Below are 71,701 nucleotides of genomic sequence, written 5' to 3'. Positions count from 1 at the left end.
TGAGCACCCTTATGCTTACAGCAAAGGATGTTAGTTTAAGGTTCCCAACGTGTATGCTCAGCCTCATGCTGGAGATCATGCACAATGATCTCCATTCATCCGGAAAGTGCCCTTTCTGCCACTCTGGCTTGGAAACACTGAATGACATTCCTACTCATTTCCCATTCAAAAGCGAATAATCAACGAATAGGTTAATTTTGACAGGACACTGGCACCTCATGGGGACAGAGGGCAGGGTCTGCATTTTCATGGAAGTTGAAAGAGTGCCCAGAAACTGGGGAAAGAAGGGGCTGAAGTGGCACGGTGTGAGAGACTGGGTGTTAGCTGAGCAAGTTGTGCAGGTATTTCAGTTGCTGGCTGTCAGAGGCTGTGCAGGGAAATAAATCTGACCCTCTTTATAAAAACTGTATTCATCTCAAGTGTAGTCAGTCAAACAACTGACCTTCCCTGAGCATGTGGGGTTTATATTTCAGTGAATTTTAGACCACTGAATTCTGCTGCTTAAGGATGTACTCAGACGTAAAGGCCTAGAATCCTCACCACCACCAGGTAAAACCTGGTTAATCAGTCCCACAATACCTGATACCAGGAGGATCTTTCAGCACCACAGAGACAGCTGGATGACCTAGTTCTCTAGTGTCCTTGCTGAAAGATGTGTGAACACATTTATTTCTGTCTCATCTTTACAGTTTCAAGAACTGGCAGGTACCACAACTGGGAACAGACTTTGGGCTGCTCTAGGTGGGATCCACACGGTGTGCAGCCAGCCCTGGAGCAGAGGGGTGCACAGTCTAACGTGGGACCTCCTCACTTGCCTATAGCCCCAGCCACCACCAAGCATCTGAGTCACAGCCAGGGTGAAACCACAGAGAAAGAACATGGCAGCCGAGGGGACAGGCTACTGCTTGGCTGTGCCAGCTCTTCTCAGACAGTCTGGGGCATAATGCAGTTGGTGCTTGGCCTTCTGCTTTCTTTAAAACCTCCTGCCTGAGCAGAAATATTCACACATTTGTACTATTGTCACCTGAAAGGCTGTTATGCTTAGTTTTCGTGACACATTTTATATTTTCATTTTCAATGAAAATTCAAAAGCTGTCAAAGAAATATCTTGGCAAGACAGAGAAAAACTGTTTTCATTAGTCTTTTCCAGGGGAGAAATAAATAAAGGTTCCCCAGCCATCTTTACTAAATCACAGACATCTAATTGTGAAGGCAGGATGCTGTCAGCTCTTCACTGGTTCTCCTCTTGATGTCCCTGGGCATCACAACCCTCTCTGGTGCTCAGAACCTGGTACAAGCAGGGGCTGCTCCTGTACTGACACTGCCCCCATAGTTGGCCCCTTCAGACAGCAGAAGAGGGAGCAGTTAGTTGCCATGTTGCCCATGTCACAAAGGTTTATTAGCACAGAGGATGAGGTGTCCAGATGCACAGAGCTCCAGCTCGCACCTTTGAAGATCTGGAGGTTGCTGCTGGATCATGAAGGTTTATAAGAGACTTGCTCAAGGCGGCATGGCAAGCCTCTCTGCCAGGACAGGTGACCTTCTCCTTGAAGCCTTGTCTTGGCTGATTTCTGTTCCCCATGGCAAGGACCACTGACCCTCCTCCATCTGCTTTCTGTGGGCTGGGTGCCGTTCCCTTCCTCATGTCACTCCAAAAGCAAGTTGTTATCTAGGCTTCTGATCAGTTCTGCCTGAGGGGGTAGGTTGGAGAGCCAAGCTGGAGAATAGGGTGGCATGGAACAGACGCACGGCAAGAGCTGGGAGTGTGGGCAGGGTTTGGCCAGAGGACACTGTGCTCAGCACAGGGCCACTGGGAAATCATGTTCAGCACAGCCAAGGTTCTCAGTTTGGACATGCCTCAGGGGAGGAGCTCAGTGTCCCTCCATGTTTCAGCTGTGCTGGTGTGACACTCAGCATCCACATGATGGGCCTTGGTCTGAAACCCACAACTTTCATCAGTGCTAGGAAAATCAAATTATGGCTATTTTATGGTACCTAGGAGAGGGCCAAGAGTTTCCCTGAAAGCTCATCTTTCATTTTGAAAAGAGCATCTAATGACTTAGGGGCAGAATAGCAGGACAGGGAAAGTCTCAAACCTTGTCTGAAAGATGGAAAATTTATGGCTGCAAAGGGCAGCGTATATCAAAGAGCTTTTGGCCAAGGCTCGCCAATAAAGCAATTCACCTACTGGGTGATGTGAGGACAGAGCAAGATGAAAGTAAAGTTCGATCATTTCTTCCCATCACAACAAAAAGGTTGATAAAGAATATACTTGATATCAAACAGAGCTTCCTGCTGTCTCTAGTTACCTGGGAGTTTGGAGCCTGCAGTTTGAATAATGTTTCCTCCATAATAGGGTTGACAGCAGAAGTGTGGAGAGACTGATGGGCCTTCATGCAGGCTCAGCTTTTGTAGTTCAGGCTCATTCTTTATTCTCAGAGTGGAGCAGATAATAAATGTGTAAATAAATAGTTACCAATCTTCTGGCACGGTAAAATAACTAGTTGCTTTCTTGTGCTGCAAAAGAATTCAATCATGCTGATAGTAAAACCACATCGCTCGCAGTGTTTCATGCACTTTGCAAATAACTCGGGAAAGTCATTTGCATCGTTTGAGATGGAGTGTGGGTAATGCTAAATGTGTCTGCCAACAGGACTGAAACAAAACAGCCACCGCTGTAATTTGGGGAAGTTAAGTGCTTACAAAAAACAAAAATTCAGGATATTTTTTCTGCCTTTTGTTTACAAAACCAAGTTCATGCTAAACTCTGACTCATTCTAATGCTATAGTCATTTTTCCTTGCTTAGTGTGAGCTCTGAGGAAATGATAACAGAGATTAATTTATATTGAAATGTATGGTCATAAGAATACATAGGAAAAAATATTGGGATTTCCACTTGTCTGCAATGGCTGTTGGGGTCTTGGGCTGTTGAGCCCAAGTTCATGCACCTTGGATAGAATTTTGTCCCTTAGTTCCACAGAAAAGCAGAGCCACAGAGAAATATTGTAAATGTTTCTATCTGGGGTTTTTTTATGTGGGTTTAAAAAAGAAAAATTCATGAGTTTTACAACACTTAAGCCGATTATTTTAACGATAGATACAAGCTAAAATAATGCACAATTGCTCTGGATATGTCCAGGCAAATTAAGTATTTCCACGATTATTTTCCATTAAAATGTGAGCAGAAAGTGTACGGTTCACAATTTTTTAACTGTTTGCTACAGCCCAGCCCTGTCTTTAAACAGGCTGCCATGCACTTCTCTGGTACACTGGGGAAGGTCAGGGCTGTACTAATGAAAAGATGCCATCAGTGAGTACATTATGATTTTCAGAGCACAGTTAGATGAGATAAACTGGGTAGTTTTAAGGAGGGGCCCTAGAAATGAGACTGAATACACCCTGTGAAATTCTCCTAAATTAAAGCATAATCTCTGGGGAAGACCTTTAGAGATGACTGGAAGTGCCATTATTCCCCTCAGCTTGGTGCTTCAAAGGCACTTTTTTTTCTTCTTTTCCCTTCTGTGAGCAACTTGTTCTCAGGCAGCTTGAAATGAAAGCTGGCTGAATTTTTCCTTTTTCAAAGAGTAATTCAAATGAGAACTGATTCTTAGACATAAAGTTACTGCAGAAAATTTTTTCAGGTTTTTTTTTAATGGAAGAAAATGCAAACTGTTAAATAATGTCTGTAGGATTTTCCTTTTTTTTTTTTTTTGGTCACTACTTTTTATCTATAGTAAAAATGTTTAGCTGAAATTACTTTTTTGAAAAATGGGGCATTTACTGTTTTAGTTTTCATTCTGCAATAACAACAAAAGCCTAAAGCACTGCAAATTTTGACAGAAATGAGAAAAGGGGGGAAAAACCCACAAAGAAAATTAGCTGGCCTATTCCACTCAGCTCTGCTGAAAAATATCTATCTTAACCCATTTGTGAAATACAGCCCAAGATATTATTGATCAAAATTTGCACAAGTTTTTTGAAAATGCTTCTTGGTGTTCAAAGGGCAGTAGCCTGTGCAGGGCCAGTACTCTGAGAACCCAATGCAGAACTGCTTGCTACAGTTTTAGGTGGCAGCTCGGCATTAGCAGCATCCTTGACATCAAATGGCTGAAGCACAAGCGCAAAGTTAAATAAAGCCTAAATGTAATGCTAAATAGCTGCATTGACACTTCATTAATTACTAAATTAATGCCTTTAGCAAATAGCCTGTCTGCACACTCAGTGTCTGTTTCCTTCACAGATCTCTCCAGGCAGTATTAACTGCTAGAGGAGTAAATACAATTACAATGGGTGCAGATTTGACTGCCCGCGGCAGTACTGATTTAGGTGATGAGGTAAAAATCTTCTAAAGGTGGCGATGAGGGTAGCATTAAGCTCCCCTTCCGTGCGGTAGTGCTATAAGCTGTCATTACATCAGACTTATAGGAGTGAAAAGCTTGTGTTTAAGTTACTGTTTTTTATTTAAACACATGTCTCTCTGACACAGCAGCCACCAAATCCCTGGCTTCCAAAGTGGAGGCTGGCGTTAGGTCTTTGTCTCGGCAAGTGCATTCAAGTGCAGCAGCCACTGCGTGGGGAGCCCTGAGCCTGGACAGGAACAGCTGCAGCACAGGACTGCCATAGGATCGCTTCTTTTTGCAAGTGAGAATTTCATTGAGACATTTATTATGTCCGTGCTAAAAAGAAAGTTTTAGAACAGAGATGTGAAAGTGGATCTAACAAATTTGTTTTACTCTGGTGAAGAAATTTTTGCATTCTTTGGACCAGAGAAGAGGGAAGAAACTCCCAGGCCATCATAAAAAAGTCTCTTGCAGATCCAAAGCTGTGAACCCTGGTAAGAGCTGGAGGGAGAAAATAGGATTTACTGTAAAATCTGCTTATAAGCAAACAGTGCTATATCATTATGGAGACAGGATCACAGCCTGTTTGCAGAGGGACTCCCTGTCTCAGATAATACATGACTACATGCCCAGTCTGCTCCCTTTATCTTCAAGCACTGCCCAAAACCAGAGCTGGGGCACTTCGGTTGCAGCCTTGAATTCTTCCCATCAGTTTACTACATGTTCACATCCACGGAGCCTGAGGGATGCAGCCAAATCCTGGGCCATTTGAAGTCAGAGTCTCAGATCCAGGACTTCTCTCCATTGTTGTGGCAGGCCATTTTACCCACATTAAGGCTCCTTCTAGCCAACTTTATTCCAGGCTTCAGCTGGTTTTAAAAATAATTCTGTGTCCATAAACAACAGAAATTTCACCTAAAAAAAATCACTGTTATGCTCCCTCCAGCTTAGCAGCTGGGAACCCAAAGGCATGCAGGCACAGCACCCCTACAGTAGAGAAGTACCATTTCAGGGACTTGTTCCAATTTCTACTTAATATAGATGTGCTGGCACAACCTTGTGCTGACAGGTGAATGCTGGTGGAAGAGCCTGCAATTAGAGCAGCAAAGCTGTGCTTCCCCTGGGAGGGCCACAGCCTCCCTTGCAACTCCAGCAGAGACCTGGGTAGGATTCAGCAGACATTGTTTTGGTCAGATCTCTACCACAAAATCCAAGCACAAGCCGCTCTCTCCGTGTTTGCTTCTTTAATCTGCCCTCAGATCACTAAACCTTTGATTCCCAAGGAAGCCAGACAATCCTTCATGGAGGTGACCATTTGATTGGACAGACTCAGTTTGAGATCTAGTGATGAGAAGTACTAGACTGGATATTTTTTTCTTGTTGTTGTTTTTTTTTGTTTGTTTTGTTTTGTTTTGTTTTTGTTTTTGTTTTTTTTGTTTGTTTGTTTGTTTGTTTTTCTTTTTTTCTTTTTTTTCTTTTGGTTCTTTTCTAGTCATGTAGTGATTGTAACAAAGGCAGCTTCCCCTTCAGCAGGCTGATGCCAGGCTGCAGTCTGAAAACACCCCTGTGGAAAGGGGGGATATTTTGATGTTCAGCCTTGCTCATCCCCCACTGGCATCATACGCACCCAGGGCATTGTTGGCATCTCCCCCGGGGCTGCATGTGTGCTCACATGGGGGCTATGCTGTTCTGGGAGGTGCGTGACTCTGCACAGCAGTTCAGGCTGTGGTGCTGTCCCAGGAGCCAGGGTTTGGGTGTCTGGCTCCTGAGGGCAAGCGGCTCAGCTCAGCTGCCCTGCTGGGGCTTGCCGGCTGCCAGCAGAGCCGGGTGCAATGGGCACTTCCCACCATTCTGGGCTGCCAGCTGAATTCCATGCCATGCTGTGGTGCCTGCCTGCCTGCCTGCCAGCCTGTCTCAAAGCAAGAGCAGTATAATTAAACACGAGATTCAGGGCCTCGCTGGACTGGGGCCTCAGTTATTACAAAGTCCCATATTTCCTGATTATTGACAATAGCAGAAAGATGGTTGTAGTCATTCAGCAAGGAACAAATGCATTAAAGACACAACAAAGATAGCAAATGGTTTCTAAGCCTTTGCTAATACTTTTTGCATCTTATGTGGAAGTAACAGGATAAAAATTATTATTTAACAACCCTAACTCCATCACATACCCTAAAACATATGTTTTTGGATGTACTTTTTTACATATTATCATCATGGTCAGTGCAGCATGAATAGTCTGTAAAAATCATATTTTTGTAATTAGAGATTACACCACTGCTCCAGAGATATGAAAGATGAACTGCCTAATATAGCCTATGAAAGATATTTTTCTGCATACTGCTTTAGAGGAACTAAGCAGTTAAAAAACATGTGAGCTGCCGTCTGCCCTTCCAAAAGTGCACAAAATCAGTTTATTGTCAACACATGTCAATATATTTACTTGCACTGAGGAAATGGCTTCTGTTGATTGTTTTCAACCAGGCTGATGCCTGTATGCCAGATTTGCAAATCACATGTTACCACTACTCTGTTTCTGGCAGAAGAAAACGGAGCTGTAACTGCAGTACTGAAAAATGTCTGTTTTTCACAGGCACCTGAGAGCATTTGCAGACAGGGGTATGAGATTGCAGCTTTTCTTCCAGGGAAACAATGAAGAAATTCAGGCTGGTGTCTCCAATGGCTGAGTCTTTTAGTTATAAATTGTTTGGGATGCTTTTATGTTTAGCTTTTGGCAATAAGGAAAGAAGAAGCAAGAAAGGATCAAACTCAGCAGGACTTCCAAGCTATTTGCAAGTAGTAGCTGGTTTAAGGGAATTGCACCACATTGCAAATGTAGGCAGCTCACACATGGACTGGAGGAATGCTGTCCAGTTCCATGCTAAAAGCAGGACTAGCCCTGGATCAGGTCAGCCGTGGCCATCATGCCAGTCTTCAGGAGATTGGGTGTAAGTCTACGTACAGCTCATCCATTAGGTCCCCAGCCCACCCATGTCTTTCCGGATGTTTCCGTTTGCCTTGCTTTCATGACTTGAGATCCAGCAGCACACGGTTTGAAAATGGAGAGATGACAGTAGCAGGCAGGGGTGACAATGAAGGTCAGTTACTCAAAAGCAGTGGAACCCCGAATCAAATCTGGGAAGCACGAGATCTCTCTACTAATTGTCTTTGCCCATTAGCAAATCCTAAAAGAATTAGCCTTTCAGAAAAACAAAATTTCTTACCTTAAGCTGGAAGGTCAGTGGAAGCTCCAAAAGATTTTTCCCTACAGCCACCTGATTCAGATTTTCCCATGAATGAAAAGGAGTGTGTTTCCTCCATTATCACTCCCATCTCAAACACTCTCTAACTTGTAATTACTTCATCTTAAGGAAAGGTCCATCACATGCTTAATTGCACACACATCCATGCAAAGGGCATGTAAGAACCAGGAGCAGAGTGTGCAAAGCAGAGTGGAGCAAATACAAATAATTTTGTATATGTTATATGAAACTCTGTGCAAATACTTCACTTCTTTGCACCTATAGCATCAGACATGATGTTCAAAGACATTCAACTTCTAATGATCCCAAACAGTTTCTACTCTTTCAAATTTAAGGGGACTTTTCACTGGGATGATGGTCCATATTCAGGACTGGAGCTTGTTACAGCAACAGAGTCTGGAAAACAGCATGTGGAATCAGTCAGTACCAGTGTCTAGAAGAAGAATAGACTCAGCCTTGAATGTTCATGTTGGATATTGTCTGAAAAGTTGCCCGTCATGTTACTGCTTGGAAGCTCTGGCAGTCAGGGATGACACGCTCCGGCTTCCCTATTAGCCCCCCTGTGCCGCCGGGACAAAGGGAACTGCAGGCTCCCAGCCAAGCACATACATTTGCAAACTGCCGCCAGTCAGTTCCCAAGGCCAGGGGCTGGATGCCATTGACAAAGAGATGTGAACCGCAGGCATAGGCTGCTCCTCTCTCCCTGCCGAGCGAGTGGCGCTTCTCATGGAGATCTATAGGGCCTGCTCTCTCCCCTTCAGCACCCGCAAAGGGCTGGCCAGGACCTGCTTCTGATTTTTCAGGTTTTAAACCTGTCCCTTCCATCCAGCCTAGGAGCCACCAGAGCATCATACACCCCTTGCCGTGATTCGCTTCAGCCACAGATCAGTGTAGGGACATTTATCTGCCAATGCCCACAACACTGCATTCTTTAATCCACAGCGTGGGAGATAAGACCTTGATAACCCCCGATAGAGTTGCAGTCTGATCTTGTGGGTATCTGTGAAGAGCAGCAGCACAGCAGTGGAGGAGCTCAGGACAAATCACACAGCCATGCAAAACGCAGCCAGCCAAGTAAAAGCCTGGCTTACTTCTTGACTTTCATTTTGCTGCTTTTCTCCAGCAACAGCCCATAGGGTTGAAGGGAAATGAAGAGGAAATCCTCTATGAACTGCAGCATCCAGCTGGAGCTGCCCAGTGTCCAGGCTCATGCTCCTGCCCTGCTGCTATCCCAAACCATCACAAAACAAAACAGAGGGAATTTTTTGCCAGTGTTATTAGCTGTGAAACTGCCCTGAGCTGATCCAGACTGAATTTCAGCTCTCAGTGAGTCACCTGGGGCTCAGCATAGCCTGTGTGTTAAGGATAGCCCTGCCTTTGTCAGGGTGGCGGCCCAGCCAGCCAATACCTCCTTCTCTGGAGAGAAACTGGTGGGTCTCCAGCACATGGCAGCAGCCCTATGAGAGGCAGCCATGATCCTGCCATGCCTCCTGCTCCAAGTTAATTGCCCAACACAAGTACGGAAAGTGACCTGAAAAATGCTGCTACTGGGACACATGAGAGCAAGAGACAGGAAAAAAATAATATCTCCAAACAGCCCGTGAGATGACATTTGCAGTTCCTGCTCATCCTTAGAGGGGACCAGGGCACAGGGGAAGGGTGATGCCCCATCTTTAGAGAGTGACCAGTGCAAAGAAAACCCTTTTCTCTAGCACTTTCCTGACAGCACATGCTCTCCCTGTCTCTTTCACCCTTTGTCCCCACTACTTCATTTTTCCCATCTCTGTGTCTGGGCTCAACTTCTCTCTGCAATGCTCCAAAGGCATAGTGTGGACATCCATTCTCAGTCATTCTATCATCAGCACTAACTCCTGAGTGGCTTTTCAATAGCAACTTGCCTATTAGCTGGGTCACACATGCTTGGTCTTCTCACCAAGACATGCCACTGAAACAGAGGAGTTGTGACACTGGACTTAGCATTGGCTGGATCCAGAAAGAGTCTTCTTATTTAAGACTGAAAATACTAGCGCTGCTTGGAAGTCGTGCTATTCATAGCAGAATTTCATCCTTGCCCTGTGACCTTGTCCTGACAGGGTTTTATGCATGGCTCTTCTACAGACAGTTTTAACCACACTCAGCTGAAACCATATGAAAATTTTCCCAGACCACAGCTGTTCCTGAGCCAAGAACTCTGGACTGTGGCTCTCGCTATGAATGCCTCCACTGCACTACAGCACTCTTGCCTTTCCCCATCTGGTTATGAAATGGTGGGCTGCAACATTCTTTCTTCCCAAATCATCAGTCAGGCCACTTCAGTCAAAGCAGCCCCATCTTGATGTGGACAGATGATGTTCAGTCTATTGCAGCAGCGATGGATTTATCTCTTCTTTTTTGTTGTTTTTTTTTGCTTCCTTAGTGTAGAAATGAACTGTGACAATCAAAACCTTCAAACCTCCCAAGCACAAAGACTGAAGACTGTGTTGGCTTCAAGACATTACAAGTACAAGACAAAGCAATGCTAGGAATTATATCCCACGAGGGAAAAATCTGGCAGTTTACTATTGTATGTTTACCTAAGAGAATGGTTATATAAAATACACATGAAACAGACTGATTTTTTCCAGCAGAATTTCATTCTTTCCATTATGCATCAAACTAGGGGCCTGAGAATGCTTTGAAAAGTGTACATGGATACCAGGAATCCACCAGGCTGAAGGAACCCTGCATTGATGTGACACCATCATATGTACCTGACAGATTTTGCAGAGCAGAGATACAGACCTCACATCCTCACCACTCTCAGTTTACTCTCACATTCACATCTTTAGGCTGGGGCAGGGCAGTGGCAGAAATGGAGCAGCTTTCCCTCCATTTGCAAACCCCATTTGCAAGCACTCAGTAGTCGGATTGTGGACACATAGCAAACACTGGCTGCCCTCCTCCTCCTTTTTCTCCGTAGGACTCTTTCCTCTTCAGCAGTGATTTGAAGCATGCAGCCTTCTGGCTCCAGCAAATATCACAGGATCTAAAATATTCTTGACATTTGTCTAGGTTTTAGCCCAGGTCTTCACAACCTTTTCTCCCTGTTTAAAGCCGAAACTTAACTCAAGGCAGTGTAACAACCGTACTTTTCAGCTAGATCCATGTCAAATGAGAGAAAGAAGCAAAAATCTTCATTCCATTGGGCACTGCATTCAGAGTCCAGAAAAATAAATACTGTTGTCACAACTAGGAGAGAAATCCTACAAGGCTGAATATGTGGACACACATGTGAATGCAACACATACGCAAACCCAGATTTTTATGGGCTGTGCTGTCAGCAGAGAGATTGTTTATAGTTGCCAGTAATTTATGGCTTTTAAATGTAATGCTGGAATGCAAATAACTTTCCCCATGCCCTTCCCTCGATTATCTGCTCATGAATAGGGCTGAAAGGAACCCAAATCAGAGACACCACCGGGGAGGATAAGGGGACAGGGAATGACTCAGCCTGCCCACGCTTTCTCCCAGCCTCTGAAGATGTCATCCCCCCATCATGGGATCTGCTCCCAGCTCAGTGTGAGGACTTACTCAGTGCACAGCTGGGTGGGACATGATACTTAAAAAACTCCTATCCCAGGCAATGAAATGGGAATAGTGCTCAACCTACCCTGCAGCAAAAATATTTGAAATAGCATTAAACAAAAAAAGTCCAAGCTTCTGGAGCTTTTGATAGGAAGTCAAAATTTTTCCTTTCCCTGCAAGATAAACATCCATCCTAATACTCCCCTCTTCTCTTTCTTCTACCCTTTCAGGTCATTAAGAAGGAGGAGGTATTGAAAACTGCCTTTCCATGCCTTCAGTGCCATCCAACATCAGAGCTGCTGACATCAGTTCTATCACTGTTTAGTGGTGGCACTACAATTTTTTAGCACTCTCAGAAATGTGCTTTTTCTTTATACAGTTAGAGACTGATTAAAAAAACTTCCCAAGGGTGCTCTCCCAGGCAGATGCCTTTGCCCAGCCTGCCCAAAAGACCCGACTGAAACCAACTGCTTTGCCTGTAGGTCTCTGCCAGGTTTGATTGCAAAGACTCACAGGAAGATATATGAAATAAGGAGGTCAGCAAGTTACTGTAGTGTCATGCTCACAGTGCTAACAAAAAAGGTTGTCTGCAGAGCTTCTAATCTCCATTCTCTGGTGTTTTCATTGGTGGGGTTTTACCTCCTCTCTCCCCTCACAATGACAGACATTTCTATGCGTTTTCTTCTATGACAAGCTACAGTTGAGACTCCATAAAACATTTTTGGGACCTACAGGTGAAAAGGCAGAACTAACCTGTCAGATATTTATGAATAAACACAACTGAAAAGATCTGCCTCATCTCTCAAACTGGTGAAAACCAGAAAGCAACGAAAGAGTTTATGGAATCAGGCAGATGTGAACAAAACTGTCAGACTGATCTCAAGTAAAAACAGCAATAGCTGATTTGCAAAAAACATTTGTTGTCAGAATCTTAGAGAAATAATGAAAAACCCTGGGCCACTAACTGTTTTAAAAAGACCCTAAACCACAAAATAAACCAAAACAAACCATAATGAGTGTTCCCAAATTCTTGAAAAATGAACATGATTTTGAGCTTCATTTAATGTCTACAAAAGATCTGGAAGGTTTTTTGGTGGGCAGAAGTTTAGAGTCAGCTTTTCCAGCTTCTCTTCACCACCTTTGTGGACAAGAAAATTGTGCTGGTTTGGACAAAGTTGGAGGAAATTATCCTCTGATAGAAGGCTGGTTACAACAACCCCAGCACTAGTAGGTTCGGGGAAAAAAAATTTCCTTGGAGGAAAGTGAAAGAGATAAAAACCCTATTTATTTAACAAAAAAACAGGAAAAGGATAATAATGCTAAATAATAAAACCTCTCACTGTGGAGAGAAACCTGGGAAGATTTCAGAGCCCTTCTGTAGGTGTGGTCTCTCTCCTCCTCCTTGGAGCTGGGTCGGTGTGAGCCCACCTCCGGGGCCTCGGTGGAAAATTCTCCCAGTGTGTTCTGATGTTGAAACAGTCCAGAAGAAAAGAAGGGAAAAACTGAAGTCCCAGGAAAACAAAGTTCAACTCTCCGTTTCCCTCCAGAGAAAAGGAGCTGAAAGCTGGCTGAAAAGCAAGAAGGGAGCTTCCCCTGCTCTTGCTACCACAGCAGAAGAATGCAGAGGAGTGTGTATCTGTGTCCTTAACCTGTTTTGAAAAGTTCCCTCATTTTTTTTTTCTCTTTCCCCTCTCAGGCTCAGTTTAAAGGCACAGAAAGGCAGAAGATTGATTTTTGAGCATAGAGCAGCGATAGGGGATACCCATCATAAAGTCACCCCAAAACAAAAATCCTGTCTCATTTTGAAGCTGAGGCTTTGCCGTGCTCACATGGTGGCAGAGTGAGGGATTGGAAGGGAGGTATTAACATCACAGCAGCTGGCAGCACTGGGAAGGAGGGCTGCAGGGCAAGGGAGCAGCAGCTGGCTGGGGAAGGCCAAGGGGAAAGGCTGCAGGAGACCAAAGAGGGACGCAGACTTTATGGTCACCCTGTGACTCTACATGCAGCCTAGTATTTGTAATGCATGCCAATACACACATGTCTAAGGTTGGAGCAACACTCTCATGCTAGAGATAGCATGAGTGGGCCTTGGTCTGATGAGTTGTGGTTTTGTCATGTGGCAAAAGAAATAACACTTTTGTCCTCTTAAGTATTTTTATGTATAGATAATGAGTCCAGGGTTTTAAGCACTTTAAACAATTTGAGCTACCACAAATAAGCAATCTATATTGTTGCTTCACTTGCTTCAGATAGATGAGTAGAAAATTAATTTTTCTGGTTTTGTTTAACTGAAAATCTCTGCAGGAGTCATCTTTTCACATTAGACCACCAAGATTATTATTATTATTATTAAAAAAAACCCTGAAAAGCAAATGAAGCAGACACTAAAAAACTCCAACATCCAACAAGTTAGTTTTCATCTGGAAATTGTAAATACTTTCCTACTAGTTAAAAATTTCAATTTGTTAGAGGTAATTTAAAATTTTAAATTTGTTGTCATTTTCTTTCATTTTTTTTCCCCACAAGGGACCCCAGTCTACAAGAAAACATTTTTTAAAGTTAAGGCATTCAAAGCAAAATACATGTTTTTGGGAGAAACTCTCCCTGATGTTGCAGTGTCAGAAGTGTGATTGTTCCCACCACTGCTAAGGCATTCACAGCTTATGGTGGTGACTTAGTCCATGGGAGACCAACCTCCAAATCTTCACTTGGTGAGCTTAGTCCAGTCCTACTGAGGTGAGTGATATTTTTGTCCCTGGCTCCATCCAATGCAAGATCACACCTTTAGACTGACTCTTCACCTTACTGAAGTCTTGGGAAGATGTAGCTGTCTTTTTTGACAGGACAACCTGCTTTCTGAAGGGCTTTTGGCATAGTGCAAAACCTGACTCTTGATCCAAAGCAAGTAAAATAATACCAATTTTGAAAGCTTAAGGAACAAGGACACATTCCCTAGCAAAATGGGGGATGCCCTGTGCCTCAGTGGGCTCAGGTGGCTTTTGTTCTATCATCCTAAAGTCCAACCTGTTCTTTCGACACTGAGAAGCACCATGAGATTTCACACATAAAATGAGCCTTATCCACAACATTTTTCAAACTGGGTTTGAGGGCAGCAATGGGTTGTGCCATGCCTCCAAGAGCATCCACAGACCTGCCCTTTCCCGGGGCTCCCTGAGCTGCGTTTCAGTCTCCTCCATTCTCATATGACCATGAGAAGCCAAAACCAGGGTCCTTACCCTTTTGGGACACTTCCTGATTCTTAATTAACTAATCCTCCTTCTGCTTCCAGGAGGGATTCACCTCAGGTGGTTTTCTCCTTGCAAAGAGGAGGGAGCAGCCCATTACTGCAGAGCAGCTCAGGGATCACCCCTGCGGTGCCCCAGGGCAATGTCCTAGGCAGGGGTTGCATATTTAGCTTTAAAAGCTCCACAAAGTTTCTGCGGGGGGAGGAGGACTTCAGAATGCAAATGGCAATTGGTTTCCCTTTATATAAATCATTAACATCTCAAATGTCCCTTAAAATCTTGTACCAATTTTCAGGTTAAATTATTGTCGGCAGTTTAACCCAGACAGTATCATGGATACATGAGTTAAATACATTTTCCTGGAATTTGAAGCAGTTTCACTGCCAACTACTAAACTCCAGGCTGTGCACTGAAAAATCCTTCATGACACAATAGGTATCAGCAGCATACAGTAAAATGTATCTGCCCTCCCTCTTCACCTTCCATGTCATTAAGAACATACGATCTAATCGATTTAAAGGGAAGTTTTTATGTACTTAAAGTATCCAACAATTCATTGTTGTGTTTTATTGAACATTTATTACTTTCTATCGAGCAAATAAAAAATGAATGCAACAATTACCTTCAAAAATGCTGTGATACAGTTAATTTGGAAAATTTTAAGCTGTCACCACTTGCTAAAAAGAGCCAAATGACCACGTTTATAGTATATACAATCCTAAATTGCAGCTAGTATAGTTCTGTAACAGCACTTCTTAGAAAAGAGACTGCACATTTGTGGAAGTTTATTGAAGGGTTTCTCTTCATTTTGAAAATGCTCACATTAAAAACTTCTGCATTTTCTTGGACCTGTATTTCTTGGGAATATTTCAGATTCTTCAAGTCCTCTGCTTCTAGGCTCTTTATGGAATTCTAAAAGTCACAATATAACCCCACTATATATATAATGTATAGGAAGAGGGTTTGCTGTAGAAATGGATTGCATGCAAACTGGGGCTGGATTGAGTATACAGAATGAAGGCAAAGAAATCAAATCAAATATGTCATTTGCCACAGTGGAAACTCTATAGTGTGCATTTGTTCATTTTTAATTATACAGATAGTGGAAATTATGCCATTCAGCAGAGACAAATTAGACTTCAGATGGAAAGCATAATTCAGGTCAAGTAAGTAGCTGAAGGAAAAAAAAGATATAATTAAATATTGCCATTTGCATTCTTAAGACTCAGATCTACTGGAGATTGACTGAGATCCTATCCAGCCAGGAGCAAAACCTAGTATTTTTCCTGAATAGTTATATGGAAGAGGTTTTCAGATTTCCCCAGACACTGTGGGAGTCTCCATTTAGATGTCCTCCTGCACAACACTGAAGGCTGTTTTATCCTTGGAACATTGCAAAATACTGATGCTCTATTCTGTGGTAAGTAAGCAAATCTGTATAAATATTCCCAATAGGATCCTTTGGTTTCTTTGAGCATATTTTGCTGACAAGATCAGTGTTATGACAACCATTAAAATTTAATGTTTGAATTTCAATATTTAATGTTGAAAACCATTTCAAATAAATGAATCATTCCTGAACATATCATAATGTTTATCCAAAAAAAGTAAATTTATGTGTTGATTATTGTTAAACAGCCTTTTGGTTTTTGGTGAGTGAAATGACTTTTAAACTATTATTATTTCATCACTCAGGCAGAAATAGAATATATTCTTTATTCAGAATAACCATATTCAGAAAAACAGAATACGTATGTTTTAAGTTAGATCCAAAATATGTCTTGCCATTAATAGACTAAAGGCAGTAGCTTCCTTCCTATTCAGCATTTTACACCACATTTACCCTTCTGACAAATGCTGTTAAATACCAATTGCCACAGCCTCTCTGGGGCTGCCCAGAGAATTGCAGCCTGCAACTGCAGTCTGCTCAGCATCAGTTCTGTACTCTGGTTTGATCCTTTGCTAAACTAACTCAATATGTATTTGTTTGGTGGCTTAGGATATTGTTTGGAAGATACCCTTGTAATCAGAATGCTTGAGACAAAAAGAGACGTAGCAACTATGGCAGCAGAGCCACTGTAAATGTCTCTTTTGATACTCTGGCATGGTCTAAATATCTGGATTGCAAATGACAATGTGGAGAAGGGACAGAGGACAGCAGAATATTTCATGAGAAACATGACTATGTATGACTAGGCTGTTTCTGCCTAGGGAAAATGATCCCATCACTGAAATACACCTAAGATTTCTTTATAAAACTGGAATGGATTCATGTCCATTCAAGTAATTATTAGTGACTGAAAAGGTAAGGTAATAATTTAATAGACTTTTAATACTGTTCCTTACCGCTATAATGCCTTTTTACCTCTCTGCCAACCAAACCATTGAGAATCACTTATTTTAATGTTCACTTGTTATATAGCATGTTGTCTTGTTAAAGGGCATGCTAAAAACGCATTGCATCAATTTAGACTGTTGCACAGTGTACACTGCTTTGTGTTTTAATCCCTTGTAATCTTTGCCACATTTGTGAGATTTACTGTATAACAGTAGTGGAAAAAAAAAAGATGGAAGTTTTAAATTAAAATTCTTAGGTAAAATACATGGTTCACTGTGTATAGCTTACATCCCGAAGACAATGCTCTTCTCAGTAGCTGTGCTCTGTCAATCTCTGTCCATTTTTGCAATCTTCATTTGACACTGAGAGAGCTGGGTTTGTTCCCAGTCATGTCTCCTTCTCTCCCAAGGCTTCCAGCTCCGCAGAAGCACATGTCTACAGAAACAGGATAGTATGATCAACCCCATTCCTTCCATGGGACTGTGCACCTCATATGAGCACATCCCTCAGTGTACAAGCAGTAGTGAAATAATTGCTTTGTTTTCCTAATAAATTAATGCTTTTTTTTTACACTACTTTGTGATGCATAAAGATATTCCTCAAACATCCAGGAAAATGCACTCTGCCAGTATGTGCTTTCATAACCATAGACTCAAGCACATCATGCAAGGCAAATGTAACAGGGTCAGTTGTTTATCAGCAGCTCGGACCTGGGCGGTCAGTGCCGCTGCTCACAGAAGCGCCCTCGGGGGATGCAGGGATGGAGCCCGAGGATGCAGGGATGGAGCCCGGGATGCAGGGATGGAGCCCGAGGCCGCAGCCACCACCCGGCTCTGCCGCCGCCCCCCGGCCGGCCCCGGCCCGGCCGCTGTGTTACAGTGACTCCAAGTGGATTTGGGGAGATACTGCCGTGCCCGAGAAAGGAAAGGATACTTTGGGGCAGTTTGATTTGAACCAATCTACACTTTACTGCCTCCTTAAGCTCCTGCGCAGCTTTATCCGGCAGTGGCGACACTGGTGTTATTGGCCTCACCCATCTGGAGTTTATGTTCACGCGCACGCCTGCGTCCGAGTCCTTAGATTCAGGTTGTATGCAGAGAGAGATACAGACACAAAGAGGTTCCGAAATCTAATTTTGTAAACTCTTAAGCACATCATTGCTGAGATTGTACACCAGGACTGGCTGTGGGAGGTGGTAGCACAGGTATGCCCAGCTGTGGGCTGCCTGAAATCCCCTAAATACTCCATGGCCTCTACAGCAACCAACTGCAAATTGTCATGAATTTGCCCCTGTAATTCATCTAAATACTTACTTGCTGAGATTTTCAGAAAGGAATGGCCCATGCACTATCCTGATAGATGTCAAGGTGGTATCTAAGCCATTTTTTCCTGGACAATTTTTACTCCAAGATCTTACAGGAATGACATCTTTATAGAAAAATGCCCACATTTTAAAGCAGAAAGGAGTACCTTTCACAGCCACCTCTGAAGGTAAAGTCAGGTACTTCTCCATATCATTTATAAATAAGTTTGTTATGATAAACAAGCAGTGAGCAACCTACAGAACTTCAAAAGATTTGCTGTGCTTTGAAAGGCTTCTTTGGGCACTGCCAACAAAGTACTTATAGGCAGAATGAATTTTTAGAAGCACTCATTACCATTCATGCAGCATGCTGGGATTTGTATGTCCTCCTAGCCCCAGGTGAAGGGTATTACTCACCTAGCAAGCACTGCCTCTGTCAACATTTGTAATTGAAGTTGCAGGTGTCTGTGTCAGGCAGCTGTCTGATACCCTTTCATAGACCTGCACCCACATCGAGATCTGCAGACAGAGTTTTCCAAGGGGAACATACATCTGGCAGCAGGACATCACAGTCAGCTGTGAGCTACCCCTGCCCAGCTGGGGAACCTCTGGAGACAGAGGCAGTATGCCCCTGGGGGTCCTTACCCATCCAAAACATCAGGATGGCAGTGCTGGCCACCAAAAGTCTCTCTGAAGGGTGCTCAGGCCATGGGTTGCAAAGTACTAAGTGGTGCGTCTGCATTCTCTGTCTTTTGCCCTTGTGTGAAGTAGGTATGAATAATTTCAAAGGCCTGGAAAATTCTGATATGGGAGAGCTTTAGGTGCCCTCTGCACAGGTGTAAAATAGACCCCATACAACTGCTCTGTCAGCTGTGCTATGCTGTCCAGGTTTCTTCAGGTTTTTGCTTATAAACATGTTTTAGGAAGAATTTTAGGCACAGTCAACATCCAGCTCCCAATCTTCCAAGGTAAGAGCACGAGTGTGTCTCCAGTAAATTGCTGTCACCTAATAAAAAGGCTAAATCATTCCATGGAGCCCAGCTTGAGTCATTTAAAATAGAAAACAACTCGCAGAGCTGCTACTGCTCCATAGTGAGCAGCCATTATTAAATGAATTCTCAGGGGCAAACTCGGTTGCGGTTGGTCAGTCATTTAAATATTCCTATTTGGCTGCCTTCATGCTGTCCAGGACATGAAGCAAATGAAGCCTGGCTGTTACCCAGATGATCCACGATGTTGTGACCAGATGGAACTTCACTTACAACATGTGTAGGTGCCTGCTGGACAATAAACAGGCTTTCGCTATCTTTTGCTCTGATGAGCTCAAGGGGGTTACTGGCAGGTTAGAACAATCACAGCCCCCAAAAGATTTATTATTATTTTTTTAATTTATGCTAGATGAGCAGAACAGCAACAACAAAAACAAAATGTTAAATGGATGTTTATCTTTTGTATTAGTGCTGATTTCTAGTTTTCCCACTTAACCTGGAATCAGCAATAAAAACAAACTGCTGTATCTTTGCTTATATGCTTGTGTTTGTTTGGGGGTTTTTTAAATCTTGAAAATGTTGTGATAACTGCAAACATAGTTTACAGATAAAACAAAAAATGATTATAGCCTCATTTCCATTTGAGGGGGAGTGCTTGGGTATGTGCACACATGACAGACACCCCCTTCCCCCCCATGTATAATTCTGCACAAGTGGTCATCCTATCTTCCAAAAGCTTGCAAATTAATTGGACAACTTTAATTAAATACCATGTGAACTCTTACAAATATCATGAAAATAAAAGAAACAGAGATAGAGGGAAGAAAGAGATTCTAGCTCCCTCTGGAAGGAAAGCTGCAATGCAAGCTCTACCCTTGCTACTCAGCAGAAATTTGAGAAAAGGGAGAGATGTGTACATGCACACATATACACATTGGGACACTTCCAGTTGCAGTAAAGGCCTTATTAGACACCAGAGAAGACGCAGATCCATGGCCAAACAGGCTACAATGGCCCTACTGTGCTGTTTCTCAGAGCATGGACACATCAGAGAATCGCAGCACCATTTAGGTTGGAAAAGACCTCTAAGATTGAGTTTAACCTTTGACAGATCACCACCTTGTCAAATAGACCATGACATCCAGTCATTTGTTGATCACCTCCAGGGATGGTGACCCTACCACCTCCCGGGAAGTCTATTGTTCATGATTGACAACCCTTTCCAGGGTTGCTCCATCACAAATTCTTCCTGATGAGCCTCCTCTGCTGCAGCTTGAGGCTATGTTCTCTTGTCCTGTTGCCAGTTGCCTGAGAGAAGAGGTCAAACCCCACCTGGCTACACCCTCCTTTCAGGCAGTTGTAGAGAGCGACCAGGTCCCCCTGAGCATCCTTTGCTCCAGGCTAAACACTCCCAGTTCCCTCAGCTGCTCCTCAGAGCACTTGTGCTCCAGACCATTCACCAGCTCCATTGCCCTTCTCTGGACTTGCTCCAGGACCTCAATATCTTTAATATAGTGAGGGGCCCAAAAGTGGACACAGGATTCAAGGTGTGGCCTCACCAGTGCCGAGTACAGGCAAACAGTCACTGCCCTGGTCCACACTACTCCTAATACAGGCCAGGATGCCATTGGCTGGCTTGGTCACCATGGCAGATGCTGGATCATGTTGAGACACTTTCAACCAGTACCCCCAGGTCTTTTTCTGCTGGGCAACTTTCCAGCTGCTCTGCTCCCAGCCTGCAGCACTGCATGGGGCTGTTGTGACCCAGGGGCAGGACCCGGCACTTGGTCTTATTGAATCTCATACAATTGGCCTTGGCCCATTGATCCAGCCTGTCCAGATCCCTCTGCAGGGCCTTCCTACCCTCCAGCAGATCAACACTCCCGCCCAACTTAGCATCATATGCAAACTTACTGGAGTACACTTGATCCCCTCACCCAGATCATCAACAAAGATATTAAAGATATTAAACAAGACTGGGTGTACAATAGAAGAAGGACTGGGCAGAGATCAAAGCTTATGCAGAAACCTCAGTTGTTCTCTGCATCCTCAATTTTTTTGTTGGTTAATGAGGTCTCTGGCTGTTCTCAGCCACAGAAGAGGCAGAACCAAACAGCTTCTAAATTAAATTTTCCCACTCATGACAAAGGATGCAAAAGCTGATCCCAACATCCACACTTGAAATGAAACTTTGAGGGAAAGTTGTTTTATTGCCCCTCACTCGATGTAAAAACCCGCTCTAGAAGCTGAGCACTGATGGGTTGTATGAGCACCCCCAATCTCCTCCTGGAGAAACTAGTCTTACTTAGCTGAAACCACTGTTGAAGCTTGCACTAATATGACCAGTTTTTAATGTACAGAACACCCACCAGCAGCTCAGCTGTGTGGGGAGCAATATCCAGATGAGAAGTTGTAATGAACAGCTGGCAATTTTTTCAAATACTTCTGCTGGCTCTCAAACAATTATGTAATAATGTCTCTGCAAGAACAGAAAGATCTGCTTCTTTCAAGAAAGAAGACAGAAAACAGGCACTGTTCAATATAAATCATGTTATTATCCTGTAGGTCTTCACAGAGGATATGGTGATTTCTGGAAATGCCTCATTTGTATTGGAATGATTAAAAAACAAATCACAGTTGCCAGAGCAGATGAACTTGGCAGCCTATGCCTTTAGTAATGCCATTCTGATGTTAAATGTGTTGGAAGCCTGTATCAATTTAATTTCCATATTTTACTACTGTTGAACTTCATTCTGCTAATGTTAACTCTGCTGTTCTTCCTCAAAAAAAAAAAAAAGATATTATTCTAAAGAGCTATCACATGTTTGTGAGGTTGAGGAAGAAACATTTTCAAAGGTGATTGGTGCATTTGTATTTTCGTTTCCTTAAGCCAGAAGGAGAAGCATAAGATGACAGGAAAAGTTTAAGCAACAGTTGTGTCTAAAAATCCAAGACCTATACTGGCAGACTAAGTTTCTTGCTGCCATGTGTGGAAACTGACAGGTGGTCAGAAAGCTTCACAGACATTGATTTGAGCACAATTACTCTTTACCCTTGAGAATTCAGCTTGCACCTGTGAGAACTTTAACATCAACAGAAGCAAGAAACCAAAACAAGAGAAGAAAACATGCAGCTGTCCGAGGGATGTTGTTTTTAGCTTAGATTTGTTTTCTTATGGGTGGTGGTTGCAACCTACCAATAAGTTTTAAGAGGTGTTAATGTAGAAGCCTATGAGGACACAGGACGAGTGCCAAGAGACTATATAAATGGAAACTTTGTAGAATAAAATATCTTTTCTGTCCTTTTCCTTCTGATGGAGTTGGTGGGCATTATTCATGAGTGTTGTGTCTCTCTTAACTGCAACAGCCATGGATAGCTGGTGCCAGAATGGAAATTACGCCACAGAAAACAAGGCGTGCTGTGGTGAGGGGCTGTGTCACCTAAGGAAGGAATCTGTGATGGATGCCTGATCATGGAGAAGGAGGAAAAGATCTGTATTTTATCCTAGTAAATGCAAACACCTTTAATAAGAAAGGATGGAGTAGAAACTAGTTTCTAAAACCAGATAAATCTTGGCTTGAAAGTGTTTCCATAAACTTATGCTGAATGTTTAATCCAGAGATATAAACTATTTCAAACAAGTGAACATTCAGGAAGAATGCTCATTTGAAATGCTCTTGACAATTGGAAGTAGGGAAGGTCTTCAAGACAGCATGATGAGCCTTGGTGAGGAAAAAAGACAGAGGTTAAAGATACATGGGAAAAAGGAATGCAGAGGTGAAATTACCTGTCTTGTGTGTGTGATGCCGTTCCCTCTCTGTCGGACACAGCACTGCAGCACCAGACACTGAGTCAATTAGAGATGCCCAGGCAGGATACCTTCTTTAAGGCAGTGCCACCCCGGACAGTTCCTCCCTCCAGAGGCTGACCACACCCAGTTCCTCTCACTCCCCAAGATGAGATTTGGAGTGAAAAATCCTGTCAGAGCAGGTGGGTCAGGAGCAAACTGGGCCATCAATATCCCTTCAACACAGATCTCTCAGCTGTGCAAGGGCTGAAAATGGCATTCACAGCCCCTGAGATAACTGAGTTGGCACAAAAAGAGATCTCTAGCCACCTTTCAGTGAACACCAGGTCCAGTTTACGGACTTATTGTCAACAGCTGTGAGAAAAGTACACAGCCTATTTGTGCTGCAATTCCAGGGCACCTGAGTAGGGAAAGAGCTAATGCCATCTTCTGCAGACAGCCATGTCAGCAGCCTCTGGGTACAAGTCTCTGGCATAGCTGAAAGCCCCCCCAATCTGCTGCCTGAGTCATCAAGACCTGCCCAAACAACTCTGGAACACAAAGCCAAGGCAGTCAGGTGGTGAACTGTTAGGCAGTGACACAGCGTTAAGTTTGGCCTGCTGACAGCAAATCAGCCTCCTGAGGGACAGGTATTATACTAGCATTTCAAATGCCATTAGTGTTTTCCACTGTTTCTGCAGAGCTAGCATGAGGACTAGGTTTCCCAAGCTACATTCCCAGCAGAAAAAAAGTACAGAAGGTACACTTACTCTACACAAAAGCAAGTTGCATCAGAGCAGTAATCTAAACCCTCCAGGACTCATCATCAAGCATCTCTCCATTACCACAGCACCCCTCTTGTCTCAAGAGGCAACTGCAATTTTTTTAAGAATTGGGGAAAAAACCCACATGCACACACAAAACCCCAAGAGCAAACAGGAAGATTTTCTCCAGCTTTTTATACACAAGTGTAGCAGGATTCCTCGCCCTGGAATGTGGTCAAGGGACAGTGCCCTGTTTTCAAGGATTGAGAGGGGGCATCATGTGCTGTTTTTGGTGTTGATTTATGCTAAAACCAGTCTATCTCACCAACCCCAAATCAACATCCTGATAGTGAGGCAACTGGAGACATGTGACTGGCAGTCAGTCACGTTATACTGTGAAAGTCCAGTCCACCCTCATATGGTTTGGTTCTTCTAACATATTCCTCCTTGGAGTGGGTGGGGATTCCTCCCTTGGGTAGGGGATGCCCCCCAAGGAGACCTCTCAAAGCTGACTGGAAAAGATTAAGCCCTCGGTTGTTGGTATGGATGAGTTACATCAATCTCTCCTTTAATTATTGTTTCTTTTTGCTAGCTTTAATATAATTGCTTCGTTACAGTGCACTATCCTCTCCTATCCTCTCCTATCCTATCCTATCCTATCCTATCCTATCCTATCCTATCCTATCCTATCCTATCCTATCCTATCCTATCCTATCCTATCCTATCCTATCCTATCCTATCCTATCCTCTATGAGTAATTTTAGCTTTTGCTACTAAATAATTCTGATTAAGACCTTTTTGTCTAATCATTTATCATAAGAAAGAATTCATTTTTATAGAAATGTATCTGTTTTGCCATCACTAATCCTGTGGAACAAATTTGTGCTAAGATCACACCTCTATAATTCCTTAAACGACAAAGTTTCCAAAGTCTTGGGCTAAGATTGGATGTAGCCATACCTAGACTTTTCTCTGAGAAGGAGTTTAGAAAGCAAGGGGGTCCTTTTGCACCTTGTGAGTCAACAGGAGGGCTTCTCTGATAAACTTTGTCTGAACTCTATTACTTTCCCCACAACAAGTTAAAACCGAACCAAACCAAAATAAAGAAGTTATAAGACATTGTAAATAAACATGTTTTTGTCAGGAAAATAACATGCTCTGTCATCAGTTCTCCTTCCTACTTGAAGCCTAGAAATCTCTAAGGCTTCTTGTGTCTTCTGCATGTCCTGTGGTGTATAATCTCAGTTTATTTAGGAACTAAGGTTTTCTTCTATTTTTTATAGTTCTGCAGACAACACAGAAAAAGGATTTCAAAACTCCTTGAGGGAAGTGGTAGTTGAAATGTTCCCTATTATGTAGCACTCTTGCACAACCTGAGCCTTTAGCATTCTTTACGAGCCACAGCCGGTAATTTTCGCAGACTCTTATTTACTCTTGTATAACTGAATTGAAGAGACAATCATGATCACCTAGTCCACCTTTGTGCAGCATGACCACTTCTTAATTCCTGCATCACACTTCTCAGTTTCTGGATTCATCCTAGAACTTCTGTTAGCCTACGGTATATTTTCAAGAAAGAGTCTTGATCTTGATTTAATACTAAGTGCTAAAGATCCTGTCTGTTTTCTGTATAATTTGTTCTGACAGTACATATTGTTAATAAATATGTAGATAGATTTTATGCATTGCATCTCTTTACAACACTTTCCCTAGACTGAAGATCTATCTTCTATGAGAAAACTCTTCCATGTCTAGGGAGACCACAATTTGCCCTCTGTCAGATAAACTGTACTAACCAACTTGGTTTGCTTTTTTTTTACCAGAAGCAATTTCCAGATCTCAAATTACTCTCCTCGACGCGCTTCAATTTTCAAGCAATCTAGGCAGCATAAATAGTCATGACATTGAAGCATCTACCCCAATTATATAATCTGTGGTTACAATATAGTATCTGTTTTATGCTTGTCTGGTGTTTTCTGCTTATGCATCCCAGATTTAAGGTAGTTCTCTGCTATTCAGCTTCCTATTGGGAACTTGTAAGAAACAGCATCCTAAGTAAAACCAAAAGTCCATCAAGTCCTTGTCCTCTCAGTGGCACTTAGGATAGGCTATGTAAAAGCTCAGATTAGGGAGTGCACACATTTAGACACAAGGCACATACAGATGTGTTTGAGATGATAACACAACATAGATCTGGACAAGTACCTCCCCAGCAAACTCAAAAGTTAAGTTTTCCCCATTGATCCATTACTGGCACCATGCAATGTTGAACAGGTAAAATGTGTGACACCAATGCTTCTCTTTTTCCACCATACACCTTGCCAACTGTACTTGATCTGCAGGAAAAGCAAAACAAATTTGATATTGTTACTTTAAACAGCATTCTGGACATCTTCCTCACAAACACACTGTACTTCTGAAGTCATGATTGGACATAGAGGCAGTGGTTTTTCTGATATTTTTTTCCCTAAGTTTGAATTTTTTTCCCTATAAAATAAAAGTATAAGGACCTCTGGGTACATTTTTTCCTGGAAGTAGCACAAGGCCCACAGTTAAATAAAACTCACAATGAACATATGCCTCAAACAATTAGTTCAATGGCAATACTTCTAGATTTTCCTAAATGCAAACTGCATCCAGCTGATGGCCTCAGCCTCCTCTCACTTTGACTCTGGATGGAACCAGGGTAACTAAATGTAAGGAGAAGCTAGCAAGCCAAAAGGTCAGACCTGCAAAGCTCACTTTGATCTGTGTGTGCTTATCGGTGGGATGGATCTATGAATTCATCCAGTGACTATCTGCTGCTCTTGTATAGAATTATCTTTATGTATGTTAATAATATTCTGACTCAGGCAAAACAGAAAGAAGTGATATGAAATTAAAACAACATAAGCTTGCTGTAATTTCAGCCAAACATACATTTGCCTTCGGAAGGCCATATAGATGGGATCTTATTGGTCTTTCAGTCCCTGTTTTGAGAACAGAAACTATTTCTTGAGAATGTTTAATGTCATTAAAAAAACGACGCTGCGGGCAGACAAATGTGATGTAAAGCCTTTGTGTTAGATTTAGCAGTCCTTCAGTGCTTAGCTTGCAGATTTTACGATGTTAAAAATGCACATTAGTGAAGTAGCTACATCCATTTCTCTCTGCATGCGAGTTTTAATATGAAATTCAAGGATACCCAGCTGTGGACAGAAATGTAAGTTAGTGGATTTTTTCACTGCCTCTCAAACACAGATTCGATTTCTTCCATAGTTACTGTATGGCATATGTGCTAACAATAGCACCCCTTTGCTCCTCTCACTAGGGAGAAAACTGAGAAAATGCTGGAAGATGTCACCTGTAAAAGTCATTTGACAAGGCCAGCAGCAGGACCAGAAATGGAACTCTGGCTCCTTAATCATGACTTTCATATTTCCCTTCTTCTCACTAGCTCCTTTACTCTCTAAATCAGGCTATTTATTTTCTATTTAGATGCATTATAAATACTACAACACTAGAACTCCAGTTTTTAGTACTTCCTCAATCCACACAAAGTATTGTATCACATACAAATAGTTTTTCAGTTTGATCTGACAGATGCCTCTGGGATGATAACATAGCAAAGTGCTGAATATGGGCATTTTGGCTGCAAACTAGATCACTCAGTCGTGTTCAGACTGGAAAAGAAGATCAGTTAATATGTTTATATTCATTTTCCTCTGTGTTAGTTTGTATGCTGGTTTCAATTATTACATTTTACCTGCTTGCCTTCCTTTTCCAACAACAAATGTCAAGACTACAGCTCTTGGGGCATCAATAACAACCACTCATTTAAATACAGAAGTAATTGAATAATCTACTTTATGATAGAGGATTAAATCTAATAATCTATGTTTTATGCTTCAAAACATCACCAGCTAACATTTGCTTTTGAGCAGAAAGCTTAATACTTCTAAGTGTCAGCACAAAGAATAGCATTCAGTTTCTCGACTCAGCTTTGCTAGCCAAGTCACTGATCTTTCAGAACTGCAGAAACTGGATAAGCAAGTGCCTGTTTATAACTCCAGTCTCTTGAGGGAAAAATAGCCATTTCCTCTTTAGTGTAAATAATACAAAGACTTGGCAATGAACACAGCCCTCTGGTGCGTCTGGCTCCCTTTTAGACCCACTCCACATTTCTGTAACCTGCAGCTTTATTTATGTGTTACCAACCTAAGACAATGCCCTCCCAGCCAAAGGGAAAAAAAAAAAAAAACCAACAAAAACAACAGAAGCAATTTTGGGCCTCCACCCAGAAATAAAAAAAAAAACCAAACCCAGAAAGTACAGGGACTGTTTTGCAGCCCAAAATTGCTGATAAAATTCAGCCTTAGCCCAACATATCTTCATTGGCAAAGAAAATCCTGTGAAGAGCAATACTTATATGTCATGGCTTAACAGCTGGTTATTATTACATGTCTTAACATTTATTAAATTTTTCTCAAAATGCATAGCATATGAAGAAAAAAGCTGAAAATTTTAAAAGAGCATTTTTTTCTTCCTACCATATTATTGGTGTTTTGAGACCAATATGAAAATGAAGATTTTATCCTTGACCTGTAAAGTAAGAGTAAAATTAATATTTACTTTATATTAACAAGATTCACAGTGTATGAAACGCTATCTTGGGTCTTCACTGTTTATCTCATATTATTTACTGAACACACTGTTACTGCTTTTGATTCTAACTTGCAGAAACTCTCAGGGATTTTGGTTTCCTTTATAGGCAAAAAATTAACATTGAGACATGGTTTCTTTTCTAACAGATCCTGAACATTACAAGAAGCAAACAAGAAGAAGAAATGTATTTTCTAATACAGTCAAGCTTTCTCCAAAGCACTGCTCTTCCTAAAATGTTCCTGTTCTTTGTTTCATTCCTTGTTAATTATTTCCTTCCTACTTTTCCTTCTGGTTTTCCACGATTCCGAGTATTGTTTTCTGCAACGTGTCCCTTACCACCATGTCCACAAAGCTCAGCTTCTGATTTGCACATTGGCCTGTGTTCGAGCAGTAGCTCTGGCTGTTTCCACTATAAAAAGTGGGCATGCCCTTGGTGCATGTCTGCAGTGGTGTCTACCAGCTGCAGTGAGGTTTTGCAGTCTCAGAAATTCAAATACCTTCTCTCTCAGTTCTGCCCATCTTCCCAGTGAAGTTCAGAGGCATGACAATCTGTATGGACCAAAAAAAGTGAAGGAAAAGGAAATAACAACAGATTGCAAATAGCAAAATTGCAACTATTTTAGAGAAGTCAAAACTCTGAAGAGCATTCATGTACAGACACCCTGCCACACATAGCCTTCATTATACATTTTTCCTGACCAAAATCTTTGCTGTTGCCCAAGGGGCTCCAATCCAGACAGAAACAGGGCATCTACACAGGATTCCAGAGGGTGGCACTCCCCACTGCCCATTCCCCATGCTGAAGGTGCATCTGGCCAGCAAGAGAGGAAGCCTGGCTGTGAAGGCCAGTGATCAGAGTCCTTCAGCAGAAGGGGAGTCCTGGACTCTGGTTCTTACTGATAGCAGTATTACACTTGTTATCTATTTGTTAGCATACCAGGCGGCAGTGTGGCAGCAACGTAGTTGGCCACCCTTTTTGGCCAGCAATCATCAGTGCTGTGCCTCGTGTCCTTAAAATATCTGGAAACAGCATCTTCTCAGGGACAGTCTTCAAACTTTCCTGTTATTCACTCTCTGCTGCACAATCCTGAGCCTGTCCATACATTGTCAGCCTCCTTCAACAGACCAAAATGCACCTGACCAAAGGTAGCCGCATCCCCGTGGACCGTCATTTCTTCCCAGTCCAATCTGGATGTCTTTATTTGTATATGGTATCCCAGGAAAGCAAAATGCTCTACAAATCAATTAGACTTTCAGGTTATGTCTCTTTTTTTTTCCATGTCAGATTAATTTCTGGTTCCTATTAACGTCTTATCTCAGACTGGATTAGTAAGATACTTTCCTGTGGTTAAATTCTCCTGGATCTCTCCAGCCGATAGCTTGAAACTTTCTCTTAATTTTCACTGATGTTTATTTGCACCATGAAGTTGAGTTGAGCTGAACAAATCTCACAGAGAACTCAGATGAATTCTACCTGTGCTAACAATTTTTTTATTAAGTAAGTGTCAGAAACTGGGCTCACCTTTGCTTTGTTTGGGTTAGAAGGGACCTAGTTCCAAGCCCCTGGGCTTTGCAACAGCTGAGACTGTAGGCCAAGGGGAGACCTGGACTAGGATAGGTGCAGGAATGGGATGAGGTGTGCAAATCCCTGTGGGAACACAGGGGAAGGGGCGCAGGGGGGAACAAAGAGGGCAGTAAGCAGAAAAGGCTATGAAGGGGACCTGTTGAATGTAAATGGGTCCAAAGAGTGTGTTTGTCTGTCTGAGCCCTGTGCATGGCCACTACCATCTGTCCCTTCCATGGGTGAGTGAGCTGAGTGAGGGGCTGGAGCAGGGCTGTGGGTCACAGCCTGGGTGCCTGTGCCACCTGCTGGGGGCTAGTGTCTGTATCTCCCTCAAAGTGGGGGTGTGGGGGGAAGGAGTGTGTGTGCTTACCAGCAAACTGCAAGCTGGACCAGCCAGTGAGTAAGGGGGCCTCAGGTTGGGGTATCACGCTGACAGGGAGTCAGTGCTGCCGTGCCTGGGGGCCTTGTGAACAAGGAGTGTCTGTAGAATGAGTGTGTGAGGGCACAGGTATTTGCAGTGAGCCTCAATCTGGACCAACCAGCAACTGGCGGAAATGTGGGGGAGGCAAGTGAGGGTTGGATGCAGGCAGGTGACCATCAGAGGGGTCATGCTGGTGCTCAGGGAATCCATGAATGCATGTGTGTTTATGCACCTGGAGAGCATGATGTATGTGCCTGCACCAGTGACCTTCTGCCTCTGCCCTTCCAAGCAGAGGGGACTTAACTGTCTGTATTTTATGGGAGCTGTTGAAGGCCATGCCTTACCTGGAGGAGGTGGTCACGCAACATCACTTGGCACCTTGTGTCCCTTCCATACAGCAGAAGGAATTAGCAATATGTGCATCTGACTTGCAATTTTTCCATGCTCATCTTCCATTTTTATTTAGCAGATGGTTATAAGAGAGAGTAGATGACCCTAATTAGGATCATCAGGCCAAAAATAATTGCTTTTCTACAACCCAGTCTGTATGCTTGTGAACCTACATGTGTCTCTACAAATGCATGTACCTGCATACTGAACATTTGTACTGGAACAAATTCAAAGGTGCCTTTCTTATTTAAGATACCAGAAAAGTATTTTTTTTCCTGGTTAACTTCCATAAAAACAAATGCCTTTGATGAGAACAAAGATTGATGTATGATCTTCTGATGTGATTAGAGGTAGTTTTGTCTTACTCATTCACTGCGTCCTGTTTTCCTTTGGGAAGAGGGTGGTTAGGGAAACAAATTGTGAAATGGTCCATGTTATAGTCAGCAGCTCTCCAACATGGTTTTCAAGGCTGTTGTTTGATTTATAGAAAGTTTTTTCTCCCAAATAAAATGCACTGGAATGAAAAAGTTGCAGTTTCACCTATCACACCCATCTACAGTATGCACACACCCCGCTGTGATGTCTGGTTCCTATCTCTCTCTGAGATTATTCGCTCTCTCTGATTATTAGCTCTGTGATTGAACACCAATAGTTTAGAGAAAAAGCAATAAAAAACTGTACCTGTGTAGTCTGGACAAAGCATACCTGCATGGCCCTGGCAGCTTTACACATTTTAGAGGAGTGATTTTATCTTTGCACATCATTTCAGAGATCCTCTTGCTGTCCCAAAATGGGTTCTTTCACCTGGTGGGCAAGAGGCTGATCCCCACACAGAGCTGAGGTGTTTGATGTATTTACAGTTCTGCACAGGAAGTGGTGCTGGGTGACAAATCCACAAAATCAGCACACTGACTTTCAAAAATTTTCACTATTTATTATGTTTTAGCAAACAAAGGCATTAATGTTAATTGGCTACAAGTTACCTAGTTCTCTTATTAACTAGTATTCTATCTTAATTGGTTGAATTATTTCCTTGCTTCTTATGCTAATTAGTGACCATGCTCAGTCTTTCTCTTCTTTTGAGTCACTGTGTTTCTTGGGTCTGTGTTTCGTGAGTCGGTGGTCGCGATCTCTCCCCGCTGGAATTGACTTTTACCCAGCTGGAGAAGATTCAGCACAGTTGCTGAGTTGGCTCTGTTAGTTTCTCCCTTGTTTTGTGAGTTTCTCATGACCCACCCTTAAGAGAAAGGAGTTCTGCCAAATGTCCCTGTGGCCTGTAAATTCTGTATTCTTTGTGTCCACTATCAGTTGTACATCCTTCTTCCCAAACTTTGTCAACCTCCACCTGGGACTGAGATCACTGAAGCATGTCAAACCCTCAACTTTAACAAAATAATTCTACCAACAAGTCGTTTACCTTTCTAAAACCTGGACACCACTCCAATTTCCCGACATACGCATGATGTTTAACTCCTTGTTTTTAAATGGCTCTCCTCCCAGTAACAGACAACCACCACAGGTTTCATGCTGTTCTTCAGGGGAAACAAAAACAATTGTAGAAAAGTTTACTGTCAGGAAAAATTCAGGAAAACAAAATCACACAAACTACTAACTGCTTGGTTAGCTGCCTTTTTGTTGAGTAGCAATATGTTTCACTTATGTTCTACAGTATGCTATATAGGTTTGTTACAGATCAGTCTCAGGCACAATTAATTTTGTCTTACACAATCTAAACCATTCTTGAAATTTTTCATTTTAACAACTAATTTCTTAGTTGATCTAATGAGACATGTGTTTCTTTATTAATCTTACTATGTCAGAATTGCACCAGTCTGTGTGCAGATCTGCGAGGCATTTTGTTTCAGTATGCTTACAAATGAAACCCACGTCCAGCAGAAATCAGAAAGACTCCTTATTAAATCAAGTGCTTTTTTTCTTCTTTTACCAGGCTTTATTTCCCTTTTGGCACTATTTCAAAGTATTGTCAGAAGATTTTTTTTCTCTTGTGGGAATGTAGTTTGCTTTTTGTCCTACAACTTTTAAAAGGAAATGTTTGGAGGATATCAATAATACACTTTACAAGGAAAAGCAGCTCTAAAATACAATACTCATGGGAGCTAATTTTTATATAAATTCTTCAGTTCACTAGTAATCCAGATAGGTTACCAGAACCCTTTCCACTGCTAGAGCAGGTTGTCTTGCTTAATAATTACTTTTAGTATAAACAAACTTTATTACACCTAACTAGATTTTTATTCCCATTAATCTTAGCCTGAAACTGTTCCAAGGTCTAATCTCATGAAAATTAGAAATTTTCTTCTCATTTTCAGCCTTAATTCAGGCAGGAACATTTTGTATTTCGTGATTTTGTGTAAACTTTCTATTTTGAGTTAAAAAGCGTGAACGTATTTGCAGAGAGGAGAAGTTTCTGTTTCAGCCTTTTCTTTTACCAGACTAGACAAGACAAGCACTTTTATCTTTTCCTCAGAATACCCACTTTCAACTGTTGATCAGAATAGCTCCTTTCAGCCCCTCTTCCTCACTGCAGTGTCTTCTTGGGACAGACATGAGCAGTCCAGTGCACTGCTGCAGAAAGTATCTATCTGCTTCCTCAAGTGCTAGAATTGCTATTTCCCTCTCTCTACTGGATTCAACACCTTTATAATTTATTAGCCTGATAGCTGATAAAAAGCATATGATAACATTTTTCATTGTCTATTAATTATCACACAGTTCAATTGCAGCAAATTTCCCAACACAATAAATCATTGGCTAGAACAAAGACCATGCGTTTGTTCTGGCTTCAGCTGATGCAACAGTTTCCTGACCCACCACTGATTTATCAAATATGCTTTGGTTATTTTTAAACAACAGAAGCATAAGCCAAACAAATGATATCTAATAAATGGCCAGGGTAACAAAAAAATGTTGATAAATTTGGAAAGGTGGGTGTCTCTGTCAGTCTCTGCCATCTGAAATTTCTCCGAGGCTATCTCTCATGTTCCTGGAAACGCCCATGAGTGTCCAGCTCAGGAACAACCCCTTTCCGTGTGGCATCCTGAACTGAGCCCTACCCCATCTCAACTCCACCTAAGGGTTACAGCTTAACATCGTGCACAAATGAGTAACTGGAGATCCTTATTTTCCTCTTCCTGTTCCTATGCAGGACCTATTGCAATGGCTGCTTAATTCTCTTTGAATATTTGTGAAAAAGAGTGAAAGCTTGGCTGGTACCAGTACACACATCGGCACTTCAATATATTGATTCATCTATTTCACTTCACCTTCTTCCTCTGCTACTCATTCCAGTTACTGTTTATTTGGCCTCCTCCCTTTCCAGGTAATAGAACTTGCTCCGGCAAACACATACTCACATAACAAAATTTTCCATGAGCAGCAGAATTAAGGAAGCCTGGTTTCCTAGGGATTCATGTTGCTGATTCCCAAGTTCCATCCTCACACCATGTCCCCCATGATACCTTCACTATGCAAAACCAGCACTTTAAATGGCCAGGGTGAGCCATATACCTGCTGCTTGGCTCAGCACTCTACATCCATTGCACAGTCAATGAGATGACTGTGTTCTTACAGTTGTTGTCAAGGGGAATGTCTTGCATTCATTTTTCTGACTGGAAAATATTTCTTAAAATACTTTAAAATTAAAATAAAGGGGGTTCCAATGGAGCTCTCCATTTCCTCGAACTGTGAATTTAAAAAGAATGGATAGCCAAGGAAATGGACATGCATTTGAAATGATTGCTGGAGAGTTAGGAATGATGCTCTTGAAAGATCAAATGTGTATTTTTACTGTAAGTCTATATGAGAAGATCACTGAACTTCCTGACAGATTAATGGGATGTATAGAAGTGAAATGATCACGAATGAGCACTTTTAAATTTTATTGCCTTTGGGGGTGTGTGTTTGATGGCTTTTACCTTTGGAAGGTGAGCACAGCTAGTGCTTTTAATCACTGGGGAAAGTTCTAGTTAGAGGTAACTTCTCTATGTCTGTGATTTCTCTTTATGATAACATTTAAAGAAAATGTGGTGCAATGACTGTGGTATTGAATCAAAGGAGCAGGCATTTCAGAATAAGTGAGGTGAAAATCCTGTACCTACTTCTTCAAGGATAGCAAAACCACATGGAGTGCTACTGCACATGCATGTGAAGGCACAATAACTCTGTGACACAACTAAGTGATAGCTAAGAAAACAAACAAGCAAACAAACAAGCAAGCAAAAGGCTGTAGAAATTTGTCCCACAATGTGTGAAGCTGTTTATCTTGTCAGGACCTTTTCTGACAGAAAGGCACATGACCAGCACTTGGGCTGAGAGTGTGAAGATCAAAGGAGGAAGTTACAAGACAGTTTGTTTGCATAATAGCCAATTTTTTTTTTTTTTTCCAATGTGTAACACTTCAAGATAAGGATAAATTCAGCAGGTTGGCAATGTCTTGGTGGTGACAGACTACTGACTGTACAGTGAGAACAACCCCTGCCAAGAGCTGTGTACAGGGTTCTGGTGGCATAGGCAGTAGGTATGCCAGGAACAGCTCTCCTAAGTGGAATTACATTCACTTTCTCCATACAGAGCTGGTTTCATTTTTATTCATTGATTTCCCCTTTCATGTTTTTTCAGCTCTGTGAAGTATTGTCATAAAACATCCACAACCTTATTAAGCTCTGTTTAGGTGACAGCCATCTTAGGTGTACTGTTAGCCTTTGATAAAACTGTCAGAACACCTAAACTCTATCCAGGGCTGGTGATTCCTTGTTCTTACTTAAATTTGCATAAAATATCATTTCAGTCACAGAATCATGTAGGTTGGAAAAGACTGTTACTATCATCAAGTCCAACTGTTAATGAAACATTACCAAGTCCACCACTAAACCTCGTCTCTAAGTGTCACCCCTGCACTTCTATTATCCAGTGATAGTGACTCAACCATTTCCCTGGGAAGCCGTGGTCTAATGTTTGGCAACCTCATTGATGCAGAAGTTTTTCCTAATATCCGAGCTAAACTTCCTCTCCCACGAGTCCATTTCTTCTCATTCTGTCATTATGTGCCAGAAAATGCATTCTGTGTTAGAAAACACCATGCAAGGATGTCACCACCCAGGAAGTTAAAATCCACATGCCAGTGAGTGGTCACTACTTCAGTCAAGGCAGTTAAGTGCTCGTTAGTTGCAAAAAGCTTGTTATTGCACTGCATTAAGCACAAAGGTCAGTCTGCGCGTATCATTTGCTACACAACGTCAGTGTAGTTTCACAATCCATTTTCTTCAATCTTAGCACAGCTGGGAGGAGATGTTAGCTCTCTACCTCACACTGATCCTACACCCCACAGCACCACCTAATCACCTCTGGGAACACCATGATTTCTCAGGCCATAACAGTGAGGTGTTTTCTTCAGCATCCATTGCTGGCTTGTGACCTCCTGTCTCCTTGCTACTCATTCTTTCCCACACAGCAAATTGTGCTGTCTCTTGAGTTTTGCCAGTGTGGATAGCAAATGGCAAGAAAATAAATTTCTCCACCCCTTTCCCTAGGAAGTGAGCTAATGCTTGGGACGGGAAATAAAGGCGAGTGAGCAGCTGAACTTTTTCAAAGAGAGGTATGAGAAAGGGGAAGCGTAATGGCTCTGGCATGGAGCTCTCTTTTCTCCTCCTGTCCCCTTGAAAGCCTGAGAAGATGTGTGGACATCAAGGATTCCTCAAGGTGCTTCCATTTTAGGTCTAGAAAAAGCATTATTTGCAAAATCACTGAAAGGAGCTTAAATAGCTGCTACATCCTCATCACAGCTGCTGAGGCATGTAGCAGAAGTTTCTTCTGTGTCCTTGTCATAGGTTAGCACTACAGTCCTTCTACTCATCTGGCCCAGGGTAGCCTTGAGTTTGAAAGGTTAAGGTGGAGAATTACCCGGCACTGGGACACTGGATGGGAGACAAAGGAACAGTAGGGTGCCAAAAACTGCAGTCTCCATCCTGCTTGTCAGAACTTCAATTTTTTGAAGTGCATAGACATTTAGGTTATTTCCAAGGAAGAACAAGGCCTCTCAGCATAAGTTAGGACTCCTCTACACGTATGAGTTCAGTGTGCTATTTCTGAAACACTCCACTCGTATTTCAGAAGAAATGGGGAGAGAGCACAACTCACAACATGCCGAGGTGGATGGTGCTTTCCAAGCAGCTGGGGCTGACATGTATGACCCAGCACCGGCCCTTAAAACACAGCATTAACAAAGCCAGGACGGGCATCCCGGAGGTCACCACCCTCTTCATTGTTGGGACCGCCGGCAGGACACGACTCAAGCCTCTTCCCCCTCCCTCGGCGCCCCTCCGGCGGTGACCGGCGGTGACCGGCGGTGACGCCGCTGCTCCCGCCCGCCCCCGCACCGTTACTGCCGGGCATCCCGCCCCTTCCTGCCCGGCGCAGGCGCCGCAGCGCCCAGGGCGGAGCGGGGGCGCTGGGGCTTCATGAGCGGGGCGGCATCCGCTCGCTCCCCACCAGGCGCCATGCGGGTGCTACTGTCCCTCCTGGCTCTCGCGCTGCTGCTGGGGCCGCGCCGGAGTGCGGCTTCCCAGGGGGAGCAGCCGCCCGCAGGTAATGGACGGGACGGGACGGGAGGATGGGGCGGCTGGGGCAGGCCGACCGACTGAGGGGCAGCACGGGGCACCTGAGGAGCGGCGGCACCGGCCGTGCCGCGCCCTGTCGCGGAGTCCTCTGTGACCGAGCGCTGCCGCCGGGCCCGCATCGCTGCCGCGGCCCGCTGCGGGCGCAGGGAGCCGTCGGGGCGGTGCGAGCGGCCGGGCCGTGGCGGGGAGGGGAGGAGCCCCCGCTCCCCGGGGCTGTGCCGTGTCGTCCCGCCGAGGCGCCCCGGCCGAGCTCTCTCCGGTGCGCGGTTCAGCCTGGCCCCGGAGGCCATCTCGTGGCGCGCGTGCCGGCGGCGCGCTGCTGACATCAGCCTTCATTTCGGGTGTTCGCACATTTTGGCACTCAGAGCCAAATGGACTGGCCTGCTCCGCTGTGCTTTATCGCTTCGTATGTCCAAAGAAGTAGAGAAACTGGGAATTTCAGTGCGGAAATTGGGAGCACGGGACAGGGGAGTGCAAAGAAGGTATCGGGAGCACGGCCTGGAACACGCATATTTTGGCCAAGCACTGCTGGGGAAGAGAGGTGGCTTGCCAGCAAAGAACAGTGTTGTGTCTCTGTTTGCAGAGTTGTGGCAAGTAAATTACGAAAGAAATAGTTAGGTTTACAAGTGTCACTTTAAACTGGAACAGTTCATTAACAACAGAGATTGCTGTCTAATAGTCAAAAGGGAACATTTAATTTTTATTGAGGCTGCTAAGAGCTGGCTGTGTGCCCACGCTCCTTGGATTCTGCAGATGGAGATTTCCTGGAGTTCAGATCCATGCCCAGGTGAAGTGACTGAACTTCATTACCCCTGAGCAAGTAGTGGATTAGTTCTAACAATTATCTGTCTTAGTCTTAGAAGACACAGCTAGGTACACTTGTTTATGGTACTCTGAAAAAAACCCTCCAAACCAACCCAATATCCCCCTTATTTCTTAGTAGCCTGAAATCAAGCAGCAGCAGATACTTGAAGTAAAACAAGTCTTTCAGTGGAGTTTGGCTTTTAATTTTTTCCTGCATGTATTTCCTTACTGTCTGCTCTGCAAGTTTGCTGAAGATGTAAATGTCAACTAAATCTTAAATACATTAGTTAAGATGATCGCACATTGCAAAGGTGTTTGATTATGTATATACAGATTCGTGTCCCATAGTAGTCACCTGATGAGATCTTTGTCATCAGTATGGCAGCAATAGTTTGATTTGTTTGCATGTGGACAAATTAATAAATTTCTGTCCAAGTTATAAACTGATACAGGTGTGAGTTTCTTGAGATAAACTGTGTGGTTGTATTCCCACATCTATTTTTTGGTAAATGCCAAACATCCAGGTCACCCTGTGGTCATCCTTGTCTTTGCTTTTACCCCTCTCTTAGTCCTACCTTTGCTTTCCAAAATTCCAGTTCTTTATCCTCAAAATACAAGCATGTTTAATTTCTCCTGGCACGCTTAAAAAAGGTGTATCTGATTGGCCTACCTTTGCCCTTTATTGTATGGATGTAGAGCTGCTTTCTGCAGTTCCTTTTATGTTGTTTTACAATACAGATACACATTTCAAAAATTGTTCTTGCTGTTCTCTGTTGGCTTCTCATCAGCCAGTGTTCCTGTCCTACAAGGCAAGGTGAACTGCAGATGGGAATCACGTTGTTTGAACTGGAGGCTAACTAGAACTTGTTTTCTGTGTCATGCATTATAACATGAATTGCTGATAGTTTTCTTATCTCTTTCCATGCTTGCTGTCTCACTGTTTGAATTTGCACCTTGAGTGTTGCTGCATTTATGTTTATTATAAATTAAAAGGAGTTTTATGTTTAATACTTAACCTTTGTGGCACTAACTGCTATTGTCATCTTCCCCTTATGCCTGCAGAACAACATAGAATGTGGCATAAAATGTTTAGATAAATGAATGCTTTCATTCTGGGTTCATTTCATTGGGTTAAGTAAAACAGTGTTTCCGTAAAATATTAGGGCCTTTTACTGGCGATATGCAGAAATGGCATATGTAAAGATTAGACAGTGGCACTTTGAAAATCTGAAGTGTTCTCTGTGGTCTGCACTCTTGATGCTGGAGTGAAATGGGACTGCAGCATCCCCAGGCACTGTCTCTGGACTGTCTGGAGAAGAAACCATTAGAAATCAGATAGCCAACGTCAGTAAAGGGGCTGTGAGCTAGACAACGAAGATCATTTGTTTAGCTCCCTCTGCAAGGCCTCGCATGCCTTGAGAGGGGGGGCAGCACCTCCCCGTTCAGGATCTTTGGCAAATTGGCCCAAGGTGCATTCAACTCCTGCACCCAGATCACTGGTAAAAATCCTGAACAGAACAGGCCCTAGGACTGGGCCCCAGGGAACACTGCTGGTCCCCAGCTGTTGGGTAAGATGAAACAGGAAAGCCTTATAAATATGATTGCCTGACAAAAGATTTTGGGAATATGAAAACTATAAGTGACATCAAAATGAAAGCCACCTTTGAGATTACAAGTCTTAGTTACTGAACAACTGGAAAACAATAATGGTGTGGCCTACTGAAGGTAATCCCCTCTTGATTGAACAATACCCTCTGCTTGCAGACAGGTCCAAGGGTCAGAGCAGACCCTACTAGCTCAGCAGAAGGGGTCCAAGGAGTAGTTTTTAGAAGTTAAAATTAACACTCTATGGTAATGTAATAACTCTTATAGGCTGTATGTAAATGCTATAGGATTTGTATCTTGTACTAGATCGGCTAGTGAGAATTAGAATATTCAGCACAGAAGAGGATTTATTGTATTGTAATAAGGACCTCGCTCTCTTAGCTCTCTTTTACTTACGCTCTTGCTCTCTCTCTCTCTCTTACTCCTCTCTTACCTTGGGCCTGCTCCGAGCTGCAGCTGGCAGCTCCAAGCAGTGCCCCTGTACCCACGCCCTTTCCAATAAATCGCGTGTTCCAAGATCTGACTTCAGAGATCTCCCGACTGTCCAACCCACCCCAAGTACGTACACCCAGCCAGGTGCAGCCCCATTCACAGCAACCCTTTGAGCTCTGCCCTTCAGCCAGTTCTTCGCTCAGTGCGCTGTGAACCTGCATGTGCCAGCTTGTTCAGAAGGACAGAATGAGGCACAGTATCAAAAGCTGTACTAAAATCCAGAAAAAGTACATCCACTGCCTTCCCTGCATCCACTAGGTATGATCAACTGATAAATTAATAAACCAGTTAAATGGGACTTTCACTTTGTGAATCCCTGTTGACTGTTCCTCGTGATAGTATTGTTCTTTCAGTGTCTTCCAAGAGCACCTGGCATGATCTTCTCCATCATTTTTCCACTTGCTGAGGTTAAGCTAACAGGTCTGGTTTTCTGGGCCTTTCCTCATGCCCTTCTTGTAAATTGGAATAGTGGCTGGATTCCAGTCAGCAGGAAACCTTAGGCAGGTGATGGAGGAGTCCTACTGTAACATTTACTACCCCCTTCAGCGCTCTGGGGTCATCCCCATTTGTTAAGCAGTTTCTTTTGTATAATAGTACACAAAAGTTAAATTTTTCTAAGGCTAGCTAGACTGTGGCTTAAACTGGCATATTTGGAGTAATGTTTGTATGCTTTGGCCCATCTGTGTGCTTGACACCTCTTCTGTCAGCTTGTCACCTTTTTTTTTTCTTGTGGTTGTGAATTTGATGATTACGTTCCTTTTTTTCCAATAGCTGAAATACCACTCTTGTATGTATTAAAATATAAACCACAGAACCATTTGCAGAGTGATCTATGTTTCATGTATCAAACCTTTGTGGTCAATAGAATATCTCAACCTCTGCGTATTACTTTCAGTAATGTGTTATATTTGTGGTCTTGTTCTCAGGATGTGAAAATTGTTTACTTTCCCCGATTATATCGCAGAGTGAAGTTGCAGTACTTGCTTCATGAACAAAGAGCAGTGTAGAGCAGGTCAAATAAGAGTTCCCTCAACATGTTGTAAAAGCTACATTGAGAATACTAAGGGTGCCAAACCAGACATTGAAAAGCTGAGTTGTAAGAGTTAAATTTAGTTGAGTGACCTTCATTTATCTTTTCTTCCTGAGTATCATGTGGCAGCCTTCAGCAGTTACAGCATACTGTAATTTTCCTTCCACTCTAGCTGCTCCACTGATATCCCTGTTGCTGCTTAAAACAGATACTTGTTGAATATGGAAAACTGTCAGTGTTGCTTCTTATTTTTGTGTTGCTTTATGACATTACCTCTGATATAGATGTATATAGAACTACATTGTTCAGTGTTCAAATTCCTTACAAATGTTTGTAGTTTATTTTGGTCATCACAGCTTACTGAAAATACTGCTGGAGTGGTAGAAGTATCACTGTTAGAAATTCATGTGGAATCTGGGCTTTCCCTAGCAGGCCTGTTGTATTTTGGCCTTGGAGGTCCAGCTCTGGTACCATTTCCCACCCCAGCTCTTCCAATTCATTTTATGAACAGCAAGAGAAATCTACAGGAACTGAGCTAATCTCCCCTAACTTGAGTAAAGTCTTACTATCTGTCTCGCTGGTACATCTGTAAAAGACCAACACAGGGGTATAATCATCACTGCCTATGAACCTGATATGGGCTGTCTAATGGACTTGCTTTTAGTGAGCGTGGGTTATCTGATGTTGTTGCAAACAGGACGGAAGCTGTCTCTGAAGGAGAGATTAGTAATAAATCAGTTTACAGGGCTCATAGGTGTCTGTAATGGTGACAGACTAGCTCATTTGAGGCAAGTAGTTGTGATTTTTATGTCTAGCGTGTTGCCTTTTCCAAATAATTTAGAAGTACATTTGGCTGTTCTTGTGCTTACAAAGGTCTGTTTATCAAAGTGCAATTGTTCTTTCTTCTAGTGCCTTCACCAACGGAGATTGTAGTAACATCCAAAAATTTCAAAACAGTTTTGCATTGGCAATACCCATCTGTGCCTGAAACGCCTCGTTTTATTGTGGAAATCAAGCCTTACAAGTAAGTTCTTACTATTTTATTTCCTATGCCTGATATTCTCTAGAAGCATATAAAAGTAGTCAGTCCATGGTAAATTCTTTTGTTTTTATGTAGTGGAGTCATGTAGGGTGAAGGTTGCCCAAGTGTAAATTAAGGCGAAATTTGTCAAGTAACAGAATGGTTGAGGTTGGCAGGGATCTCTGGAGGACATCTGGTTCAAACCCCTTGCTTGAGCAGGTCATCCAAGACTGTGTCTAGTTGGCTTTTGAATATCCCTAAGGGATGCAACTCCACAACCTCCCTGGGTAATCTGTGCCCTCACGGGTCTTGGCCACCCTCACAGTTTTCTATTACAGGCAGTGTATTGTACAGAATTGTGCAGTTGAAGTTGTATTTACTATTATTTGATCTGTTTTACAGTTTAGGTTACTATAAGAACGTCTCAACCTGTGTGAACACTTCAGCTCATTTTTGTGATCTCTCAGAGGAAATATGTGACCCTTATTTATCTCACTGGCTTCGAGTTAAAGCTTTTGTTGGGTCACAACAGTCTGAATATGTCGAGGCAAATGAGTTTATTTTGCAAAGGCATGGTAAGTTGTATCTAAGCTAAACCTTGTGATTTTTTTTCAAAAATTTAGAAAGTTAGTAATTGATTATTATTTTTGCTCTGTTATTGCACTGCATTTGGGAGTATCTTAAAGCCAGGAGTCCAGGATGAAATGAAGCGTGATTGCTTAGTAGGAACTTCATAGTACTTGTTAGCCCTGACTTGGTGATATCTGAATATTTGTTTCAAAATGTCTAAAGGCAAGAAGGTGATGCTGATGGTGCACTCTGAATCCTTCCCATATTCTTGCCTGGTGCCCCAGAAACCAATTTAGGGTGGGAAACTGTCACCAGAGAATGTGGACCTTTAGGCATCATTGAAGTACTGATGCCTTGCTTGACACTAGAATGCCATGTACTGATAGCTTCAGGTATCTAGGTACTGTCTAGAAGCTGTAACTGGATAACTAGTTTTTCATGTAAATCTTTCGGGCTGCTTTGGAAAAAATTAGCCTTTAGCATTAATACTGTAAAAGTAAATTTTGTGTCTACAATCCAGTGTGGCAGGCTCTGGCATTCCATGGGCAGTGCAAAGGAAATGCAACAGAATGAGAAAAGACCAAGAGTCTTTTTACCATGCTTGCTCCATTCCCAACATAGAGCTTTCAGGGGAAACGTGGTGCATGAGATTCTATCTGACTTGGGCCAGCCATGCTTTAGCTAGAGCTGGATTTCTACATTGCTGGAGCTGAAGGAGTGGAGTCCCTCTTTGTTTTCTGCTATGATTCTGTCCCCACCCAACAGTCCTATGACTTGAAGTAGTGGCTGGTTTCTAGAGTTTGACAAGGGGACAGAAGTCAGGGTAGTAATGCTGAGTGTGACAGTTGCCAGAAAATTGGTGGCCATGTATAGAGAAGAGAGACAAAGCACTTTTCCCACTGAACAAGAAACTCGTGTTCAGTCAGACCATTAGACACGAAAAATTCACATAAACCATTGCCATGGGAAATCCAAAGTTTCCAAATGTTGCTTACAGTGAGATTTGTTTAGCTTTTTATATAGCCTTTGTTTCAGTACAGTATTGTTTTTAACTGAGGTGATTTATGGTGGGCTCTAGTCAGCAGGATCTTGTGTTCGGTTCTCATTCGTGTATATGTTTAATTGCTGTTAGCTTTTTCTGTTGTCAGCTGAATTTTTATGGACTTGTGTGTAGGAAAGTTGAATTGTTTAATAGTGAAATTCTTCATGGATAATCTGTTTCTATTTTAGAAACTTTAGTTAATTAATATTAATTAGTTAATGTATCCAAATGCCTCCATTACCTCTAAGCAACAAAGAGGTCTTACCGCAGCTATGGAATATTAACAGCATGGGAATAAATACGTAAGTCTTCTCAAATCTGTGATGAATTTTGGAAAGCTAACTATAAATACCATTATTTTATGTTAAAAGCTTTGGCCTAATAGCAATGGTGCAATGTGTTGCAGGAAAAATAGGACCGCCAAAACTGAATCTCTCAAGACATGGTGATAAAATCGTGGTTGATATTTACCATCCTGAATTCCCTCTTTCTTGTATTGAAGACATTTATTCAAAGCTTGAGTACTTGGTGACTGCTCGGAATAGTAAAAATGAGGTAAGTTCCAAAAATAAAATTCAAGATTAAAAACACTTGTTTACCTTAAATGCCTATACAAGGGATTTACTCCTGTGACACACGGAGCTAACAGATACCAAGAAAACAGTTGAACACCTAAAATGTTGAGCACATTACAATGAGATATGTGAATGAAAGGTCTGGATTTTAGTTGACCATATTAATGCTTACAACAAAAATTAGATTACTGCATTAGCTGGACACAAGATAAGTGTTACCTGATCACATGCTGGTGTTTCTGTATACATGCTAAACCTTGGTAACTTGTGCCCCTCTCACTTGTCTAAAGAGACCTTTAATTTAAGAAAATTACCTTTCAAGGTATTTATGCCAATTTATTTAGCAATAATGGAGGGTGAACTCAAGGAAAATTACAACAGGTGTGTTTACTTACAGTTAGCTTTTCATATGGATCCAGGTACAAGTTTTATAAATGAATTAGAAATGTGAATCACTACTATGAACAGCACAAATTTTAGCTGGAAAATACCATGGTCTGATCAAATACAACATCTTGAGGTAGCCAGTAAGCTGATGTTTGCACAGCTTTTGCAAGGCATGTGGCTGATGTAGGAAACACAGTGTTTTAACATTTTTGGAAGTGGTAGAAGGTACTGTAACTGTTCTAGTGAGTCAAATGATATAACATGTCTTCCACTTTTTTTGCAGACTGAAGAGTTCTACGAGGACAACTGTACAATGCATAAGTGTAGCCTCAAAATCCCAGTTCCTAATGAAGGTTCCACATACTGTGTTTCAGCAGAAGGAAATTTTGATGGTCTGATGATTGGCACTCTATCAGAGGAAAGCTGCATTCCTGTTCCTCTCAAGCAGACACTGAGTAAGAGGATTCTAATACTATAGTGAAAACGTACTGAATCTGAAGACAGATCTGGTCTAGCAAGTATTCAAGGTCTGATACAGCTATTGGATGCGCCTGTGGGAGAATAGAAAAAATAGGGAAAGCTTAGTAATTCTTTTCCAAATGTACTTTGACAGTTCTGACCTTTACAGATCATGTACTGTTTTCAAGTGACCCTGACCTTTTTTTGGGGTGTTTTTCCTGTGTTGTTGGTATCACAAAACCTGTTTCCATTGCACATGATCATTGGTGTGATTAAAAAAACACATGGATCATTCTCTGAGCTATGTGGTTTTCATATGCATTGTCTCTTCTAGCAGCTGGCTTTTTGCTCAGCCTCCTCACTGAGGAAAATGTATATAGACTTTTAATTTGAAGCAACTATAAACTTACAGCCATTAAATTAAGATGTTGAACTCTTTTTCTTAATTAAAGAGAGCAAAAGGCAGATAGTGACCCATATTTATATCTGAACCTCTTGGAACGTTGTAATTGTACTTCATTATGGCCTGGAATTTCAGCAAAGAGTTAAAGTTGATAGAAGCAGTTTTCTTGAATGCACAGGAGCAGCTGTATGAGTGAGGCAGGGGGGTGTTAAGGAGAATCAGACTAGTGGAGTCCTACTAGTAATTGTTAACAATTCTGTGTTTTGGAAGATTCCATGTTTTACTTTTATTGTACATAAACTCTGTGCAGTTATGTTAGTTAATATGCTATCACATGGAAAATACACAAATCTCATCATCTCCATCTGTCATCTCTAAGGAACAAAAAAATTAGTTGCAAAATTCCTTTATTTCTATAAAAACATGATTATGTTTATATAAATTGAAAAGCTTCTGTCATTCTCATTTTTATTTACTCCATAAAAGTTTTATGGATTAAGTTTCTTTGAGTGAAAAAAGGTAGTAAATTGACAAATTCACACATTACAGCTAAGCATTCTGAGCTATTACAATTTCTGAAATTGTTCTAAATGATAACAGCAGTGGCTTGTTTTTCCAAAATTCCTAGTAGATTTTGCTTTAACTTCTTAGGTATACATTTTATCATCGTTCTGTGTGTTGTTATTGGGACCTTGACTGTAATAGCAACAGTATACTGTGGCTGCAAGAAACTAAGGAAAAGGAACATAAAGCTGCCTAAGTCTTTGGTAAGTTCTATAACTACTGTATCTTTATGCCAGTCTCTTGAGTTTGTTTGGTTAGGTCTTTTTGGCTTTTTTACCGTTGTCTCATAGATATTTAGAATTTATGCCAGTCTAATATTCTGATAGGCTTTGCAACTAGCTGCCTCTTACTTTTTTAAGGGCTAGACTTCAGTGTCTCTTTACCTGAAGTAGCAGTAGTTGGTCTAGTTTGAGAATTTGGTTCTTAAAAACTCAATGTGTGTGTACCTAGAAGGTTTGTGTTCATTGTAGTAGCAGAGACACAAAACCACAGAATCACTGATGGGAGAAGAGACTTTGAGGTCACCTACTCAAACTCTTTTGCTCAAGCACAAGAGCAGGTTACCCATGAGCATATCCAGATGGCTTTTGAATACTTGCAAGGAAGGAGACTCCACAGCTGCTCTGGGCAACCTATTCCAGTATTTAACCACCCTCACAGTTTTTCTTACATTCAGAAAACATTCCATGTGTTTCAATTTGTGCCCATTTCCTTTCGTCCTGTCACAGGAGCTCTGAGATTCCTTCATTAAATGATAGTATTGGAATTCTCCTAATTGCTGCAATGTTCTTAGTGATGTGCAGAGCAAGGGGAGGGACTAATAGTGCTGTAGGAAGAGAGAAGGACATGGGGAAATCTGTTCTCACACTGAGCAGTTACAGGGAAGAGAGGTCAGCCACTGCTCTATCTTAAAAACTCCCTGTAGCCATCCCTAGGAAACAGAGTGGATGTTCCTTAAAGAGCAGCAGCACTCCTTGGTTTCATGTCAGGTAAGAGTGGAGTATCTAAAAACTATGGTTGTAATGTTCTGGTGTCGTGTTACTCACAATAAATGAGCAACCACAACTTCAGAGAATGCCACCTGAGGCAGTAGTAAACAGGACTCACAGGAAGTGTCTTCTCAGTGGATAGAGAAAGTTTCATGTGTATAAAGAGTAGGCAATGATCTTTGATTCCATGTTCTTCAGTTTCAAAATCCTTTAAAATTACTCCCCCATAGTCAATGCCTAAGATCCCTCTGGAATCTGCATTCTTTAGAATAGAATATCAGGAGGTGAGATTGCTCTGACTAAATGGAGATATCTAAGCCAGAGGTGGTCCCTTTGTAGTAAAGCAGTAATCTAGTCCACCAACTTGTGCAGCACAAGATGATTCATCTTATTCTGAAATTCTATACACTTCTGGTCAGACCAAAGGCTCTCTAAAATTCCTATTTCTTTCCATGGACTGTGGTGGAGCCAGGGGACTAGTTTGGAGGTAGCCATTCACACTGTAGGCTTTAAAAAATCGGATGAGAGCAGCCTCTCTGATGGCATCTGCAGCTAGGCCCCAATATCAAAACACACAGGCCTGTAGAGACGCTGGAGGCTTTTTGTCATCTTCACACCAGTGTGTAATTGTCTGAATGTGTGACATTGTGTCCTGTGTACACACAACAGTAATGTTTGTGTTTAGGATTACAGTGTAGTGCTCAATGGATCCATAGTTATTTTAGCTTTCCAGTACCACTGTGATATCCCATCTAAAGGATCAGGAAAAAGAATATCACAAATAGAATGTGTGCTCCTTAATGCCTGTGAGCTTCCTGATACGTGCTCCAACTTCATGCTTGAGGCTCACCTTGTAGAAACTCATTTGTGTGCCCATATTCTTATTTTACTGGGCTGTATGTTATTTTGTGGTTCCTAGGCTCTGGCACCACAGTATGGTTCACACGCTACATCATATTTTATTGCTAAGGAGCTGAATGAAGCCTATAACTATTTATAACTATTGTTAGCTAAGTGGTCAGGCAATGAGACAAGCTCCCTTGGGAAGTGGTTACTGTCCAAATCCTGTTCAAAAAGCATTTGGTCCATGCTCTGAGATGTATGGTTTAACTTCTAGGTTGCCCTGGGTGGAGTCAGGAAGTAGATGCTGATTCTTGGGGGTCCCTTCCAAATCAGGATATTCTATATTTCTGTCCATTTTCATTGAAGTCTCTAATGACAAATACAAGTTGTAGAGCTCATAGAGGTAGTTTCAATACAGGTAATATGAATACTATGGGAATGTAAAATGAGTAATTAGTAACTTATGAATAATTATTTTATGGTTAATCATTTAGCGTAATGAACAAACAAGTCAAATAATTAATAATAATGATAAATTTAATTATATTACATTATCTCTATAGACTTAATGGCACTTGGAGCCTGTTACTGACCTTTGAATGTGCACTAGGCATTTCTTTCTGTACAGGTTATGATCATTGTGCCTTACCTGAGCTTGTCTGAAAATAAAACATCTAGGGAGTTTTTCCATCTGTTAAAAGGCTGGGCAAGATTTCCTACCTTAGGACTGCTGTTTTTCAGCATTCTGCTTCCTGGTGAATTTAAGTAGATGGTAAAACATCATTTGAATGACTTCCAGCAACTTGGAATTTTCCAACAGAAGGGAAATTAAGGAAGAGTAACCATCAAGCAGCTACCTTTGTGAGTCTCACATACTTAGAGAAAAGAAAAAAAATCCATTGCCAGTTAGAGCTCCAGAGCTTTTATACTGTCTTTTTTAAGCTGTTCGTGACTCCGAAGAATTACATGTCAGTCATGTCTAGGTCCTGCTTCCACAGTGCAGCTGTCATTCGGTGTAGGCAATGGATGATTGTCTTCATCAGAAGACATGTTTGTTTAAATGTTTAAACATTATAAACAGTAGGATCCTACCAGGAATATGCATATGTGAAATGGGACAGAACATGTTAGTCTTCTGCCTGGATCAGGGGAATCTGATGTTTCAGCAGTTCAGCTGTAGTTAAAACTTTCTTTTATTTATCTCCCAAAAAGTATTATAAGAGGCTGTCTCTTTCCACCCATTGTCTTCAGTCACTGCAGTTTGGCCTGTGGTTATTCCTGTACTAGATTTTTGTTCTAAGATTTGTGATAAGGGCTTACCCACCTTTAAAGGAACGTGACCCTAATATACTGATATGCTGTGGGTATCTCTCTCTCTGCTTTAACGTCACTGTCTTTTTCTTCAGTGCCTTTTGTCTTTAAATTATGGCAAATATTTTTGTGGGTAGAAAAGATTCATTCTCTAAGAGAATGAGCTAAAGGTGAAAGTTGAGTCTTAATTAAGCCAACTTTTCTGGTATCTGCTGATGCTTTTTCTGATTCTGACAGGAATGACAAAGCTGTGTTCTTTGTATTTGTAGAACACTTAAGGATATTCACAAAACACTTGAGAATTTTCTTTGCATCTGTTTTTTTTTTTTAGTTATACTACATAAATTTTTGATGTGGAGAAACTAGTTATTCCTGTAAATATTGACTGACACTTACCACAAATAATTGTCATCTTACAAGAGAGGAGCTGCTTCATTACTTTTGTGAAAACTTTTCCCTGTGGGCATCTATAGGGGGCAGTAACATAGTCTTCTCTTCATGAATTTACACAGCATTAATGTTTTGAGGAACCATGCCAAGCCCACAAAGATTTTTGCCATCATCCTAATAAGATTTGAAATGGAATTCTCAAACTCTCCTCCAAGAAGCGTGCACCTGAAAATTACTTGGATCTCATGGGTGGACACATCATTAGAAAAGGAAGTTAAGAAAGAGTCTGTTAATTACCTTAACTGTTATGAATTCCTTGGGATATGTTATTTATCTGTGTCCTTGAGCCTGACTTTCAGCAGTTTATTTCCCTAGTCTGTTAAAACAGTGAAAGACCTGAAAGCTCAGGTGCTGTTACTGGAGACAGGAGTTATGTGAGTACCTGCACATGCCAGGAAATACTGCTGATGTCCATCTTAAGATCGCTGGTTGTCAGTTTGCTAGTATTAGATAATATGCATAAAAGAAAAATATTAACTTTACTATAGTAAATATTTTCCTTCAAATAGCAACTGTATCTTAATTACCCTTGTTACTTAAGATCTTTTGAATGGCCTTCCAGTTAGTGTAATAAGCTATGATTCTTATCTTTGAAGCTAGAAACAACTGCATGGGTTGCTAAATTGTCTAGTAGTCATGACTCAGTGACTCTTAACAAACCTTTGGTACCGGGAAACACACAGGAGTTTTTTCTTCTGATCACTTCCTCCTTTTGTGAATGGGAATATAGGAGTGTCTTTGCACCATCTTGACTTGGTCAAAAACTTGCCCCAAGAAAAATGGATTTCCTCTTTTGAGAAGTCTTGGATGTAGTTGTACAGAGAATATGTATTTTATCTTGAAAGTCTCTGAGTATTGCCAGTGCTCACTGTAAAATGCCAGACCTGTGTAGAACACAAAGTGATCCCTTAACACATTTTAGGACTGTGATCTTTTTAGAGCTGTGTGAAAATCCTAAAAGGACAGAAACAAGAACTCATTGGGTTTTGTTTTTAACTTCAGTTTAGCATGTACTGGTATGGGGAGAGATGGAAAGCTGAAAATACAGCTTTTGGCCATGGTTTCTGTAATACTTTGTTTTAATTCACATTCCTCAAGTATTCTACCTTACACAGAGAATTAATTACCTTCTCTTGTCATTTGCTGTGTGATTATTGGAGTCAGATTTTTGCTGACCCCCACCCCAAAAAACTATAGATGCTGGTTCCTTGAAGATCAGCGTTGTATAGCATAGGTACCCAGTATTTTGGATATATATCCACTAGTCCTTTAAGTTGTTCTTAACATTTTCAGTATCTATCCATTATTGATTGTAATCTGTTCCTTGCAGCTAACTTTTAAGCATCTGCTTCTTATGAATGAGTGGTTTCCATGAATTCTCATGGAAATTACTCTGAATAGTCTTTATATAGTATTCTGTTTCCCCATAACAGAAAATGAAAATCCAGAGACACTGATGGCTGAATGGCAGCTGGGTTGTAGTGTGTCAGGAGCCACCTGAATGCAGTTTTACTAGTTTTGCAGTGGCAACCCTTGATTCCCCAGGGGATTGCCTCACCTTATCGATGTTCACACAGCTGTTTGTAAAAAAAACTCTTAGATGACCAGTAACTGCTCTTCAGGGAGTAGTGTTTGCTTGACTTGTAGTGGTGCTTGTTGTTTAGCTGGTTGGTTTTCCTAAATTGTAATGTTTTCATTGATCCAGCCTTAACCACAGAGTAGCATCAACAAGGTATCAGGGCTACTGAGGGGAAAGGTAATGGGACTCAAGTGAGAGATGAAGGCAATTTCTAATGAAGTCAGCACACTCTGAAGGTGTGAATGTAAAGCTACAGCCTCACAACCTTTTAATCAGGGAAGACTCTTGAAAAGCACAGTCAGATTTGGATCATCTGGTTTTGATGGCACTTGCAGTTTTTACACTAATACAGACTGGGAGGTTCTTTGTGCCTATTTGTAATTTCTCTTAATATTATTTTTCTTTCTTTCCTCTTCCTGTATACATCCCTTTCTTCCAAATTTGCCTCCATCTGAATTTTCAGGCAGATTTTTTTTTTTTTTGGTAAAGTATCTGAAAAAACAGTGATTATGTATTTTATTAAGAAGTTCAGGTATCTGTAATACTTGGTATTGTGTGGTACACATACATAGTGAATTATGAAATTTGGAAAAGGACACTATTAACTCTTTCTCCCTAGACATTCTGTTATCTTTAGGGAACACCATCAAATAGCTGAAAATTTACCCTATTTTGTTTTTCATATGTATGTATTCTTGAAAAGACATTTTAAAAAAAAAAGGCTAAAGAATCTAAACAGCCTGAAGGCATATCATAATTGTTTTAAACAAGCTGGGGCCTGGCCACTGAAGGAATTCATATGATCATCCTGTGGAGGGATTTCAAAGTGAAACATTAAAGTTTGTTGGAGCATTAAGGGACTTAGTGACACTGCGAAATAAGTTGGGAGAGTCCAGCATGGGTGCAGTTACTGGGTGTGTTGTTAACTTCCCTCCTGGCTGAGACAGGTGCCACTGTAAATTACACTCATTAGCTATAAAGTATGGAAGGTTTCCCCAGCCGAAGAGTATTACATCTTTCCCTTCTTTTGCTGTTTTCCTCTACATTGGAAACTTCAAAATACAGTGAGTTACATGAAATGGATTTGATCCTTGCCAATGTGCTTGCCCAAAGAAAACATTTTTGAGATATTGCATACAAGTGTTACTGGAACAGTTGAACTCATGGACATAGCCTTATGACCTTATGACCATGCCAGATTTTAATTTTGCAGTTTTGTTTTGGAATTGGTTATATTAATGTTAAATTTGTTATTATCAACACACTTTTTTTTTTTCAACTTTTAAACTCAAAGTTGAATTTTTTTTTTTTTTCCATTTTAGGTCAATGTGATGAGAAATCTGAGCACAGGTGCCTTACTGGGACCAAAATCAGAGGGGAAGTATATATCTGTAATTAGCTTCCCATCAGGCCACTCGGAGTTGCCAGTGAATGGTGAAGTAACGTTGCTGGAGATAGAGCCAGAAGAAGAAACTGTTAGTCCTGTGACTTCCTGTGATGGAGAACCTTCTGTCCCTTCCCCAGAGGCACCAGCCAAGGTAGAAGAGGTGCCTGTGCAGGAAAGCACAGAGGAGGTATCTTTTGATGCTGATGAACAAAACTGTAAAGTAAAAGAGAGTTACTTCATTTCTGACAGTAGCCAAATGGATACATGCAGTAAGTCTTCAGGGGCAGAGATTTCTACCACAGAAACACAGCAAACAGTCACCCCAAGTAGCTGCTTCAAGTTTTCTGGCTATGACAAGCCTCATGTTCCATTAGATGTGTTAATGATAGATGTTGGTGAAGAACAGGCTGTGAATGCTTACAGGCCAACTGAGTAACCAGGATAATTGAAGTATTTGACCACAACTCAGAACAGCATTACTGAAGGTTATGGAAAGTCTGGGTTAAATTGTGAATGTCTACAAGTCATACTTGTTCTGCTCAGTTGACAATTGAAAGCAGTACCTGAAAATGACATAAAAAGTGTGGGGAAGTTTCATAATAACCACTTTTAGAAATGCCTTTTTATATGACATAACTCATTGTTTCCTATTTGAAATAGTGCTGTGTTTTTTTAACAATACTCTATAGAAAACATACCATTGACTGTAAAACAGCAACTGTACCATTATTCACTTCTGCCTCAAATCCTTTTTCAAAATCAGTTCAATGAATGTAATGCTTAAGAAATCTTCACTTGATTAGGATAGACATGTGCAAGAATTGAGAGTTTTTACCATTATTGGAGGTACCCTCTTGCTCATCTTCCTCTCTTGAAGAGTATTTTTATATTAAATTAGGTGCTACTATTTCTTTTAAGTAAGACTATGCCTATAAGCTCTTCCTGTAAATCTTAAGAATTTGATTCCATGTCAAAGAATTAAGAAGTAACGGCCATAAACTAAGAACACAAGTTTGCCTCAACATGAGGAAGAACTCCCTTACACTCCCTTACATCCCCTTGTCTCCGAAGACATTCAAAACCCACCTGGACACATTTCTGTGTCACCCACTCTCGGTGACCTTGCCTTGACAGGGAGTTGGACTAGATGATTTCCAGAGGTTCCTTCCAACCCTAAAAATTCTGTGAAAGTACCAGTTATTTGTAGGCTTTGCTGTTACTTGAGTACAGCAGCATCCATTTGGATCACCTATTGATGTGAGTAACCATGTCACATTCTGGGTAACTCCAGAATGTATTAGCAAGCTGACTGATCATCACTGAAGAAAAAAAAAAGTCTGATGAGTGGTTGCACAAATTCTTTAGAAAATGTTCTCAAAATTCAAAAGCCTGTTTTTTTCTGGCGCATTTTATCCTAATATTTAAAACAATATATTCTTTAAACAGAAATCAATAGAATTTTTTCCAAGCATGTTTTCAAGCAGAATGAAAATCACTGCCATTTCCCCCCCTCTTTTAATAACATAACTTAGGAACTACATAAAATCACCCTCCAGAAATACGTCTCAAGACAATAGAAAAATAGTGTGGTTAAACTGTACTTCATAAGTTTTATTGTCATCTGACAGCCTTCTGAATTTTGTGTCATAGAGATTGTAGTTTTGAAAACTGAGGAATAAGAATTTTATAGCTTTATATTGAAATGCATGCAATCCATGTATTTCCCTTTGGTCAAGATTTGATAGGTATTTTTTATTCATAGGAAATGTTTAGAGCAATTATTAATGAAGTTTAGTTCAGGAAAAAAAGAACACTTTACGGGTACAAGTTGGTCCATTTACACAAAATTGTGGTTTTGTTTTAAAAGGCATTTTTATAGGATTATCAGACTTGTTAGTATGTTACAGCAGGTGGTTTTAAAAGAAAACCAGTACTTCTGTCCTTACATTTCTCAGTGCCATGAGTATTCTTAAGGTGAAGTTAGTTTGTACAGCAGTTTCAGGAGTGCTTCTATTCTTGTATATATCAAGATATTGACCACAAAGATACAAAAGATTTAAAGACAATAGCTATTTTTCCCATCTCTACTCACAGGAAGGTAACAGATTGGTTAGCAGGGTTTTGGTAATTTTAGGAAAAGCCAAATTAAGCAGGTGAATTTTGTAGTTATGGTGTCATGGAAAGCCCAATTAGTAGTTTTTAGCTGGCTGTGATTTGTTTCTGCATTATATTCAAATGTAGTGAGATCCCCCTAGCAACTTTTCCAATGTCATGTTCTGGTTTAAGTTCCTAGAAGGCAGTGCTTAGTTACTTACTGCTTAGGATGCACTAATGTGTAGGTCTTGTCATGGCAGAAGTGCAGAAAATAACTCTCTTGGTGTAACAAGAAGGCTTTTTTAAAATCAGCATTAATTGCACTTGAAACTTCAACTAAACTGACTTTCCAGGCAGTGATGGGGTTCATCACTGAAGCTCCTAGCAAGCTGTCTACCAAGTAGATGAGCAGCTGTGTCTTGTGCAGAGATTGGAGTTGATGTAATTTCTTCCTGAGTTTGGAGGTTTGTTGATGAATATGAATTGCAATAAATACCTCAGGAATTTATAAACGTCAGGTAAGTGTTTAAGTTGAACTTGGCTCTGAAGGGATAGAGAGGGCATTAGAAACTGTGAAATTAATCTTGTTTTATGGGAAGAAGTTTCTGGTCAGACAATCTGCTGAGTTTTCTTTGCAACTGCTCAGAGTGCTTAACCTTGCACTTGGTAGCTCGTTTTCCTTCTGTCAGTTTTGTCCAAAAAATAAGTAAGATATTGGTGTTCTCCAAGAAGGTCAGGAATTAGCTCTGGCAGTTGTTGGATCTGATGTATCTGCCTCAAAACTAAGATTCTGTCAGAAGCATGTAATTTTTTTTTTAAATTAGATTTGCATTATTAACAGTGCATCAGGAAACCCTGGTGATGTTAGAACTAAGAGTCAGCATCTTAGATTTGTGTGAGCTAAGTGTTTCGTTGTTCTGGAAGATTTTCCTTTGCTGACACACTGGAAGAGGAATGCAGATAGACACGTTTTAAAACCAAGTGACTTTCTCAGATTATTCTCTCTTTCCCCTGCAATACAACTACGTTGTACATTTTTCTGAGTCTTTCAAATCACATGGAGTCAAATGTGAATAAAAGGACACAGCCAGGAGCTAGGCTATCATTAAGAACAGTGATGTTGAGATCAATAAGAAGTGACACAAAAATATATTATAACATGTGGGAAAAATGTGGCATGGCAGATAGCCATGTGTATGGGAAAGGCAGTGTTATTTTGTAAGCTGAAAATCAAAACCAGTGGAATGAATCCTTTGTACTATATCACGTGTATATATCTTTACACACACACAACAGAAATATCTGCTCTTGAAATATAGCATGGTTAAATGTACTTTTTAATCAAAATTTCTGAACTGTAACTACAAAAGCCACTGAATTAGCACCATCCCTGCAGTCTGTTTTCTGTGTGCTTCATACTTAACTAGTGGCACAGGGGTAGTGTAGATGTTTAAATTGCTCAGGACAGCTTACAGCTTTTGTAATTGTGAAATAAAAAAGTTTAGGGGGCACAAAGCACAGGATTCTTTTACTAGCTGTGACTAGCTGAAAATGTGAGGCCACAGTGAGACAAGGATGTGTTTCTGGGTCAGTAACCTCTGTTACCACCAGTCCTGCTTTCAGCAGTTGCCAGTAGTGGTATTGAGAGCCTAAGAGTAGGGCAAGTCATGGTGGTAATCTCGGGATACAGTCCAGTAGCTTCCAGTGTGAGAACTTCTTGGGTTAGGAATGGAAATACCTTTCCAGCTACAGGTAGTTAGCCATGCTTTTGCAGTCCTGTAATACCAAATATCTGAGCAATGTGGCTGGGAACCTGTCAGGTAGTATTTATCTATACCTTTTCACCTAATTGAGTTAGTTTAATTGATTAATATTCTTGTGATGAAGTTGTTTGCTTGAGCTTCTGGATATTCATACATAGCACCTTGATCCAGAATATAAAAGTGCCTAACATTTATACATTCAAAATCATTTAATATTCATGCCTTTTACAGACCTGTCAGCTATCCAGTATGACACACTTAGAAGGTTTTGACACTTCAAACCTTTTCAGCTGATTTATTCTTGCCCTGGCTGCTTAGCATTCCTCCCTCTCTCCTGAGGATGATTTGGGTGATGATGTAATATAAGACTCCAAAACATTATATCCTGTGAAAGAGAACTTCACAAAATTTCTAAGAACTTCAGTTCTTGTTCTTGAGTGGACATTGTAATTTTTTATTATTAGATCTGCAATTAACAGTGAAGTATTGCAGCAGTACTGCATGCTGCCACAGAAACATCAAATCTGCTTTTGTGTGGTTTTCCACATAAGTCAGTAATTAGTTTTAAAAAAAAATTGTCAAATCTACTAACATCTGTGGAAACAAGACACCATGTAAAGTCCCAGTTGCCTGGAACAGACTTACATATTTTTATGTAATCCTTCACTAGAAGATTGCAGAAAAAGAAACTTGCATGAGAAAACCTGTTTTTCTCAGGGTTAGGAATAACCACCAGTTGCTTTGAAGTGCTTCCATGTAAACATGGAAGTATTGAGTATTAATAAGTAAGAGATGTTGTAGTTGGTCCAAATTAATAGTTTCAGCATGTTTTAAAAAAACCAAAAACCCAAAAAGCAAAAACACAACCAAAATGACAAACCAAATATGAAGCACCTTGCATCTCAGGAAAAGGTGGCCTGTGTAGATTTCTTGAGTGGGATTTTTTTTAATAATTCAGTCCTTTAACTATGAAGTTCTTTTTTATTAACGCCCCATGTTCTCTAAATGGATGCAATCATTAGGCTGAAATCTGTAATTAAATTCCTGTAAATATTGTACATTTAAAATGTTTTATATGAAAATAAAAAAATTAAGAAAAATGTGTGTCCTTGCCTCTTTATGAGTGGTGTCTTTTGTTCTGAAGATTAAATGGGCTTTTGAAGCTCTCTCAGTTCATGTTGCATGTGTAGTGTATGCTTGAGCGTTATTGAGAATCAAAGCCCTGCTTGGGGGAGGTGTGTGTGGCCCGTCTGTGGCTGTGTGCAGCCGGTTCCTGGATCCTACTGACCATCTTCATCCTCGGCGCTGCACTTTCTCTTCTGCCCTTTGGTGCTCTTGATGCAGCCTGCACTAACTTAAGTCCAGTTCTATTGCTTGGGCCTGGGGATGCTTCCTTATGTTCTATTTTAAAATTGTGGACAAGGATTAAATGGCCAAACCATTTGAATGGATTAGTTGCTACAGAGTGAGGGAAGCTGGCCTTCCTTGAAACTGTTATTGTTCATTAGAAGTTTTAAATGATCACTGAAGTCTTATTTGTGTGATGTTTTAATTTCTGCTGTCCAGTCACAGCTTGAAAGAGGAAAAGCATTAGAAGCAGAGCAAACGATGAGCAGGCAAACCAGGAGGTTCTGCCAGCCAGCTTGCAATGTATCCTGTGGTTGTCAAATGCTTGCAATGTGAAGGGTACAGGAAGGGTATTGACTCTGATACAGCTTTTTTCTTTGCCAACATCACTTGAATAACACAAAGTCAAACAACTTCAAACTCAACAACTTACTCCCCTTCAAAATGCCCTTTCAAAGAGAGTAAATAAAATCCTTTCTGATTGAAAATACAGAGCGAAAAGAACAAAAATAAATACACGGTTTTCTTTCTGGGTATGACTGTTTGTTATGTTTTGTTGTGTATTTTGCAAGTTAATAGCAGCTCAGTAAATTGTAGGAAGAGTGGGGGGCATGTGCTGTTCCATTCCAGAAGAAAGGAACTGTCGTGTGCTTTCTGCTGCCAGGTTTGGCAGAGTTGAGGCCTGTGGTAACATGCTGCACCTGTGATTAAGTGTAAGATAAATTATAACAAGTAAGGAACGGTTGCAAAAGCTTGCTTGAAAGGCTAGAGGGCAGTGGTAGCAAGGAGGTAGAGAGCATCTTTCCATTTCTCAGTCCATTCTTCCATGTGGCTTCATCTTAGATATCAGTCTGGCCTTATATCAGCTTTTAGTATAGTAGCAATTTGTACTCATCCCCCCAAATCTGAATAGAAATTGCAATAAAATACTGTGAATGTGGATGGTGAAATACAAAGAATTAATTTTTCAATTGCTTCGGGGTGTGTAGCAAACCTAGCAATTTTATTTGAGATACACCAAACTTCATTTCTTTTAAGACAAAGAATATGGGACAAAGCTGTTTTGTCTTTAAGAATTACAGGGTGATCTTTGTGACCATTTAATCATTTTCAGTAGACTCGAAACTAACACATCTGAGAGGCGTGAAAACCAATTATGTTAAGTGTGGAGGGTTCTGTCCGGAAAAGCTCAGCACAGATTCCTCAATGCTCAGAGACTATCCACACAAGATCTTCAACATTGTATTTATTAAGGAAGAAAAATGCAGGCTTGTAAAACTACAGTGTATATACAAATTCAGTAGGTATTTGGAGATGGTGGTGGTAAAAATTGTTATAAGAATGGACTTTCTGGTCTAGAGTTTGCACTCTTTGGATGGTGGAGAGATGATACTGAGCATTCAAGACAATCACAGAACGGAGCCCCAGGCTAGAAAGTGCGATGTGTGCAAACTTTGCCTTGCAGAAGAAATGAGTGAAAGGCAATTTCTTTTTTTTTTTCTTCTATTCCTTCTTTCCCTTGGCCAGGGAAACCCCTGGAGCTTGCATCTTTCCACGTTTTATTGCCCACAGTAGCTACCAGGAATGTTTGCTCCCCCTGCAGCCCCATTTTTAATGACAGATGGAGGCAGGCATCCCAGCTGTGTGTGTCAGTTCCCGAGTGCACTGCCCTCTTTGTGCTGTGTGCTCAGTCAGCCCTGTGTGGTCTGTAGCCTGGACAGCACTTTGGTGATCAGGTGCAGAGGCTTCGAACCACCCCCTACACAAAAATCAGTGTGTGGGTCATATCCTACTCACCAATATTCCAGGAGTTGCCTCAGCTGCCTCTGGTGGCAGTGTGTCAGAGAGCATTGGCACTACCAGACTTTGAACCTTTCTTTAGTAGGCGGACCAAGAAAACATAAGCAATGTTTGTGTTGTACCTCTCCAGTCTTATCTGTGGTTTCTGTTGGCTGAGTGAACACTTGGCACCTTTACTATGCTGTGAAGATTACCTAAAAAAAACTGACTAATTATGGAATATTAATTCTGCGTGTCTTCAAGCTGGTCGTTTTTTGTCTGCAGGTGATTTGGTGAAGGATCCACAACCTAAAAAGTTGGTCTTAATGGGCTTAAACAAGCTACAGCACTTCTTAGTGGTAGGAAAAAATATAATTCTATGGCTTTGCAAGTGAGAAAAACTGACCATTTTAAGGGAACTTGTCATTTAAATAAATGGCTTTGAGCTACTTTGGGGTTTGGTATTAATTTCAGTTCCTAATGAATGTTAGTGTTGGTTACTTAACTTCCCAGTCAATTCAGTGTGTTGGACATTGTTAAATAAATACTGCATGTGCAAATAATGACTTGCTACTTTTGAGCCTTCAGCAGATCTTCATCTTTAATATGGTGAAATGTCTCACTATGTAGATGCAGCTACAGCATTGGGAACTTCTAACTTTAAGATCTTTAAAATGTTGACCCAAGCTCTTTAACAGTGAGAGGTGAACAGTTTGTACCTGTGGGCAGGAAGCAGGGAAGGCACACACTGTGCAGTGAAAGTCTGTGTCACTTCCTCAAAACCTTCTCTGCAAGAACATATGTGATGCAATATCTCTTCCCTACTGATCAGGGGAAAAAAAAATTTGAAAAGTCCCTCCTGCCTGACTGTGTGTTTGCTTTCGTTTTAATTTTTGTGTGTACTGTAGTGATTCATTTTCCCAGTCCCCATTGAGCTGGTGAAGGGCTGCCCTGCTGCACATGACACATCAGAAGAAGCTGAGGGAGCTGGATCCCTTCAGCCAGGAGAGGTGGCACTCGGGAGAGATCTAATTGCCAACTACAGCCAACTGTAACATTTGCAGAAATGGCAGGCTCTTATCTGAAGCTCCCAGGAAAACCACAAAAAACAGCTGTCATAAATTGCAGCAGAGGAATCCCCCTAGGATATGCAGGGGGAAACTCACATTAAAAGTGGCTAGCTCTAGGATAAAATTGCCACTAGCCCTGTGCTGAGGCTGGACTGGGTGACCTCCAGAGCCCCCTCCCAATACAGGTTTTCCTCTAAGTCCACACTGGCTGTTTAGAAAAGACTGAAAACTGTGGCTCCAGTTGTGAATAGTCTTTAGGTCTAGAGTAACATGAACTGCTCACTTTTTTATTTTTGTGTGAAATGCTACATGAGAGACAATTGCCTGGCCTCTGCCAGTTACTAGAAATATTCTCTGTATGCTTTGGGTATGCTTTCTTCATCCTCCCACATCCTCATCGAGGCCTGTAAGCAAAACCCACTCTCACATTCCCTGCAAGTAATCAGACTCGCATCTGAAAAGCCAAAGGTCGTGCTACAGTAGCACTTTCAGGGTTACATTTTCTCCTCTTATGTATGGGAAACACCTCATTCAAGGGAAAAGGAAAAAAAAAAAAGAGTAACAAGGAGGTGGTCCTGTCAAATGAGATGGGTCAAGCAGCTTTCAGCAAAAATGGACTTGCCTTTTAACTCTGTGTAGCAATAATCTGTCCTCAAGAGAAAGAAAGCTGTTTACCCAGCATTCAGATAGGTTTCTATTTCAGCAATGGAAAAAATTCTCATACCTGTGGTTTTCTGTGTTGGTTCACAAAAATACCAGTTCTGCTGTTTCACAATGGTTTGGATCAGAAAGATGCTGCAGTGTAAGCTAGGATGAGCTAGTAGCATAATTGCTTATGTGGATTCTGGTGGGCTAAGTAATACATTTTAATTTTCCACTTCTTCTTAAAAGTGCTGTTCAGAGTACCCGTAATACTGTTTATAAAAGTTCCTGTATTTTAAATACCATTTCAGTGTGCATCATCCTGCGTTCCTCAATAGTTTACATTTTGAAATGCACTCTATACACCATGTGCATATTCTTTGAGACTCCAGACATATTTGTATGTCCATCTCTGCGTGTGTGTGTGTGCAGCTGGTCCTTCTTTGACTCTAGCGATTTTTATCACGAAAAGCACTGAAGCAGCATGACTGAGGCTGATGAGTAGCACAGTGTTACAGGTGCTAACAGCCTGCTATTGAAACCGCGGCTGTTTCAAAGACAACAGAAATTATGTGAAGAGTTACTGATTACTGCGGAATGCCAAGCCCAGCTGCCGATTAAACACTGTCAGAGTGCAGTGCGCAGGAAACCCTGGGTTTCCCCATGTGACAGACATTTCTTGCCCTGTTTCACCACATTGCAGTGCAGCCTTTTCCGAGCAAAACCTGCTGGCGCCGGCGCGCTGGCCCTCAGCTCTGCTCTCCTAGGAGAAACCACCATCAAAAGGAACGTTGACAAAGGTCCACACTTCAGCTCCTGGCAGTGGGCTGCTTCCCAGGATACGGGAAGGTGTGTACAAGTCAAGTAAACAAATACAGGACCTGTGACTAAACATTGATGACCTTTTAGACTAGTGATTGGTTTGTAAAAGTTCCCTATTCCCGTACTTGAGCTCATATAACATGATGAAATACTAATTGAATTTGGTATGGGGAACTACTTAAAGGTCACTGGATTTTGAAGATGTGTTTGGGAAATGGATAGATAAAAAATCTGCAGCTGGAGATAGACTTTCTGACTTCTGCCTTCATTTTGGTGAGGTGTTGTTCTTCATTTTTTCTCAGTTCTTTAATTCCCTTAATTGGTTTGACTAATTCATTACTCAAAGCTACACAGTCAGCATTTTACTATACATGCTGCAGGTTTGGTGCTAGTATAATGAGGTATAGGTGATCAGCTGAACTGAGACCCTGTGCCCATCTATCTGACCAAGGTCAGCTTCTTGATTAGATGTTGTTTGGTTTGTTCAATATAACAGGTGGCCTTTAAATAAGTTCATTTGAACCAGAACTTGCACTTTTTTTGACCTGACAAGTCTTCTGTTTCCATGTTTTCCCAAAGTAAAGATGATTTCATGACATTTTTGTTTGTTTGCAGACAAGTAGTCTTCACATCCATTACTCCTTTTGTGAAAGCTGTTACGCAGGGCTGTGCTAAGTCTTACAAAATTAGCATTTTTCTCCTCTTCCTTATCATCATGAGTTTTCAAAAAGAGAATGCATCCTGACTTTTGCTTAGTTGCGCTAGTGCTTGAGCAGTGAAGTACCAGTGGGTGTCAGCATCGGGGAGCTTTTGGGGAGGGAAGAGTGAGGGGCAAGGCTCACCAGTAGCACCACATTCACCACCAGCAACCGAATTGTCTGAGCTTTCTATACATCCCAGGAGCACAAAACTCATCTCCCACCAGGCAGGCGTGCACGTGGCCTTGAAGCATTTGCAAGCACGAAGTGAGGTTGTTCTCGCCGGGGAGCCCTGGCATCCCCAGCCCTGGGATCTGTGCAGGGCAGGCAGGCAGGATCCAGAGGATAACATCTTGGGCAGGCAGGATCCAGAGGATAACATTGACAAATGCCAATATTTGTGCAGGCGGTGTTGCAGCACACCTGCACCAGTTGGGGCATGTGACTGTGGGCAGGCTGAAAGTCCAACGCAGAGTGGCACTTTGGCGCTATGGGCTGGGCTTACCTTCCCGATCCCTGTCCGGAGGCAGTCAGTCCTGCAACTTCCCTGGCCTCCCAGCATCTCCCAGCAGCCGGTGTGGGGTGAACGTGCTGCCCAGCAGCCAGAAGCGATTTCACAGCCCCTCAATCCTCCAGTGACAGCCCCCAAGATGATGTCCTGCCACCAGCACACCTGCAAACTCCATCTCTTGCTTTTGACCCAGAGGCAGTCCATGAAACCAGAGGACATCCCATGGGTGGGTATTTTATATCTTTGGAGCAAAATTTCTTGTGTTCTTCAGCTCTGAGCAACTAGTGAACTGAAAATATACAAACAAACAAATAATATACAAACAAATAAATAAATAACTATTAAAAATCTTAGCATGGCAAGCAAGCAAGCTTCTGTGACAAATTTATGGGATAAAGCAATATTGGCAGACGTCATTTGGGAATTAGTGTCTTAAAAAAAGGACCTCTTTCATAATGACTTGGTTCATAATTAGTTCCAAACTTCTGCATGACCACAGCTGCCAAGAAAGAACAATTGCTCATGTTTAATTTAGAGCTACTCATATGTTCTCCAGCTAAATTAAACCAAAGCCAAACTGGGGAATTTGGAAACCACTGAAAATAAGGGGAACTCTGGAGTGCTTAATGATTACTTCCTCATAAGACATGCCCAAGAGGAAGAGAGGTGCTTTTCAGTCATGGAGCTGCTCTCCTAAGCATGAGGAGGATCATGCTGTCCTTCCTCAGCTTACTGATGCACCTACTTCAGGTTGAGACAACTTGTAAGTAAGGGTTTTTCTCTCTTTTCCTGTGTGGGAAGTGGGAGGTGGGGGGTGAGAGGACAGGGCTTGTTATTGAATTTTTGGATGAGTCAAGAAATTTCTGTATCTTCTGCTGGGTTTCAAAACCCAGTCACTTTCAAATTAGTTTGTTATTTTATCTTTCCAGGTTGTCAAATGCAGATAAAATGAACGTGTTGCCCATTAGACTTTTTCATGGCTGTTATTGCCAGTTTCAGCTCAGCCAGTACAAGTCTTATATGATTCTGTGCTATGCCAGAGTAAAAGCTGCTGTCATCTGGGTTGCAAAACCCACAAAAATATTAGGATTTGAATGCTTCAGAGAGGTTGTTAACTGAATCTGTTATAAGTAATATTGCAGTTTGAAAAAAGATGATCTTGAAAACTGTCAGACAGCTTTTCCAGTGGTACAGACAGGAAAAGCAGTGTATTTCAGGTGATTGTTTATTAGGCAGGAGCTGGTAAACACAACTGTGCCAACAGTTAAAAGAGCTATAATCTCTTCAGGTTAAAGCTGAGATGTGGAGTAAAGAGAGAAAGAGCACTTGACTTTTAAGTATTGATGGGGCTGCTTACTGCAGGCTCTGTGAATAGATCTGAAGGGTTTGTTTCCTGGGATGTTCATGAGGCATCTTCCACAGCAGCAAACTCACTGAGGAGAATTATACCAACAAACAAACAAACAAACAAGCAAATAAAAAGAACAACAAAATAACAACAAACAAACTCAAACAGAAAAAAACTCACCTCCAAACTCTCAGACCACATAAAAGTATTCCTTTTGTAGTTCTAAATGTGCTTCTTCTGTAATTGCTTCATCTCATGACTTGGAAAGTTTTGAATGTGAGATCCAGGAGATTTAATTTCCCTGTGGTCATGAAACTAAATGGTCTGTAGCAATACCCACCGATTCCAATACAGAGGAGCATGTCTGTGACAAATGCATTATGTTATCATTCCTTCCTATTTGCAGCGCTTTTAGTTTTGGAAAACCAAGACCTGCAAGAATCGATTAAGCCGCAGAAGGTAGAGTTTCATTCGTTAAACTTCAACACCACTTTGCATTGGCAGCCTGGGTGGGCCAGAGAGGCGAGAGATGCGCTCTACTTTGTGCAGTATAAAGTGTAAGTACCGGGGCCTTCTACTGTGCTGGGCCTTATCCCTGCTGGGCACGTCAAAAGGACTTCTCAGGTGACAGGATGTTCTCATTCCCGGGGAACAGCCACGTCCTGCTTGGCTGCCAGCTCTCAGTTGTTTCTGCACTTATCAATTCCATAAGGTGCAGTCAAGCAGCATGAGGCAGGCAAGGAATAAGCACCTCTGTGCTGATGCTCTGCACCTTCATTGCACCAAGGATTTGAAGAAAAATGTAGTTTTCAGGGGATCTCTGAAGGTCATTGGGTCCAGCCACCTGCCTGAAGCAGGTCTAGGTAGGTCAAGTTCTTCTGTTTATTTTATTTCAGTGGCCTACCTTGCCCACGACACTGCCTCAGGATGCCTTGCATGGAAAGCTTGAGGCAACATTAGGGGCTGGTCCTCAGGGTCTGCTCCCATCCCAGGCACACTGGTGAGTGCCTGAAATCATTATTGCCCTTGGGAAACTGGCCGGTGAAATCTGGTATTCTGCCCATCATTGAACACCCTGGCTAAGCCAAAGCTTTAGTGCCTCTCCCATGGGGCAAGTAAGAAGTGGCTTCCTACAGGGCTGGTGACCCATGTCTGTGCTTTAGATTTCTTTCAGAAAAGATAGAAACCTGTAGCTCCCAAACGCCCATGATATCAGCCTTCCCTGTTTTCAAACTGAAGGCAGTTAATTTCCATGGCAGAACGCTTGTCAGTGCCACTGGAGTAAAACAGATGGCTAAGAATCTGCATGGACACAGGCAGTGATCCCTAAAGTTTACATCCTTCCTCTTTCTCCATAGGTATGGGCAGAGCACGTGGCAAAACAAAGACGACTGCTGGGGGATTCCCAGCCACGTCTGTGACCTAACACATGAGACCTCTGACATCCAGGAGCCTTACTATGGCAGGGTGAGAGCCACCTTGGCTGGTGTCTATTCCAGCTGGAGCCTCAGCTGCAGATTCACTCCCTGGCGAGAAAGTAAGTGCAGACATATGTGTCCCCCAGGAAGGAATTTGATCTTCTGTGGCAGGGAATGCATCATTTCTGCTCACAATTTGCAAACATGAGTGATCCTTTTCTAGCCACAAAGCTGTACCTAAAGAAGTGAGTCAATAGCTCTCAGGTGAAGTGTTATGCCAAAGTAATTCTCCACACACTTGAAAGCCAAGCGATTATGGCTAAATAGCCATTTACCAGTAATTAGGAGATGAAAAGATCCCTTTAGTTCAACCTCTTCCTCTGGGCATGGAACTACACAAATTATTTTCAGGCATTTTTGGAGCTGCTGGATGGACAGGACTCAAGACAATAAAAAAGGAAGCATTCTTTGCTTTGGAGGAAAAGAGAGAACAGAGCTGCGTGGTGTGTGGCCACTGTTGTTCTCACATTTATGTGTTTTCCTGACTGCAGGAAAGGACATAGAAAGGACATGTGCAAAGCTTTTGGTTAGTACTGTGTCATAGGTTAGCATACTGTCATTATAGTGCCACAGTATGTTAGAAAGAGAGGACTGCCCAAACACTGAAGAGTAGCAGTGTACCTACCAGTAAGTTCACCATGAAACTCGTTTTCCCCCACTGGTCAATGCAAAATTGAATTGTCAGTGTGGGTCACTTCACAGCTTCGAAGTGCAAACTCCCTTGAGTCTCCTGCACAGATGAAACCACGAGCTTTGACATAAAGCAGTACCTTGCAGCAAAAGCAGAACATCTTGCCCTGTGCCACCTCCTCCTCCTGGAGGGATTCACGTGGCAGCTGCTGCCCTGTGTCCCCACATTTCTGGTGCTGCACACACATGTATGCAGGCACTAGCTTGAATCCTTAGCTGCGTTTTACCAAGCTGATTGCAAAATATTTGAAAGTGATGATGGAAACTGCATTCTTGGCATAGCTGAAATGGTTCAAATGGATGTTTTGTGCAGTCCAAGCACACAGAAAAATATGAGGGAAAAAGATAATCAGGGCAATTTTGGAATTTCGCTTGACTGGTCAGCACTTAGCAACATGCAGCTCTAAGGGATTTCAAAAAGTTTGGCTCAAAGATAGATTTACAAACACAAGAAATGTCACCTGCAAAATAACAATAACCAATAAACACCAAAAAGTAAGAATTTATGAAGTGTCACTTGAAGAGTAAATACAGCATAATATATTGTTGGTAATGTGATCATTTGTTGAATGGATTCAAATTGCATCTATGAAATATTATTAATAAACTATAACTGTGTTTATAGCTTTGTTTTTTTCCCACAGCTATGATAGGACCTCCAATGGTAACTGTGATTCATAGCAACAAATCCATAACAGTAAAGCTCCAAGCTCCACATTCCCCTTATAAAAGGAAGAGAGGCAGCAAAATAACAATGACAAATTATTATGATCTGCTGTATCAAGTCTTCATAATTAACAACTTGCTAGATGAGGTAAGAGCATATTTGGATATGAACCCTTTACCATTGAAAAGCCAGGAAAGTATGGGCACACCATACTTTTTACTGTTGAAACAGTCTTCTGGGATTGTGAGAGCAGTGATGACTGTGCAAGTGTTTGAAAACAAAGCAGGCTTATTTTTCAGGAATTGAGTTTGATTGAATTGGGTTGTAATTCCTCCCTGTATTATTTTCCATCAACTTAATACTTCATAATCTATGACCTAGATTAAAAAATAGGGACAGGAGAGGAACGGGGGGGAGGAGGGGGAGATTTTCTTAAAAAAGCATAGGTAAGTTTTTAATGCTGTTGAGTTTGTGTAAGTCCATGTACTGTTCTGCATCCTCTGTTCTCATCAAACTTGACTCACAGACACACTTGCTAGGGAAATGTGCTTGACTGGCTTTTTTCTCTCCACTCTGTGTGAAGCAACACAGAGTCCTGGTGTATGAAGGGAAAGACAAGGTTATTAAAATACAAGACTTGAGGCCTGGAGTCAGCTACTGCATCGTGGCTAAAACGTACGTGCCGATGCTGGACCGCAGCAGTGCCTACAGCAGCAGGCAATGTACCATGCTGCAGTGACAGGGCTGGCACCTCTGAGACAGGTAAGTCACTGGCTGAAACTGGACATGACTCTGGAAGTCAAGATCTATCCCCTCACTAAAGGCAGATACTCTCCAAAAGCAGAGAAAAAAGTGTGTCATAGAAACTGCTGTCCCACGTGACAATATTAGCTGGAATTCTTACATAATCTCAGATGCACATCAGGTAAGAATGATAAGGCCAAGATGATTAGAGGAATAGGATAGACACTTATTTGAATGCTGGCACTATCCTCAGAAATATCTGCTTTTTCCCTTTCTTTAAACAGTTATGCATAGTATAGTTAAATAGTTACACACGGTATGGCTTTCATAATTTTTTCTGTCAAGTAATAATTAATTAGAAAAATGAGTGACCTCCAACTTTATTAAACATGCAGTTCTCCTGAAAGCTCTGCCAGCCCGTTCTGCTCAGGAATTGATCTGATGGATTACTTAAAATGAGCCTGTCTCCTTTTCATGGCCACTCTTCGGTGTAGTGTGTTTAAAAATAAATCAATTATCAAATGTCATGAGTTCCCATGGGCCAAAAGGCAAGAATTATCTGCACTGGCTGGTCTGAAAAATCTGGTTTTTAATTACCTCAGTCACTAGAGTGTTGTCACCTATCATGTGCCCAGCCAAAAGATTTGCTATCAATCAATCCTGCCTTGCAGGTGCAAAGGCACGGAGTGTTCAAAGATCTAACCCAAACTTGACTTTGTTGGAATTGGCCTTAGCAAGCTGAGATTTGGGGTAACAGAGGAAAACTGGAAAAGTGTCAGAGTTTGAACCTGGGCTTCTGTTCGTGGTTCTCTGCCCTAAAACTATAAAAGTTTTCCTTTCTTCTGCTTCATAATATGATGCATAACATTGATGTCTCTTGAGTCTTGGTCAGTGGGTTTAGGCTAAGGAGGGAGTCACTTTCTAGGGGAATTTCCTGCATTTTTTCTTGCTTTGCCTGTACTGTAAAGAGCTGGAAATTCAGGTTAGAGCTGGACTTCCAAACAACCTGCAGAGGGACAGGACAGATGCAGGTGAATGGCATGTGTTGAATGTCAGTTCAGTTTAATACCACCCAGCTTAAATGCACACACCAGCAGCAATTCTCTTTCTCTTCCCCATTGCAGGGATAATGGCAGAAGATGCCTTCCATCACAGGTCCAGCTGTTAATCAACATCTGCTGTCTGTGTCTGGAATACATACTTGGATGTATTGATTTAACCTCTGCTGCATTAAATTATTTGATTCATCACAATCATTTAATGCTACATGAAGGTCAAGGATTCTTTGTATGTCCCGTATTACAATTTATGATGGTACATATTTGCATTTTCAAAGGAAAGAGTCTTGTAATATAAAAATAAAACCATGAAAAAAAGTCTTTGTGGAAATATCCTTAAGATTGCTTCTAGGGGTTTTGTATTTTAAGTCTTGGAATTAAAATACAATCTATAAAATAGAGTTTCAAATATTTTATATTTTCTACAATGATTAAAACAGAAAATGGAAAAAGTGTCCTTTCTTTAAAATAAGAAATGTACAGTACAGGAGTATTTCCATGCTCACAGTGTCTTCATAGTACCCTCAACATAATATTTCTGACAGTCAAATTTCTGACATTCAAACCAGGAATGCATGTAAACTAAAACAGGAAAGATCCTCTCTTCCATTCAGTGAAAGACAGTTAAAGGAAAGAGATCCTCAGCAAGTTTGCTGAGGAAACAAAACTGTGGGGAGTGGCTGATAAACCAGAGGGCTGTGCTGTCATTCACTGAGACCTTGATAGGCTGGAAAATTGGGTGGAGAGAAACTTAATGAGGTTCAACAAGGGCAAGTGTAGGGTTCTGCACCTGGGGAGGAATAACCCCATGTACCAGCATAGGCATGCATCTGACCTCCCACAGAGCAGCTCTCCAGAAAAGGACCTGGGAGTCTTGGTGGATGGCCAGTTGATCATGAGCTGGCAGTGCCCTTGTGGCCAGGAAGGCCAATGGTATCCTGGGGTGCATCAGGATACCATTATTACATTTTAACTTTTATTTTATTATTAGGTTTTAGCATTTATATGTTTCAGATTCTGTACTGCTCAGTGTGTATCTCTGAAAGTTTCTTGTAGCCTGTTAATTTCTGCTCTCATGCTAGGTAGACATAACAAAGCCTCTCTGGGCCTGCTTTCTAAGGACACCAAGACTGTCCTAGGCCAAAAAGTATAAACCAAAGAGCCTCTAAAGGGGGGGGGAAGCTGAGGGCAAAACTGAAGCTTTAATTGGAGAATTAACCCTGCTATGCAAATGAACCAAGCCTGTAAAAGTGTAAAAAACTTGTGACCTGTCGTCCATCTTGGGGTCCATCTTGGCAACAGCCTCTGGCTTCCCAGGGGGTACCTTTGAAGGCCTTTCAAATAAATACCTACTTTTATTCCCTTACTCCTGTCTAGTCTCTGTTTCTAGAAGGCCTCTTAAGGCATCATGGCCAGCAGGTAAAGGGGGGTGGTCCTGACCCTTTACTCACCCCTAGTGAGACCACATCTAGAGTGCTGTGTCCACTTCTGGCTCCTCAGTACAAGAAAGACAAGATGTGACTGGAGAGGGTCCAGTGGGGAGCCATAAAGATGATGAGGGTTCTGGAGCATCTCTCTTACAAGGAGCATCTGAGGGAGTTGAGCCTGCTTAGTCTAGAGAAGACAAGACAGAGGGGATGTCACTAATGCATATAAATATCTCAAAGGTGGGTGCCAAGAGGATGGTGCCAGACTGTTTTCAGTGGTGCCCAGTGACAGGATGAGGAGAAAAGGCCATAGGCTAAAACACAAGAACTTGCACCTCGACACGAGGGAGAGTTTCCTTACACTGAGGGCAGCAGAACACTGGAAGAGGCTGCCCAGGGAGGTCATGGAGTTTTTCTTTCTGGAGACATTCAAACCCCACCTGGATGCATTCCTGTGTCACCTCTAGGTAACCCTGCCTGGGCAGGGGGGAATGGACTGGATAATTTCCAGAGGTCCCTTTCAGCCCTAAGAATTCTGTGATTCTGTGACCACTATTTCAGCCATTTCACAGTAAATGGTGGCTGAGTGCTGACCATCACCTGTGATTTCTAATGATTTTAGTCCTTCATCTTACAAGGGAAAAAATTGCTTGGGCAAGGTCTGGGTAGTGACTTACTAAGCCATGCCAGGAGGGAGAAGTGAAATAGCTTTTCCACATCTGCAAGGTCTGTAATTAATGAGAATCTTAGTGCTTAACTATGTTGTGTTATTGCAGATTAAATGAGATGAGGTGAGAGTGGCCC

The 71,701-nt window shown here is 41.7% G+C and overlaps 2 protein-coding genes across 3 annotated transcripts; both read left to right on the top strand.

Moving 5' to 3' along the window:
- Positions 1-37,055: 37,055 nt before the first annotated feature.
- IFNGR1 (interferon gamma receptor 1) lies at positions 37,056-57,716 on the top strand. The gene is made up of 7 exons (XM_069010485.1): positions 37,056-37,216; positions 42,089-42,203; positions 42,603-42,775; positions 44,219-44,367; positions 45,058-45,229; positions 46,288-46,403; positions 52,695-57,716. The coding sequence occupies exons 1-7, from the start codon at positions 37,090-37,092 to the stop codon at positions 53,193-53,195; spliced, it is 1,353 nt and encodes a 450-aa protein (XP_068866586.1). The 5' UTR covers positions 37,056-37,089; the 3' UTR covers positions 53,196-57,716.
- A 5,797-nt stretch (positions 57,717-63,513) lies between these two features.
- On the top strand, positions 63,514-69,774 carry IL22RA2 (interleukin 22 receptor subunit alpha 2). 2 transcript variants are annotated; one of them, XM_069008536.1, is made up of 6 exons: positions 63,514-63,711; positions 65,240-65,390; positions 66,192-66,370; positions 67,646-67,815; positions 68,252-68,430; positions 69,537-69,774. In XM_069008536.1, exons 1-5 carry the CDS (start codon positions 63,708-63,710, stop codon positions 68,405-68,407), a joined length of 660 nt encoding a protein of 219 aa, XP_068864637.1. In that variant the 5' UTR covers positions 63,514-63,707; the 3' UTR covers positions 68,408-68,430; positions 69,537-69,774. The 2 variants fall into 2 exon arrangements, with proteins under 2 accessions (XP_068864637.1, XP_068864635.1); XM_069008534.1 differs by lacking the exon at positions 63,514-63,711 and adding an exon at positions 64,177-64,248.
- Positions 69,775-71,701: the final 1,927 nt, after the last annotated feature.

The sequence above is a fragment of the Aphelocoma coerulescens genome, chromosome 3, assembly GCF_041296385.1.
Source record: "Aphelocoma coerulescens isolate FSJ_1873_10779 chromosome 3, UR_Acoe_1.0, whole genome shotgun sequence".
Taxonomy (NCBI): Eukaryota; Metazoa; Chordata; class Aves; order Passeriformes; family Corvidae; genus Aphelocoma; species Aphelocoma coerulescens.
The sequence above is the reverse complement of the archived record's forward strand: the minus strand, read 5'-3'. Positions and strand labels throughout refer to the sequence as shown.

What these genes read in the sequence shown, in the direction of transcription:
- IL22RA2 (XM_069008534.1), top strand. Translation starts at nt 64,185, where the DNA reads ATGAGGAGGATCATGCTGTCCTTCCTCAGCTTACTGATGCACCTACTT. An exon ending in ATTCACTCCCTGGCGAGAAA is followed by an intron (nt 66,371 to 67,645) that starts GTAAGTGCAGAC and finishes TTTTTCCCACAG; the next exon opens with CTATGATAGGACCTCCAATG. An exon ending in TTAACAACTTGCTAGATGAG is followed by an intron (nt 67,816 to 68,251) that starts GTAAGAGCATAT and finishes CTCTGTGTGAAG; the next exon opens with CAACACAGAGTCCTGGTGTA.
- IFNGR1 (XM_069010485.1), top strand. Translation starts at nt 37,090, where the DNA reads ATGAGCGGGGCGGCATCCGCTCGCTCCCCACCAGGCGCCATGCGGGTG. An exon ending in GGGGGAGCAGCCGCCCGCAG is followed by an intron (nt 37,217 to 42,088) that starts GTAATGGACGGG and finishes TCTTTCTTCTAG; the next exon opens with TGCCTTCACCAACGGAGATT. An exon ending in GTTTATTTTGCAAAGGCATG is followed by an intron (nt 42,776 to 44,218) that starts GTAAGTTGTATC and finishes AATGTGTTGCAG; the next exon opens with GAAAAATAGGACCGCCAAAA.